The 72089-nt window shown below is 39.8% G+C and overlaps 1 protein-coding gene across 1 annotated transcript; it reads right to left on the bottom strand.

Annotated features, from left to right (window-relative positions):
* Positions 1–33255: 33255 nt before the first annotated feature.
* On the bottom strand, positions 33256–34941 carry LOC310650181 (general transcription factor II-I repeat domain-containing protein 2A-like; the record flags this gene model as incomplete). Its single annotated transcript, XM_083379012.1, has 1 exon — positions 33256–34941. One exon carries the CDS (start codon positions 34939–34941, stop codon positions 33256–33258), a length of 1686 nt encoding a protein of 561 aa, XP_083235138.1.
* Between the last annotated feature and the right edge of the window lie 37148 nt (positions 34942–72089).

The raw sequence follows: 72089 nt of genomic DNA, 5'->3' as shown, positions 1-72089 counted from the left end.
CCCCCAAAGATTCCCTAGCCTTAAAACAGCTCTTGGGTGGCAACCCTAGCATGAGGGGCTGAGGAGAAAGAGATGCCAGCAATGGTAACTTGATGTTAATTATTCTATTATTATTACATTTTTATATTCTATATCTCATTCTTATTACTAGTTACATATTTCATATTTATTCAACTGATACATATATCCTGTATTTATGTTCACTTACTTTTATGTTTTATATCATACTTCTTTGGCCTTCAATAATAGAGTTTGCTTTGATTGCTTTGATTGTTTTTTATTTGATTTAAGACATGCCTCAATTTGATTTTCTGGTGTAGTGATATCAAAGACATCTGAAACTTTCTACCATTCTAGGATTTGCTTGGAATTGTAATGAAAAGTCTGTACCTTGGCTTTCAAATATAGCTACTAAATTGTGATAAAAAGTATTTTATAGATACAATTATTCAGATTTGTCTAATTTGGAACCTTAGCTTGTAAGTAGCAAATCAGTGAAGATGCCAATTGTAAGATTTTTTTAGATGTACATCATACACAGAATGGGGACAAAACTCTTGGAAAAATGTAGTTCATTAAATTCTGCCCTCCTGGATGGCTTAAATCAGTGCTGATAAATTTGCATTGTTTTTCTCACTTCATAGTTTTAACACACTAGCAGTCTTAGAAATAACTTTGAAACTCATCTCATATTTTTGTCCCAACAAATCTAAAGAGTTCTTTCATAACCAAAAAAATTCTTCTCTTCCTTTGTACTGCAGCACTTGTTTTGAAAGAGTTAATATCAACATATCACTATCAGGATTTTGAAAAACCAGGAGAAAGAAAACATTCCATTTTCTATCTCAAATATGGGCTATTTAAGGCTTAAAATGGTTACTAATTCATTGCCAGAAAAGCATGATTGCAGTGTTTCCTCCACCATCTCAAAAAGGAATCCTAAATAATTTTTCAACATCTAGGGTTCTCTGGATAAATTTGGACTGCAAATCCCAGCAGAGCCTTGGTGGAGCAGTGGGCTAATGCCTCCTTAAGTAACACCAGCTGCCTGCAATTAGTGCAGGTTCGAGTCCCACCAGGCTCAAGGTTGACTCAGCCTTCCATCCTTCCGAGGTAGGTAAAATGAGGACCCAGATTATTGGGGGCAATAAGCTGACTTTGTAATAATGCCGCTGGGGGGGGGCGAAAGCCCTAATAAGCAGGCATATACATAGAATGAAGGCTATTGCTAAGCACATTTGATTTGTGCTTAGATTGTAAGCCGCCCTGAGTCTTCGGAGAAGGGCGGGATATAAATGGGATTAAAATAAATCAATTTTCAGTCAATATGATGAGATTTCCCATATTTAGGAGATGATTATTGTTCATTTTTATATTCTAAACTATAAAAGGTAAAGGTTTCCCTGTCCAATCATGTCCAACTCTAGTGGGCAGTGCTCATCTCTATTTCTTAGCAAAGGAGCCAGCATTGTTGCAAGACAATTCAATGATCAAGTGGCCAGTATGGCTATATGCCAAAGACTCATGGAACACTGTTACCTTCCCACAAGTAGTACCTATTTATCTACTTACATTTGTATGCTTTTCAACTGCTAGGTGGCCAGGAGCTGGGGCAGATAACTGGAGCTCACTCTATTATATGGTGCTTGGGTTTCGAACTTGGGCTATCAGCTTTCTAGGTGACAAGCTCAGTGTCTTTAACCACTGAGCCATATTGTAAACTGGGTTCACCAATCCCCCGGGGTTTTATTTTCAGGGATAATTTAATCTTTTAATTCTCTTTTAACTTTGTATTTTATATTGATAATATTTTTTGATATGATTTTAAAATGCCCTGTAAACCGCCCTGAGTTTACAGGCGGTATATAAATCTAATAAAATCTAAATCTAAAATCTAAATAACAGGACTGCCTAGCTGAAGGTAAGTGGTGGTGAGTGAGCAAAACCAAAACCAATCCCTCCCCCCAATCCATGGAAAAATTGTCTTTCATGGAACTAGTCGCTGCTGCCAAGAAGTTTAAGTTTATTGAATTTATATACTGCCCTTTTCCCGTAGGACTCAGGGCGGTTTACAAAGTATTTAAAAACACCAATACAATACAAAAGTTAAAAACATTTAAAATAAATAAATTTGATCCCTGAGGGAAAAAAAAAACCTCTCAGCCTAGGCCGGAAAGCTCAATGAGCCAGGTCTTCAGGTCCCGGCGGAATGACCGAAGGTCGGGGGCAGTCCTAAGCTCCATGGGCAGCTGGTTCCACAGGGCAGGCGCACCCACTGAGAAGGCCCTCCCCCTGGGTGTTATCTGCCGGCAGTCTTTTACAGGTGGCACCCTGAGAAGGCCCTCCAAGTGGGAGCACACAGGACGAAGGGAACTTGATGCCGGCAGTAGGTGTTCCCTCAAATATCCTGGACCCAAGCCATTTAGGGCTTTATAGGTCATCACCAGCACCTTGAATCTCACCCGGAGGGCAACCGGAAGCCAATGTAGCTCACGGAGTAGAGTTGTTACATGGGAGTATCGGGAAACCCCCATCACAACTCGCACAGCAGCATTCTGCACCAGCTGAAGCCTCCGAGTGGTCCTCGAGGGCAGCCCCATATAGAGAGCGTTGCAGTAGTCCAACCGGGAGGTCACGAGTGCATGGATGACTGTTCGTAGGGAATCTCGGTCCAGATAGGGTCGCAACTGGTGGACCAGGTGAACCTGGGCAAAAGCCCCTCTGGTCACGGATCCTATGTGATCTTCAAAATTGAGCCGTGAATCCAGGAGGACGCCCAAGTTGCGAGCCCTATCAATGGGGGGTAACACCTCACTCCCCATTGTTAAAGATGGAATAGTCTGGTTAATCTGAGATGCCGGTATGCATAGCCACTCAGTCTTGGCAGGATTGAGACGAAGCTTGTTTCTCCCCATCCAGACCTGGACCGCCTCCAGGCAACGGGACATCATGGCGAGGGCATCACTAGGTTGGTTCGGGGTGGAGAAAAAAACTTGGGTATCATCAGCATACTGATGATACCCCACCCCGAAACCACGAATGATCTCGCCCAGCGGCTTCATATAGATGTTGAACAGGAGGGGAGAGAGAACTGACCCCTGAGGAACTCCATAAACTAGAGGCCTCAGGGTGGATCTCTGCCCTCCTGTCAACACCAACTGCGAGCGGCCCAGGAGATAGGAGGAGAACCACTGTAAAATGGTGCTTCCCACTCCCAAACCCCTGAGACGCCGCAGTAGGATACCATGGTTGATGGTATCAAAAGCCGCTGAGAGGTCTAATAGGACTAGGACAGAGAAACAACCCCTATCCCGAGCCCGCCAGAAATCATTCACCAGCGTGACCAATGCCGTCTCTGTGCTGTGCCCGGGTCTGAAACCCGATTGGTATGGGTCCAGATAATCAGTTTCCTCCAGGAACAGAGGAAGCTGGTGCGCCACCACACTGTCAACAACCTTCACCAGAAAGCGAAGGTTGGAGACCGGATGATAGTTATTTAAAACAGCTGGGTCCAGGGCAGGCTTCTTGAGGAGTGGCCTCACCACCGCCTCCTTCAAGGCGGAGGGGAAGATACCCTCCTTCAAGGAAGCAGTTATTACTGCCTGGAACCAGCCTCGTGTCTGCTCCCGGGCTGCATAAACCAGCCAGGAGGGGCACGGGTCCAACAAACAGGTGGTGGAGCTCAGTTTCCCCATAATCCTGTCCACATCATCAGGGGAAACAGGATCGAACTCAGTCCAGATAACATGCTCAAGACCATCCGATTCCTCCACATTAGATTCCACCCAGTCAGAGTCTAAGCCGGCCTGGATCTGAGCGATTTTGTCCATCAGATGATGACTAAATTCCTTGGCCTCTCCTTGTAAGGGGTCCTCCCTCACCTCCTGATTAAGAAGGGAGCGAGTTACCCTAAACGGGGCGGCCGGGCAATTATCTGCGGACGCGATGAGGGCAGTGAAGTAGTTAGCCTTCGCCGTCCTCATCGCAGCAAGATAAGACCTTATAAAGGTTCTTAACTGCAATCGGTCAGATTCGGATCGGCTGGACCTCCAACTGCTCTCTAGACCCCGTCTCCGACGCTTCATCTCCCAGAGCTCCACAGAAAACCATGGAGCCCAGCGGGATCTGCGCTGGGTCAGGGGTCGCAAGGGTACAACACAGTCGAGTGCCTCGGTGGCCGCCCTTTCCCAGGCATCCACCAAGGCATCGGCCGGGCTGTGAGTGAGGGTGATGGGTATAGACCCAAGCACCATCTGGAACCGTTCTGGGTCCATTAGGCGCCTGGGGCAAAACCACCTGGTCGGTTCCTCAGCCCAGCGGTGGGGGGTGGCATAACGGAAGACCAGCCGCAGGAGATGATGATTGGACCATGATAGGGGGATTATAGCTGGCAATCCCCCTCCCAGATCATCCAACCACTGTCCAGATAAAAACACCAGGTCGAGAGTGTGACCCCCCACATGAGTCGGGCCATGAATTACTGCTGTTCTAAACTATAACCAATGTTAAATCAGAGACAGGGTGCTCACAGTTTTTGTGCATGTTCCTTCAAGTCAATCTTGGCAACACCCTGCAGTTTACTTAGCAAGGTTTTAGAAGGGATTTGCCATTGCTTCCTCCCTGAGACTGAGAGTGAGTAGCTGGCCCCAGGTCATTCAGCTGGCTTCATGACCAAGGCAGGACTAGAACTGACAGTTTCTAGTCTAATATCTTAACCACTATAATAAACTAGCTCTTATGGTTTTTGCCCCCCTAATTTTTTTAAAAAAATCTTGTTTATTTAAAATAGTGGTAAAAGAATAATTCTGTATGTCTCAAACAGTTTAACAATACATGATTTCCCATTTGTTTTGCCATGCTAAAACTATAGTGTGCTTTTGTAATTACTTTGGGTTTCAGCATGTCCTGAAAACAAATCTTTTTAGCTTGACAGTTCGCTGGTGTCTTCCTGTCAGAAATGTGTTGTCTTTTTTTCTTTAAATGAAGGGTTTCATTTTGTACTAAATTCCAAGTGTCACACTTCACATGATTTTTTTAGCTGTTGCTTGCAGTTTTTCCCCTGAATGAATGTGTCAAATTGGTGAGATATAATCTACATTATCCATTATCCTATATGTAGTGTTTCTCAATCTTAGCAACTTTAATATGTGTGCATATCACTTCCCAGCTGGCTGGGGAATTCTAGAAGTTGGAGTCCTCACATTTTAAAGTTGGCAAGGTTGAGAAACACTGGATTCAGGCACTGGGTGCCAACAGGAATAGAGTCCAAATTGGATGCAGAGGAAAGTCAGCAGCATCTGCAAGGGAATATGAAGTCTGCAGAAGCAGAAATGAAAACTTTAGGGGGAGAGAGGGAGGGGGAGGGGGAGGGAGGGGAGAGAGACAGAAGAATATTGAATTTCCATTAGAAAAGGAAACAATAAAAATGCTATTAAATGCTTCTCTGGTGGGGGATTGGGAGACATTAGGTATAAGATAGTATTTCAGCTGGAAAGACAACTACAATAATTATTTATTGCAAGTCCTCGCTTGTTAAGTTGGGGGGTCTTCTTCAAATTGCTTTTCTCATTTTCAACTAGGAGAAGAAAATATTGATATAAAACTGCTACCTCCACATTCTATTTTTACTCTGCCTCAACAAGGAGGCTGATAACAGTTGCTCCTCTGTCCCAATGTAATTCAAGTACTTTGAGGGCAACAATTGGTGGATCTTTTGCTGTCCTTCCCATTCCAAACCAGAAGCTATTAATGGTGGGAGAGAAAGGCCACTAGCTGCTTACTAGACCATGTGACAAAACAGGATTAATTGTTTTGTTAAATTAACATTTAAATATTTATATTGTCCAGTTTTTTATTATATACTGTCTGGTTATCTTGGCAAAAACATAGAATTTTAGAGGAATGGAGTATCAGCTAAATTTAATGGCATTTTGTTTGAATGAAATTAGGGAGGAGCTAGCCTGCAGTAGAGCTTTGTGCACAAAACTTTGTCCTGCTTTTCAGGTTTTCTCTCATATTGGAGTTCAACAATTAATGAGCTATTGAAGAGGCCAAATTTGGGGAGTGTACACCCAGATTTTCTTTCTCTTAAAAAAACCAGTAATTTTATTTTAGATACATAATTGGAGATCTAGTGTGATCCTTCTGAGTGGCTCCCCGGAAATAATTCTTTCTTTCTCCAATTTTCTTGTTACTTTTGGGAAATAATGACTATGAGAACCAGCATATTTAAAAACAGATCTAGAGTTGGTTGAAGGCATTTCGTTCTGTTTAGACATTCATATTTCAGTTGAATTTTGTACCTGGGGAAAAATTATAATCATAAAATTATAATTTTCTGAATCTTCTAGAAGAGATACATCCCAGATACACTGCATTGCGTTTCTCTCAAGAAATCACCCAATGAAACTGAGTACATAGTGTTCCATGAAAACAGTATTTCCATGGCAACCTCCATCATCTCAAACAAAGAAAATGAAATAAGTTGTGCAAGTGAAGTAGTCTAAATCAGGGCTTTTCAACCAGTGGTACAGGTACCACCTGTGGTACATTGGCACCTGGCAGGTGGTACGCGACCATCCTAGAAAAGTGGTAGCTGGGGAGGGGAATGAGCTGAACTGGTCGTAGCACCACACAAGCCTGAGCAAGAGATGGCTGGAGCTGCAGGGCTGTCAGGGCTCAGCGGAAGCACCAGGATCAATGCTTCTTCGGGGCTGTCAGGGCTCAGTGGAAGTGCCAGAATCAGTGCCAGGCTCCAGCTGGAGCTCGGCGCTGATCCTGGCGCTTCTGCTAAGCCCAGAAGAAGCGCTGATCAGCTGTAATGTTGCAGTATCTCCAGGTCTTGTGATTTACATTCAGATGCTTGGCAACTAATTCATATTTCTGATGGCTGTGGCTTGGGGGGCACTTGTTTCAGTTCCATTGTAACTTCGAACAGTCAGTGAACTGTTAAAGGTCGAGGACTACCTGTACTTCATCACTTTTTTCCTTTTTTTGGCCATTAAGTCTTTGACACCTTGCTAGGTGACTGGTGATACTTGGATGTTGCCATATACTAAAAGTGGTACAATGGGTGAAAAGGTTGAAAAGCCCTGGTCTGAATATAAAATATAGAGGATGGCATTGATAGACAGTGGAAGGATTTGTTACCAAGATAACAAACCTATAATCATGGCTTAAATCCATATAGTTTAGGCTGTTCTACAAAAAACAACTCAGATGGGCATCCCTGAGAAAATAAAAAAGTACATTCATATTTGCAGGCTTCTGAAAATATGGCTGTTGTATATATTACAGTCATAAGTTGTAAGTCAAAGCACCCACATGACTGGAAGTAATTTTCCAGCCTTTTCCCCAATGGTCATTAAGTGAATGTCATAGTCATTAAGAAAATCCATTCATCTGGAAAAAAAAACATTGCAAATCACAACCATGTGGCTGCAGAATGCTGCAACGGGTTGTAAAACTAACCCACCTTATATGTGGTCAAGTGACTCTAGGGGAGCAACGCAGTCATAAAGCACCCATTCCATGGCCCCCATAACTTTGAATGGTTATAAAACAAACAGTCATTAAGCAAGGACTGTATGTAATAGACCACTTGGTCAAGGCCACTTTGTAAGCTTGACATTCAATCTCTTTTACAGCCATAGCCAAAAGGAGGGAGGAACATGCAGATGGCAAAGGGTGTCTCCTAACATATCCGTTGGTCTAATTAGAACTGGGGAGATTGCTGTCACTGACTATGTCATCTCAAGGTTCCTTTTCCAAATAACCTACATTATCCATTTGAGAAGTTTGGGAGAAGGATAAGAAGGAAAACAGAGTCACTGGAGTGAAATGGGGAGCCATATAAATTGAATAAATAAGCAAATATATTCTACAAGCAGTTAATGTAGCATTTTGGTGCTGTGGCAAGGAGGATATAGGTATGAGTCCTATAAGGCTTAATAGTATTTTGCAATGAATATAGGAATTTATTCCCCCCCCACTGTTCTGATATTAAAATACTCATGATAGCGTATTGTAGTATTTATTAAAATAAAAGCATGCAATGCTACATTAAAAGAGAGTTATTAGATAAAACATTTCAATTAGCCTACTGGGGAGATTACAATTAACACCTTGTCATGCCAAATGTTTGCTGATGGATGCAGAGAATAGGCAATAAGATCTGAATTAATAGAAGTCATCTGGGGCTTCCGGTTCTGCGTAGCTAGCGCTACAGCTGAGATATCGAGACTATGTGAGCCCTATGGCTGATTTCTCTATTTGCGGACCCTAAATGGGCAAGGTGGCAAGGAAGGAGAGGTGGCAAGGAAGGAGGGAAGCCACACTGATCCCGGGGAGATGGTAGTCAATCCAGATGTCTGGGGAAAGCTCTCCAAAAACCAACAGAAGAAAGGCTAACGTCATTTGTGACTCTAGCCCAAGCTACATGCAGCCAAAGCCAAAAAGCACTAAACTAAGCATGATTGTAAACAGCATGCGTGAACTTGGTAAGAATATTGATTTTCTCTCTTATACCTGAATGATTTCCTGAGAAAAAAACAAAAAAAACCCCAGAAGTAAAAATCCCCTGAAAGGGGGGGTGGACGGGTCTTTGTTCCACCCTCCTCTAAATGGAAGTGGTGAATTAAGTTTACTGTGGGGGGGGGGAGAAATGCAGAAAATTGAAAGATGGACTGGTGCTGACATCTAGTGGTGGATGAAAATACTGTCCTAAATATACAGCCCAGAAAGAAAAGCCTGTTGTCATGGCCTTCAGGGCTTTGACTAAAGAAAGAGCAGCTGTAACAAAAGAAAACATTGTGGATTATCTACAAAGTGAGAACTATAAAACTTAGAAAAAATAGACCTTCTTGGATTATAAATATTTTTTTAAATTATGATTTTAAAGTGATTGGCAGAGAAAGGATTTTTGGTCATTATGGAGCATCAGAGATCTGCAGAAAGAACACATCAGGAGGAACTGTTGTTCTGTTACAACAAATGCAAATGATATTAACTTCAAACCATGAGGAAATTAAAAATGAATTTGAAAAGTTAAATGAATGTATTCTCAATTTAACATCACACCAATTAAATGATCAGAAAACAAAAACAGAGAGAGATCATCAAAGCAGACAACTGAATATAAACTAGTGGAGACTCAAGTGGAGAAGAAACATTGAACATGGAAAAGATAACTTGTACTCTAACACCGCAAAGTAAATTTGAGGATAAGGAAAAAGAGCTGACAAAATAGACTGCTGAGCAGTTGGGAGTACCACAAGAAATGGGGAGACAAGGGATGATGAGAGTAATCTTCAATTAATATGAAGGGGCAAAATATTTTTACAAAGACTCGATGTTTAATTTGCCTATTATATCCACAACAACATTTGCAAGATTATGGAAAGACTGATTCAACGGAATATATTGATTGGGAAAGATGCTTTGCAAAAGAAGAGGGCTAAAGTGAGAATTGAGGAATTAGATCAGACATATTAAACTCGCGATGTCACGTGACATTGTACAATGTATCAGAGCTTTTTTCCCATTGGTGGCAATGGGGTGGGCATGGTTTCCTTGTGATATGTCCGACCTGTGGGCTGGCAGTTTGACACCCCTGAATTAGATGATGGGGTGTATCAGAGGGAATATTTAAAAATTAAACACTTGTTTGAATATGGCTGAAGAAATTGAAAGATTTTAGTTTAAGAGGGATGAACCCTCCAAGTAAGATTGTATTTTTTTCTCTTTTTTATTTTGTTTTTTGATATGAGAAATATAAAAATGTTTGGGATGATTAATACAAAGGAAATGTTTTAGATGTTTAAATATAATTGATTCTGAGAAAATTCCAATGGATAACTAAAAAGGGGGAAATGTTCTGCATAGAGTTAAAAGATTAGATGATTGAATTTATTAAATGGAACATTTAAAGATCAAACATTTGTCTTTTTTATATTTAAACAAGTATTACATCTATGTTGCCAACATTTAAATATTATGTTGCTAATCCCAAATTCTAATTATATCATTTTAAAACTGCACTGACTATGAGAAACTAGTTGGGGAGGGAAAAAGAGGGAGAGAAAGTTATGTAGCATGTTATTCACTATTTATTAAAAGCATCTAAAAAGATAGCTATAAATGCTTGCCATTTGGAATCGCAGATATTGAAGAAAATAGTTACCGTATTTGGATTTGTGCAGTCAAAATCGAGGGAACACTGGTTCTATTTCATACACCCTATATTTGAATGTAAACTGATGCATCTACTCATTTCTACTATACCAAATGCTTCCACTGATACAAACATCTTTTTTTCCTGTGACAGCCACATTCTTTTCTAGGATGCCACTATTTGATGTCCCTATTTGCATGTACAACCAGTAGTGTTGACTATAGTTTAGTTTATTGTTTATTGATTTAGTCCAATGACTATATCAAACACATCCAGCAGTGAAAACCATTCCTGATGACACATAATATTAATCGCAAAATTACCTTGACTTAAAAAGAACACTATAGCTAGTATGAAGCAAATTACATTCATGTGTGGTGTAAAAGGAAATCTCAGCTTGATAATATAACAAATATAAAGTAATTATAAGCACCTCAGGAAAAGACCTTCAGATAAGCTGTTCTTGATAAAAAAGGCTTCAGTTTAATAGTTTAACATAAGTTCTGAGCATTGTATTATCAGTCTCTGTTGATTAATCTTAACTTGCATTGCTGGAAAAATATTCATACAACTGCCTGAATTAGTATATAGAAAATTGCTCATTCCTCTTTCATAAGGTCTTTTCTAACAACATTTGAAAATCATTTTTATCAGCCAATTATATGGTCATAATGGCTACCATTGGCACATTTTCAGCATCTTCAGGTTACTAATGTAGAGAATAGAATAGAATAGAATAGAACAGAACAGAACAGAACAGAACAGAATAGAATACAATAGAATAGAAACTTTATTGTCACTTTAAATGACACATTAATCAGCACATACATTAAAATGAAATTTCATTACATTCAGCTCTCAAAAAATACCATTTTGCATATACCCACATACAGAGACATATATGACACAGAGAAACATCACAGTCTAGTTCAAATGTGTACATATATGGCAAAAAAAAAAAAGAATCCTGCAAATTTGGATGGCATAAGGAACAAAGCTGTTACAGAATCTAGTAGTTCTGCTATAAATACTTATAAGCCTCCTCCCAGAGGGGAGCAACAGAAACTGCCCATGAAGTGGGTGTGTAGGGTTTCTTACAATGCTTCAAGTGCCAAGCACATAGCAATTACAAGCAGTATCCTGAATAACGGGGCTTCCTATAATCTTCTCAGCTGTCCTTACCACTCTCCAAAGGTGCTTTTTTAAGAGGCAAATAGACTTTCTTGTTTTTCTTTGAAGACATTTGGCTTCTCATCCAAGAAATTTTAGAGCTGAAGAAGCTTCTTGGATGAGAAATGAAACGTCTTCAAAGAAAAACATGAAAGTCCAGTTGCCTCTTGAAAAAGCACCTTTGAGATAGGATTTTTGAAAGCCTCAAATTTCACTTTGACTCATCTTATTAAAGATAGGATTATTTTTTGTTTTTATTCTTATACCCCTCTTATCTCTGGATTTCATAATCTCTTATCCAAACCCTCCTTAATAACCTGCTCATTCTTTCTCCCTTTAACATCTCTTTTATACCCTACCTAGGATCAGTAATACATTTCTTTACTGATATGAAGTCAAAGGAATGGATTGTCTAAAAAAAGTGACCCGAGGATGGATAGCAGTGTTAGTAAATAACAGCTGTGACATTTTATTTCTGGTTGATAGATAAAAAGCACTGTAAGCATTATTATAGCATACTCCCACAAACTGTTCTTTAAGTAAAACTAGTGTTTTTTTCTCCCAATTGATACAATAATAACAAATACCACATTTTAATATTTTATTTTTAATATTACCTTCAGATTAATAAATACTTGTGAAAATTTGTGTAAATCTAGTGCAGCCTTTAAATAATTTTTTTTCATAAAAAGAAAAATTGATTTTTAACTATAATTTATTTGTTGTCCATTAGACCTTATGAAATCATAATATGTGATTTTTTTTCACTCTTTGCTCTGATTTATAACCTATCCTTCAATAAGTTAAAGGAGAACAGCTCTTTTTTCCTTTTTTAGCATATGTTATACATAGCCAGAAAGTCTACAATGCTTTTTACCAATAGTTCTGACAACTTAAAATTACTAGTTTGTTCATTCACATATGTGTGCTATCCATGGTGCACCACAGGGGGCAAACTAACTTGTACCAGTTGGTTAGTAGTGTTTGGAGAATGTCAGTTCATCTGGGCTTTCTTTTTCTGACCATGCCTTCAGTCTGGGCAGATCCAGTCCGGCTCCCCCTTCTGCTGAGAATGCTGCTAGCTTATTCCCATCAGAGTGGTACCTATTTATCTACTTGCATTTTTCCATGCAATTAAACGGGTTTTTTTTCCTTGTGCCATCACTCTGCTGAACACATAATCCTCACAGTACTATCTTATGTCTAAATATATTGAGCCATGTTATATGCTTTGGTATTATTATTATCCTTCTCATCTTCTTTACTACCCCCTCTTATTGCTATCATTATTATGATTATTACTCTGTTGCTTCACATGTACACTGAGAGCTTCTATACCAGAGACAAATTCCTTGTGTGTCTAATTACACTTGGCCAAATAAAGTAATCTGTTCTATTCTACTTCAAATTGGCTGGAGTGGAGACAATTAAAGGGAACTCACTCTGCCATATAGTGCCATGGGCTTGAACCACAAGAGTGTCAACCTCCTCTGATTAACAGATTAAGCATCTTTAAGCCACTGCACCACCACATACCCTATACTAATTAATAATTAGCAAATTGAAACAAACAGAAAAGAATAACTGGCAACTAATAAATAAAGAAAACCAGTGCTGAGGTATCCAAAGTTAATCAATCTTAAATCTAAATGATTACAAAGGTAGATAATAAAGTATAGGCATCTATTCTGCTGAAAATAGTAAGATTTTATTTTGTGTAACACTGGATACACAATTCCTAATGTCATTATTACCAAATCAATACTGTAGCAATAAATCAAATCAATAACCAGCTAACATCTGCAATATATTTTAAAAGAAAATCACGAAGCCTTTTGAAAATCTAATTTTGGCTTATTCATAGAAGGCTCTGGCAACATATTCCAGATACTTTTTTTTCAGGTATCTTTAGTAACTACTAAATTGATTCCTATAAAGCTATATTTAATTTTGAATATATCTGCACAAAATTCCAATATATTCTACTTGGCAAAGTTTTCTTTAATATTATCTTTTCATCATATTGCTCCATCACTTTGATGCAATTCAGAACATAGCATATTAGCGTAAGCTTTTCAAAGGTGTCACTTTTTCAATACCATTCTTCTTAACTAGGTGCCTTCCATGTGTATTGAACTACAACTCCCTAAATTTCAATCAATGTGACTATCGGAATTCTAAGCTTTGTTTCCACGTAAATTTTGGAACATTAAGTTGGGAAATGCTGGATTATGCTCTAGAAATGGCACATAAACTAGATAAAGACACAGTTGCCTAAAGAAAGGCACAAGGAGGGCCTTCTCTGTGGGGGCGCCTGCCCTTTGGAACCAGCTGCCCGTGGAGCTTAGGACTGCCCCCGACCTTCGATCATTTCGCCGAGACCTGAAGACCTGGCTCTTCGAGCTTTCCAGCCCAGGGTGAGTTTTAATTGGGGTTTTAACTGGGGTTTTATATTTTTTCAGGGATTTAGTTTAATCTTTTTAAATTGCTCTTAATTTTTGTATTGATGTTTTATATACCCTGTAAACCGCCCTGAGTCCTACGGGAAAGGTCGATATATAAATTCAATCAAATTCAAATTCAACTGAGATCAACTCCATAAAATCAACTACGTCAGACATGTCAAACTCGCGACATCACATGATGTCGTGCGACATATTGGAACTTTTTCTCCATGGCTGGCAATGGGATGGGCACAGTTTCCTTGTGAAACTTCTGGTCCATGGGCTGGAAGTTTGGCACCCCTGACTGGAGAAACATTTATCAGGGATGCAACTAAATTGTGCCTCATAAAAATTACTGGCTGAAAGTTTCTAGTTGCTTTTACATTTTAATATGTAGTTTTAGATTTCCAAGCCCTATGGTGATATGTTTGCCTGTGATAAAAGAAAATGAACTTTATAAAGGTAATGAAAGGCTACATACCTGAACTCAGTTTAAGATGGCATCCAGCCATACTTCAATAGTAAAATGATTAGTTTATGTTGTTGTTGTTGTTGTTGACAAAATTCCATCAGCCTGTGCCCTGCTTCATTTTGTACTCCAAGGCCAAACTTGCCTGTTATTCTGGTTATCGTTTGGCTTCCTACTTTAGCATTCCAATACCCCATGATGATAAGGACATCATTTTTTTGGTGTTAGTTCTGTAAGGTCTGTAGGGCTTCATAGAACCGGTCAATTTCATCCTCTTCAGCACTGATGGTTGGGGCATAGACTTGGACTACTGTGATATTGAATGGTTTGCCTTGGATTCGAACTGAGATCATTCTGTCATTTTGGAGATTGCATCCCAGTATTGCTTTTCCTACTCTTTTATTGACTATGAAGGCTACTCCATTTCTTCTGAGGGATTCTTGCCCACAGTAGTATACCTGATGGTCATCTGAATTAAATTCACCCATTCCTGTCCATTTTAGTTTACTGATTCCTAAGATGTCAGTGTTCAGTCATGTCATCTTTTGTTTGACCATGTCCAGTCTGCCTTGATTCATGGATCTTACATTCCAGGTTCCTATGGAGAAAAAATCTTTACAGCATTGGACTTTCCTTTCACCACCAGATACTTCCACAGCTGAGGGTTCTTTCGGCTTTGGCCCAGTCACTTCATTCTTTCTGGCGCTACTAGTACTAGCCCTTTGCTCTTCCCCAATAGCATATTGGACACCTTCTGACCTGAGGTGCTCATCTTCCAGCATCATATCTTTTTACCTTTTGGTACTGTCCATTGCGTTTTCATGGCATAGTGGATCATGTTTTGTCAGAACTCTCTGCTATGACCTGTCCATCTTGGGTGGCCCTGCACGGCATAGCTCATAGCTTCATTGAATTATTTATTTTATTTTAATCCCATTTATATCCCGCCCTTCTCCGAAGACTCAGGGCGGCTTACAATTTAAGCACAAACCAATGTGCTTAGCAATAGCCTTCATTCTATGTATATGCCTGCTTATTAGGGCTTTTGAGCCCCCCCAAGTGGCATTATTACAAAGTCAGCTTATTGCCCCCAACAATCTGGGTCCTCATTTTACCTACCTCGGAAGGATGGAAGGCTGAGTCAACCTTGAGCCTGGTGGGATGCGAACCTGCAATAATTGCAGGCAGCTGGTGTTACTTAAGGAGGCATTAGCCCACTGCGCCACCAATTATGCAAGCCCCTTCACCACGACAACGCACTAATCCATGAAGGGGATTAGTTTATACTAAGCAAGAAATCATGATACACTTTACCCTTTTGTTAGTAGGTAATTTCACTTATCAGAACCAACCTGAAGATATATCATGATGCTAAAAGGGACGCGGTGGCTCAGTGGGTTAGGACGCTGAACTTGTCGATCGGAAGGTCGGCAGTTTGGCGGGTCGAATCCCGAGTGCCGCGTAGCAGAGTGAGCGCCTGTTACTCATCCCAGCTTCTGCCAACCTAGCAGTTCGAAAGCACGTAAAAATGCAAGTAGAAAAATAGGGACCACTACGGTGGGAAGGTAACAGCGTTCCGTGTGCCTTTGGCATCTAGTCATGCCGGCCACATGACCACGGAGACGTCCTCGGACAAGCGCTGGCTCTTCGGCTTTGAAACGGAGATGAGCACCGGCCCCTAGAGTTGGAAACGACTAGCACGCATGTGCGGGGGAACCTTTACCTTTACCTTTTTAATTTCACTTATCAGAACCAACTTGAAGATATATCATGATGCTAAAACCCCTAAGTGGAGAAAATTTGATATAGACATGGTTTAGATAAACGCAGCTGCATTTAGTCCATCCAAACAAAAAGAAAACCAAACTGAACCTCACTGTTTGAAAAGGTATTTCCCATAATAAACTTTAAATGTAATTTATGCAGATAAGAAATATATAGGTTGGAACAAGAGATCTGATCCTTTAGTTTTAAAAAAAATCATAGAGATAAAAAAACTGAACAATTTCATATTAGTAAAAACTATTCAGTTTGAAAGTGCTGATAAATAATATGCAATGCAGCAGCACAAATTTTGAGAGTAAAAAGGTATTCTTTAAACCATTGAACAAGGTCAACATATGGAGACTTTTATGGCAAAAGGTGCATATAAGAACTGTAATTGGAATATAAACTTAAAATTGAATATGCTTATTCTGAGGGATTTCATTTCCATTCAGCTCAAAAATCATGAGGATCCTTTCATAAAACTATACTAAGGATTTGTTCATAAGGGGAAACCCTTGAGTGAAAAACAAAAATGATAATTTGTTTTCTTGAGCTTTTTCTACAGATATTTCAGAAGTAGATGCCATTCAGTTAAATTCAGCTGGCAGCTAAAGAAAATGGATATGAAAACATTTTATAACTTAGCTACTGCTAAGAAGCTTATTTCAACAGAACAATCTGAAATAAAAGAATAGCAGTTCTTTTAATTTTTCATTTTTTAGAGGGATAGAGCAACCATGCTTAGGAAGGAAGATTCATTGCTATCCTATGATGTCAGCATGACCCATCTGGAAGTCCTAATAGATTTTTTAGGATTTTTTAAAAAACTTTTTGATTTATATTTCTTTCTTTTGGCTTTTATCGAGTTATTTTTCTCTTTTTAATTTCTTTCTCCTACTATTGTTAATCTTATTTCTAATTTTATGTCAACTTTTTTCTTTCTTTTATGGGTGTCCACGTCTGCCTATTATGTGTGTACATGTGGGAAGTGTGTGTAAAAGATGTCTCTGTTAGTGTAGTGGAGAGTAAAAAGGCATTAGATATCCTTTCATTTTCAGAAATATTCAGATAGCTGACATCCAAGACTATGAAGCTTCTGTGATATAAAAACCACAGTGCACATTGCACTATAAATACAGCATTTACAACATTATCTAACATTAAAAATATGATGATGATGATGATGATGATGATGATGATGATGATGGATTGACTACAAGAAGGCATTTGACTCATTACCCCACAGCTGGATTAATGTGTGTTTGGAAAACTTTGGAATCAGCAAAAATATCTGTACATTTTTTAAAGCAAATGTGCAAAAATGGAAAACAGTCCTAACAGCAAATCCTAACGCAGATTAACTGTTTAGCAAAGACATCAGAATGAACTTTGGATTTGGAAAATGTGCTATATTATCCATACAATGAGGAAAAATGGGAAAAATGGAATAGAACTAGGAAATGGAAGTATTGTGAAAGCACTAGCAAAGGATGATGGTTAGAAATACCTAGGCATATTGGAAGCAGATAACATCTTGAATGGAAAAGTCAGAGTCAACGCAAAAGGAATACATCAGAAGAGTCCGCAAAATATTACAATCAAAGCTGAATGCTGGAAACATAATTAAAGCCATTAATACATGAACAGTCCCAGTGATACGCTACTCAACTGGAATTATCAACTGCACTTTGGCTGAACTAGAAAACCTAGACTGGAAAACGCGTAAACTTTTGAATATGCACCACGCTCTACATCCACAAAGTGACATCAACAGGTTGTACCTGCCAAGAAAAATAGGGGGCAGAGGGCTATTGCAAATCCACCAAACTGTAGAAGAAGAAAAACAAAGTTTGAATGACTATGTGAATCAAAGTGCAGAAAAATTGCTGCAGGCTGTGAAAACAGAGAGCATTATAAAAATAACAAACAAAGGCAGAATATAAGGGAAAACGGCTGGATGACAGATTAAATAGATGGAAAACCAAAGCTTTGCATGGACAGCATTTGAAAAACATTGAAGGAAAATGTGATAACAACTTGACATGGGCATGGCTTACGATGGGAACCATCAAGAAAGAAACGGTAGGCTTAATACTGGCTGCTCAAGAACAAGCACTACAAACTAATGCCATGAAAGCGAAGATACAAAAATCCACTGACAATCCAAATTACTGACTTTGCAATGACAAAGTTGAAACTGTTTCACATCTAATATGTGAGTGCAGCAAAATCGTGCAAACTGATTACAAAACTAGACATGACTGAGTTGCTAAATTAATCCATTGGGCATTGTGTAAAAAATATTATTTGCCTGTGTCCTATGGGAACATAGGGTAGAAAAAGTTGTTGAGAATGAGAGGGTGAAGATCTTGTGGGATTTTCAATATGGACAGATCACCATTTGGAACACAACACACCAAATATCACAGTTGTAGCGAACTGAAGCGTACAGCTGATTGATATTGCTGTACCAGGAGATGCCAGAGCCAAAGAAAAAGAACTGGAAAAAATTACACAATATTGCGACCTGGCCATCGAAACTGCGTGATTATGGATGAAACATGTAACAGTGATACCCATTGTCATTGGGGCACTGGGAACTATGTCCAAAAACTTTGCAAAATACATCAAGAAACTGCAGCTTCCTGCAATAACTCAATATTACAAAAAACTGCACTCCTCAGAACATCTTACATTTTAAGGAGGTACCTGGTTGATACCTAGGATGCTGGCAGCAACCCATGTCAACCATCAGCGCCAGTCAATTTGAATGTTCAGTTGACTGAGGTTCATGTCTAATGAATAAAAGATGATGATGATGATGATGATGATGATGATGATGGAAGGGACCTTGGAGGTCTTCCTGCTCAGGCAGGAAGCCTTATACCATTTCAGACAAATGGTTGTCCAGTCTCTTCTTAAAAACTTCCAGTGTTGGAGCATTCACAACTTCTGGAGGCAGGTTGTTCCACTGATTAATTGTTCTAACTGTCAGGAAATTTATTTTTAGTTCTAGGTTGCTTCTCTTTGATTAGTTTCCATCTGTTGCTTCTTGTTCTGCCTTCAGATGCTTTGGAGAATAGCTTGACTCCCACTTCTTTGTGGCAACCCCTGAGATTTGTTATAGTAACTTGCTAAATTGATCTTACTTTTGTTTTATATTTGTACATCACCATAAATTATGAGTTGGACAGCCTTATAAATTCTATTTAAAAATACATTGCAGTATTAGAATGAACAGTATTCATATTAGATGTTGGTTTGCTTTAAGACACAATGCCATCCTGCCATTAATAGTATACAACTAGATCATCTGTGAAATGTTGTGTCATTGTTTCCGTTGTATCATTATTTCAGAGATATTTACTTACCTAAATAGATCAATAGAATGACCATTTCCGACTCACTATAGGCTTTCCCACTGATTTTCCTTGTGGGAAGCTTGCAGGGAGAAAGTTAGTGGGGAAGTAGCCAAGAAGGTTGAAAGTTGCTCAGATAACTCTCTCCCATATCCGCATTCTGCCCAGTCCTTCTACACTTACATTACCCTGGACACTCGTGCCCCCACACACCCTCCCTGACTTGTGCTACATCTCTTGGGCAGCCCCTTTGCACCCTTGTGCATCCTGATTACCTGTGCCACTCTCTCGTGCAAGCCCCTGCTTCTTCTTCCCCACCCCCAGCAGCAACCCTCTACCTGTCCACTGACCTTGGACTTGTAATTTCCTGCTAGCTTTCCCACTGACAGGGAGAACCGGTCACCCCAAATATGGGAAGAATATGGAGAGAGAGAGAGAGAGAGAGAGAGAGAGAAAGAAGTGGTTAAACCATTAAGCTAAAGCAGGGGTGTCAAACTCAATTTCATTGAGGGCCGCATCAGCATTGCAGTTGCCCTCAGGGGGCCGGGTGGGTGTGGCCTACTGGGTGGGCGTGGCTAGAGTGTGTATGGCCTACTGGGTGGGCATGGCCAACTCTACATCGTTCGCATCAAGGGTGCCTATGGGGGCCTGGGCAGGAGTGGGACAGATCTGAGGGTCTCTGGCAGAAGGAGGGCCTCTGGGTCAGGGCCAGGGCCAAGGCAGTGGGGGACGTTCCCTCACTGTTTCCAGGATGGCTTCGCGGGCCACATGAAACCACTTCACGGGCCGGATCCGGCCCCCGGGCCTTGTGTTTGACATGTCTGAGCTAAAGCTAAAAACTAAAAACTGGATTTTGTAGAAGTTCTGCCTCAAGCATGAAGGCAGCTGGGTAATCTTGGGCTAGTCGTGTTCTCTGTTCTCTCGGCCCTAGGATAAAGGCAGTGGCAAACTATTTCTGTAAAATCTTGCCAGGAAAACTGCAGGGGCTTGTCCAGGCAATATCCAATAATTGAACAATATGTACACATAGAAATATACACAATATTATATATATTTGTATGTATTCAAATATACATTGGATGTATATTTTTGAATATCTATATTAGTTTATTATTTATTTATCTAATTTATAGACTGCCCATCTCATAAAAAGTGACTACTTTGTATATATTTGTGTGTGTGCTAGAATTATATGTATTTAAATGTTTATATAGAAAAGAAACCATCAACATACAAAATATTCACAGGCTCAACTATCATCTTTAAAATATGTTTGTTTTATCTCAAGTGATTGCCAATGCTGAAATAGGTGGGCCACCGCCTTTTTTATTGCACTTAAGTTGGGTAGCTGTCTCTGGGTGAATTTTTTCTCAGCATTAAGTTATTGCTTTTGCTTATTCATGAATGAGCTCCATTTTTAAATTGATAAAATGTTCTATTTGAGAAAATGAGCCATCAATGAACTACTCCAAATTTTGTTGTGTTTTGTTTTGTTAATAAATGCAAATATTTACACTTAATGTTAATCTTCTAAAATGACGCATATTCTCACATTATCACTTAACTTCTGTAAATGGAAATGAGAAAAAAATGGAAAGTTGTTTGTATGAATTTCTTAAAGAGATGTCTGGATATTGACTATATAGCACAATGGTCAACCAAGAGATGTTGAAGGTGAACAAATTAAATAAGATTGCAATGCTATATTCATTTACTTGGGAGAAAGGTAATTAAATTCAATAAGACTTACTGTGCATTGACATGCATAGCAATTTGCAGTAAATCATAAACAGCTGCTTAACATTTCACTAAACCATGCTGAGTTCCTTCCTGAGGAATATGAAAAATATGAAAAATGAATGTGATGTTTTTGACTGCTTAGTGAAAATCATAGCAAACATACTCTTTCTAGTTCTTTGTCCTTCAGTTACTTATAATACTGGTTTTATTCTGTAATTTTCCCTTGTCATTATATGAGCCCAGATCATACCAAAAGTATATCAATTTCTGGTCCTTCAGTATCACTAAGGCATGTGCTTTTAGAATTGTATCTATGAAATTATCAGTGACTTTTCTAAAACAACTGCTACCTTCAGTGATGTTATAAGGTCCAGAAAGTCTAGCTTCAATTTGACTTGTCAAAACATGGAATGATACTAGAAAAGCTACTAGTTACTATTTTTATTTTATTTTAATTCCATTTATATCCCGCCCTTCTCCGAAGAGTCAGGGCGGCTTACAAGCTTAGCAGTAGCCTTCATTTTATGTATATGCCTGCTTATTAGGGCTTTCACACACACACCCCAAGCGGCATTATTACAAAGTCAGCTTAATTGCCCCCAACAATCTGGGTCCTCATTTTACCTACCTCGGAAGGATGGAAGGCTGAGTCAACCTTGAGCCCTGGTCATCTTGAGGGAAGAAGTTGAAACAGTTTATGTCCAGGATGTGAGGGGTCTGTAGATATTTTCAGAGCCTTTTTTCCAGTTCATGCAGTATAAAGAACTGTAGTTTGGCAGCACCAGAAGAACCAGATGTTCCCCACCCCCAAATCTTGTGTTTCCATAAGATATAGCCTTACCTTCTCCTTCCGCTATCAATAGTAGACTCTGCTGTCTTCACAAATGTGTAACCCCTCTCCATGATTTGCACTTTAAAATGACATCATTTTGTAAAACTTAAAGCCCAGAACTATGCAAACTTTAAAATGAAATGAAAAGAAATAATGAAATAAAACAATATACATGCATGCTTTATTATCTAGAAATTTTGAGCTCTATGTTTTTGAAAAAGTCAAATAGCGGTGAAATTAATAAGCATCCAATAAAAATAGCAAAAACAAGAACATTAGAGTAGCAATCAAATTCATAAAAATCTGAGGGGAGTGGTGTTTTTAGGATGTTAGGAATAATTCCTTTGCAAGTCTGGCATTTCCTTTAACCTGTTTGCAACCACTGCTTTATAAGATGCTTATGATGATTTTTTGGAAGAAAAAGACCAAACATCTTGTCATTAAAGTACCTAGAGTCTATTAGAAATAGTTGATATATTTATATGGTGTAATATAATCAGATAAGAAAAAAACAGTCCACGTTCATAGTATGAGAAAAATGTCATTATTAGAGTTTTAAAATGAAAATGCAGAAATACAAGAAAAGTCATTCAATTACACATGACCTGATCACTTCACAGCTTGATTACTCCAATGCACTTTACATAGGCTTGCCCTTGAAGAGTATCTAGAAGTTTTAACTAGTTCAGAAGGTAGTAGCACAGTCAGTGATGGGCAAGCCTCAGTATGGCTATATAACACCACTGCTTGGCAAACTGTACCGTTTCCCACTTTGCTCACAGGTGTAATTCAAACTACTTGTTGTTACCCATAAAGCCTACACAGCTTAGGCCACGTCTATTTGAAGGACCACTTATCTCCCATAGGCAGGGTTGGCACACTCCAGGTTCCTTTGAACAAACAATACTATCTATTCAGTACTATGGACAGAGGAATCAACCCAATGATAACAATACTAGTGATAGTGAGTCTTCCTGAAAGATTCCTCTCTTGATATTAACCTCACCTGGTCTATTGCTATTGATCAGCAGTTATATCTTCCATTGTACCATTGATTTTTCCACAGAGCTTGTGATGTTTCTGCTGACTCTTGTTATTTTTAGGCACTTGATTATCCAATTATATGGCAGAGAGTCAATAATTGGTTATGCAGTTATGCAATCTATCCAAGCAATATTCAAGTTGGTCTTCCTACTTTTGCAGTTTTCCAAAATCACTGTCAGTTAGGAACTTTTGTTCCTCTACTGTTTGGGCAGTTTGTTTCTTCTCAAGTGGAAAGAGCTTGTTTTCAACTAGATGCTGTTTCAACTAGCACATTTGGTAGTTTGAAAGTTGCTTAAACAAGTAATTGCCCTGTAACTTCCTGGTGCTATCCCTTTTGTATATCTTTTATTATCAAGTAGGGTTTGCCAGATGTTAAACACTTCAATTTCACCTTTTTGTAGTATATTAAACTGCTTGGCAGTGAATGGATGTAGACTAATTGTTTCAATGAAAAAATGATGCAGTTTATCTTTTCCTAGTGCTGACAAATTCTTTATCTACCTTGCCCTTTTGTCCACCATTCGATATATTTTTCATTTCAGCTTCTTTTTTTAATCCTCCGCTTTTATCGAAGCTTCAGGTTATCCTACATAACAGAACTGCACCATTTCTTCTTTGTCAGATGTTGACTGGTTCATTGTAATCTCACCGTGAATGGCTTTGTACAACTGGTTTATTTATTTATTTATTTATTTATTTATTATTTGGATTTATATACCGCCCCTCTCTTGAAGGACTCGGGGCGGTGTACAGGGCAATTAAAACAGTATATACAACACATAATATACAAAAATTAAAATAAATTAAAGCAAGTAGCCCTAAACAATAAAACACATTGTAAAATGTAAAATGTAAAATTTTAAATCTAAAATCCCAGTCCCTCAGTCCAGGCCGGCAAGTTCGAATAGCCAAGTCTTCAGGTCGCGGCGGAAAGAGTGAAGGTCGGGAGCCATCCGGAGCTCAACAGGGAGCTGATTCCAGATGGCAGGCGCGCCCACAGAGAATGCTCTCCCACTGGGGGCTGCCAGTCGACATTCCCTGACCAACGGCAGGGAATTTGATTGAAATTGGAGATTCTGTCTATGGTGTACAGTTCGAACATCAAATCTGCTGATCTTCTTGGCAGTATTTGTTATTTGTTGCTTTATTATTTTATTGCTCCCTTGATCTTCCTTGTTTTTAAATGATATTTCTTGATAAAGTATTTTTTATTTTTTTAAAAAAATATGTTTTATTATTTTTTTTAACATAATCTCCTTAATATTCGGTAGACTGTGTTGTCTGGGTTTACATTTAACAAACATTCACTAACAAATAAATTCTATAATCTATAATCCACATGATAGCTTTACTTGATTTCCTCTTTATATTACTTATATCAAGAAATAAAATAAGATGTTCTAAACATTTTTACTGGTTAAGATCTTAGAGTTAATTACATTTAATATATTTAAACCTATTTTTCTCATGTAAACCAACCCAATACTTTTACCTTTCTTAAGGAATAAGACTAAAAAGAGAAAGAATAAGAATAAGAAAAATAAAATAAAAAGTTAATATGTTACTTAAAATCCTTATTTCCTATAAGCTAACACATATTTATTTCCAATTTTTTTTTCTTTTTTACCATAATTGAAAATATGTTTAATCTTGAAATATTCCATTTAATAAATCTAATCCTCTAGTCGTTTAGCTTTTAGTCAAAACATTTTAATCCATTTATAATTTTCTTAAAATCAATCACCTTTAGATATCTAAAACATTTCCTTTATATAGGCCACAGGTCTGCAACCCGCGGCTCTGGAGCCGCATGCGGCTCTTTCCGCTCTCTCCTGTGGCTCCCAGTCCTCTGCCATGTGCAGTCCAAAAAAAAAAAAAAAAGTGGGACTAAAAAAGTTCAAACGATCAATTCACATATGCAGGGTAGGTGCATATCTTGCCTTGGCTCCACTCTTCAGTCAAACCCTGTTTTGCGCATGCATGCACACGTGCACACATTTTTTGCGGCTCCCAGTTTTTCCTTTTGTGAGGGAACCGGTTCCGAGTGGCTCTTTCACTGTTTCAGGTTGCTGACCCCTGATATAGGCCATTCCAACTCTTTTATATTACTCATATCCAAAAAATAAAATAAAAAGGAGAAAGAAAAAGACAGTACTATATTACTTGAGGATCTCTTTCCTCATAAAGTCAAATTCACATCCAAAATTTTCCTGTTTTTTTAACCATTCTCAAATAGGTGTTTCTTTTTTTGAATATTGTCTCTGATAGGCCCCATCATCTATTTTCTTAATTTTCACTTTAGCCTTTTTCTTTTGCCCAATGTCTTTCTTAATCAGTATGTTCTGCTGAGTCAAAGAATCTTTCCATATTCTTATAGGTGTTACTGTAGATATAAAAGGTAAAGGCATTTGTTAAAGGCATTTGCCCATTTATTTTTGTTAACAATCCTTTTCCTTTTTTCTCTCTGCTTCTCTTGTCATTTTTTGTCTCTCTAGTTTTAGTATTTTCCCTGACATTTCTACAGTCCATTTTATCCAGTCTTTTTTCCTATCCTAGTTTATTTTGTGGTGTTGAAATATAGGTTGTCTTTTCCAAACCCAGTATTTCTTGTAAGTTTTTTTCCACTTGGATTAAATCATGCTTCTTTGTTTTGTAGGATTCTGTCTTTAAGTCTCTATCCTCAGATTTGTATTCAGTTATGTGTTTTATCTGTCCTTCTCTGTTGTATTTTCCTGATTTTTTTTTGTAAAGTTGAATTAGAGATGAGTTGGTTTATATTTTCAAAGTTATTTTGGATTTCTTTGTGGTTTGAAATCATTGTTGTTTGAATTAGTTGCAACATGTCATATGTCTCCTCTTCATACACATTTATTTTTTCTTGGTAAGTTCTTTCTATAAATCTCTGATTTTCCATGATAACCAAGAATCCAAATTCCTCCCCCTCTGGAAATATCTTTGAGGTCAGAGTTAAATAGATGCTTATAATCCAGAGAGTTCAAAAAGGTTCTTTTTTTGTTCACTAAAATTTGTAAGTCTCACTTTATCTGCAGCCCAGATTGTTTTCTTGTTTGTCACAGCTGTTCTCTATTGTTAAAGCTTTGAAGGTCACAAGTAGAGATTAGTTTTTTCCAGATTTTACCAAGTCTTGCATGAAAAGCTGACTGTGGCTCAGACCATGAGCTTCTCATTGCAAAGTTTAGGCTTAAACTGAAGAAAGTAGGGAAAAGCGCTAGGCCAGTCAGGTATGAATTAAATCATATCCTTGTTGAATATACAGTAGAGGTGACAAATAGATTTAAGGAATTAGATCTGATAGACAGAGTGCCTGAAGAACTATGGACAGAGGTTCGCAACATTGTACAACAGGTAGCAACAAAAACCATACCAAAGAAAAAGAAATGCAAGAAAGCAAAATGGCTGTCTGAGGAAGTTTTGCAAATAGCTGAGGAAAGGAGGGAAGTGAAAGGCAAGGGAGAAAAAGAAAGATACGCCCAATTGAATGCAGAATTCCAGAGAATAGCTAGAAGAGATAAGAATGCCTTCTTAAATGAACAGTGCAAAGAAATAGAAGAAAACAATAGAATAGGGAGGACCAGAGATCTTTTCAAGAAAATTGGAGAGATGAAGGGAACGTTCAATGCACAAATGGGCATGATAAAGGACCAAAATGGCAGGGACCTAACAGAGGCAGAAGAGATTAAGAAGAGGTGGCAAAATTACACAGAAGAACTATACAAGAATGAGCTTAATGTCCCTGATAATCACAATGAGGTGATCATTGACCTCGAGCCAGACATCCTAGAATGTGAAGTGAAGTGGGCCTTAGAAAAGCTGAGCAACAACAAAGCTAGTGGAGGTGACAGTATTCCAGTTGAGCTATTCAAAATCTTAAAAGACGATGCAGTAAAAGTGCTACACTCAATTTGCCAACAAATTTGGAAAACTCAACAGTGGCCACAGAATTGGAAAAGATCAGTTTACATTCCAATTCCAAAGAAAGGCAGTGCCAAAGAATGTTCAAACTATCGCACCATTGCACTCATTTCTCATGCTAGTAAAGTTATGCTTAAAATTCTACAAGCTAGACTCCAGCAGTATGTGGATCGAGAACTACCAGAAGTACAGGCAGGATTTCGAAGAGGCAGAGGAACTAGAGATCAAATTGCCAACATACGCTGGATCATGGAGAAAGTTAGAGAGTTCCAGAAAAACATCTACTTCTGCTTCATTGACTATGCTAAAGCCTTTGATTGTGTGGATCATAACAAACTGTGGCAAGTCCTTAAACAGATGGGTGTACCAGACCATCTTATTTGTCTCTTGAGAAACTTATATGCGGGCCAAGAGGCAACAGTGAGAACTGGACACGGAACCACTGATTGGTTCAAAATTGGGAAAGGATTCCGGCAATGCTGCATACTGTCGCCAGGCATTTAACTTTTATGCAGAGCACATGATGAGAAAAGCAGGGCTAGATGAATCCAAAGTTGGAATTAAGATTGCCGGAAGAAATATCAACAACCTAAGATATGCAGATGATACCACTCTAATGGAAGAAAGTGAAGAGGAACTGAAGAGTCTCTTGTTGCGAGTGAAGAAGGAGAGTGCAAAAGTTGGGTTGAAACTAAACATTAAGAAAACCAAGTTCATGGCATCCGGCCCTCTCAATTCCTGGCAAATAGATGGGGAAGAAATGGAGGGAGTGACAGATTTTATTTTCCTGGGCTCCAAGATCACTGCAGATGGGGACTGTAGCCAAGAAATTAAAAGAGGGAGGAAAGCCATGGCAAATCTAGACAGCACACTAAAAAGCAGAGACATCACCCTGTCAACAAAAGTGCGTATAGTCAAGGCTATGATCTTCCCAGTTGCAATGTATGTCAGTGAAAGTTGGACCATAAAAAAGGCTGAGCGCCAAAGAATTGAGGCCTTTGATCTCTGGTGCTGGAGAAGACTCCTGCGAGTCCCTTGGACTGCAAGGCGATCAAACCGGTCAGTCCTAGAGGAGATCAACCCTGACTGCTCTTTAGAAGGCCAGATCCTGAAGCTAAAACTCAAATACTTTGGCCACCTAATGAGAAGGAAGGACTCACTGGAGAAGAGCCTAATGCTGGGAAAGATTGAGGGCAACAGAAGAAGGGGACGACAGAGAATGAGGTGGCTGGATGGATTTACTGAAGCAGTAGGCGTGAGCTTAAATGGACTCCAGAAGATGGTAGAGGACAGGAAAGCCTGGAGGAACGTTGTCCATAGGATCGCGATGGGTCGGACACGACTTCGCAACTAACAACAAACAACAAAAGTTGCCAAGAGAAAGGGACGTGGTAGCTCAGTGGGTTAGGACGCTGAGCTTGTCGATCGGAAGGTCGGCAGTTTGGCGGGTCAAATCCCGAGTGCCGTGTAACAGAGCGAGCGCCTGTTACTTGTCCCACCTTCTGCCAACCTAGCAGTTCGAAAGCATGTAAAAATACAAGTAGAAAAATAGGGACCATTACAGTGGGAAGGTAACAGCGTTCTGTGCACCTTTGGCGTCTAGTCATGCCAGCCACATGACCATGGAGACGTCCTCGGAAAAGCGCTGGCTCTTCAGCTTTGAAACGGAGATGAGCACCGGCCCCTAGAGTTGGAAACGACTAGCACGCATGTGCGGGGGAACCTTTATCTTTACCTTTTTAGTTGCCAAGATGTCTTAAATGCACTAGTGTAGTGTGAGCAAATTTATGTTCTAACATTATTTGCACCAATTGTTGAGAGCAGACATTAGTGGAAAGATTCAAATATAAAGCAAAGTATGATAAAGAATTTTATAGCTGCAAAGGAATGGCTCATAGTCTGAGTACTAACATAAATTACTAAGCAGAAACTTATTAAGAAGATCAGAGAAGGCTACAGCAATTTACAGCTTATGTACTCTGTTTCCAAAATTACATGCTCAACAACCAGAACTGACATGAACAACCATGCTAACTACAGTAAGAGAAACAGGTGAAGAGCTAAGCAAGTTTTCAAATGCAAAGACAAGTACTGTACTTATGTAAGTATCTAATACATTTTTCCTGGTACTTATGGCAGCTATTTACCTGTAAATAACAGTAAATCCGTAACAGTAAATTAAAAGGAAGAAAGGAAATAAACTAATGCCAAAACTGGATAAGTCACACAAGCAATCCAGAAATCCCAGTCTCATTAGGAAACAATGATGTTAGCTGGTTGCAGTCTAGTACTTCTGCACATCATTCGAGGAAGATAATTACCCCAATGCGAATGACTTAAAAAAAATAATACAAAATGCATCTCCCCATGGCTTATCTAACTAATGACAAGTAATTCTGTCCAATCAGCTAGTCCTTACAAAAAACTCAATTAACTTTGCAAAAACTATTTATAATTCGCAATTATAAAAAATATGTGAAAGCTTAATTATAACAAGATACAACAAAAAGAAGCACCTTCTGGATAAGGTCACGAGAAATGACTCACCCTAAAGAGGGGAAAGTTTGACTTGCCTTTTAATATAATTTTTATAATCTTTGCTTGAAATGCTCTTTTCCTGTTGTCAGAGTGATAATCTCTGGATAATTTCCCTATAATTATATAACAGTATTGCTACACAAATATCACTATTTATTAAAAGATAGTAAAGGAGTAAATCGTTTTCTGAGGCTCACACTATTTGTCTCTAACTTATATCAGTTATTAATTTTACTCATTTTTGTGAGTTATTGGTGAAGTGCAGCACTAAGAAATATATCTGTATGATCATATTTGTGGAGATTCTTCAATGTGAGTAAATCAGTTGTCATTCATCCTTGATGCAAGGCTGTTGACACTGTTATACTTAACTCGGGGATTAAGTTAAATTACTTTATCAAGTTTAATAGGGAGCTAATTCTTGCATGGTGACAGAAAGAAGTATGGCTTCAGTTCTTAACTTTAACAAAAAGCTTCATATTTAACATTCATGTGTTAGATGTCAGACACATATTCTGATATACTCACTACTATGTTATAATGTGTTCATGAGATTGTTCTCCATATTTTCGAGATCCAGTTTTTATTAGCTCACTGGGAAATTTTACTACACTTGTCAATCAATCTTTTCACTTTGATTCTGATTTGATTTTCAGTTCCAGTTATCTCCCCTTTTGAACTGCTTGCCTTATTATGTTTGATAGAAATTTTGGAATTTATGTTCCTAATGCATTCTGTGCTGCAAAATCAGGCTACAATTGAAGTTTAGGAGACCTGGGAAAAATACAGTATTGTAGACAAAGCCAAACAACTATGAAATCTGAATTTATTAATCTGTATTTTATTCAAAGAGTATATAAGACCATATAAATATAAATGAAAAATATTACAAATGTAAATGATTATTGTATGTTTAACTGCTTACTGTTTTGAACAAGAAAGTGTTTTGAGCACAGAAAGTGTAAGCAAAGACACTAATAAGCACATTAAAATTATAGTGTCATGGTTCCATAGATCAGACCAGTAAAAACAGAACTCCAAGATAAAAGGTTTCCTTAAGGAACATACTTATTGGCTACAAAGTATCGGCATCAAAAGTGAAACTAAGACTGGAGCTCTCTCCCAAATGTTACAAAGTTGAACTTCCAACCCCATTATTGTGTCATAAATCACATTCCCAATAAATTACTTTGGCGGGCTTTCTAATGGAAAGCTCACCCACCAAAACCCAAGCAGCAATGACCTTGGTTCCCACAGGACAATTTATTGTTTAGTCTAACTTTAGAATCACTCCTCCCTCCTCCCATTATTGTGGCAACCAAAAATGAAGCAGAAATGGCTTCAGCCAAGTTCGTTGCAGCATTGACATATAGCAAGAGCACACAAAACGAATATCCCAATCTTTTAACAAAATTATTTAACTAAAGACATTCAATTTTTCCACCAAAAGACACATTCTGGGCGGATATGATATTGTTGCCATTACAGAAACATGGTGGGATGAAACCCACAAATGGAACACACAGCTAGAGGGATTTAAATTATTTAAAAGAAATAGACTAAACAAAAGAGGAGGTGGAGTTGCTCTATATATAAGAAATAACTTTACAGAAATAGAGCACAACAATGATGAAAACTGTAAACTTGAATGTAATTGTAAGGGGGAAAAATGACATTGCCATAGGTGTATACCAGGGGTAGGCAACCTGAATCGGTGAAAGAGCCACTTGGAACCAGTTCTCTCACTAAAAAAACCCCTGGGAGCCGCAAAATAAGTGTGCGCATGCGCACGTGCGCAGAACAGGATTTGATTAAAGTGGAGCTTACCTAAGCAAGACATACACCAGAGAGGAGGCCGAGCAAATTTCCCCCACCTTGCCAGGCAGGCAAACGGAGGCTTCAAACACACACACACACACACACAAACACGAGGAAAAGGTGCAGAGTAAATTTCCCCCTCTATCCCCAGAGGCGGAACAAAGCAGAGAGGCGAAGAATGTGGAAGAAAAGGAAGGAAAGAAGATATAACCTTCAGCAAAGCAGCTTCCATGCAGAAGAAACACATCTGCACTTATGTGAGCAGGCATGTCCCCCCAAGCAGCTCCCCCTCCCCCCAGCCTCCCCTGAGCCAGAAAACTCACCCCGCCTTAATTGCAGGCAAAACCTGCAGAAAGCCCAACCAGCCCGTGCAGATGCGCTGCCTGCTCGCCTTTCCAAGGCACTCCAGCCCAGATTCTTTGCTCCCTTTTAGCTGGACAACCTTTAAAATTGGCTCCCCCCTCCTTCTCCAAGGCAAGCTGCCCTCCTCTCCATCCTGCGCCCCCACTCCCAAAGAGTTTGGCTGGCAGTTTGTCAATCACAGCTCTTCCTCCTCATCATCCCCCTCCCCAATCTGGCTTCAGCACAGAGTTTTTGCCTGAAGAAGAAACGGGGCGCTCCCCCCCTTTTCCCATCACTTCTTTGGTGCGTGTTTGCTGGGAGCCCACCCAGATTTGAACACCCTGGCGTCCCCATTTCTCACCAAAAACAAAACATTGGGAGCTGCAAAATTTATGAAATCAATGAACTTCTACAAAGAAAATTTTTTTATTTCTGTATACATCAAAAACATTTTGAACTTCCAAAAAAAGTCGCTGGGTCGAAGGTTTACTTTCAAATAAAATACTCAATGTCCATTTGAGTCCTCCTCATATTTATTAAATAAAAATCCAAACTTAACTTTTCCCCATGCAGCAAACCCAAAATGCTGTCTGCTTGTCATTCTGTCCATCCGCCCATCTGCCCACCCGCCCATCTGCCAGTCCATCTGCCCATCGCCCTCGTCTGTCCATCTGCGCATCCGCCCGCCAGTCCATCTGCCATCTGTCCACCAGTCCATCTGCCTGCTCATCTGTCCATCTGCCCATCCGTCTGCCCATCCACCTGTCCATCTGCCCATCTGCCAGTCCATATGTCTGTACTGTAGTGTCCAGTCAGCTGACAATGAATAAAAAAGGTCTATTTCAGTGAACATCAAATCAATATTTGCAAAATAATAGCCAATTTTTATTTCAGCATGCAACAGAAACATTTTGAACTCCAAAAAAAAACAACAACACTGGGTTAAATGTTAATTTCAAATATAATACTCAATGTCTATTTGAGTCCTCATATTTATGAAATAAAAATCCAAACTTAACTTATCCGCCTGCAGCAAACCCAAAATGCTGTCTGCTTCTGTCGTTTTGTCCATCTGTCCACCCGTCTGCCCGCCAGTCCATCTGCCCATGCGTCTGCTTGTCTGTCCGTCTGCTCGTCCACCAGTCCATGTGCCCGTCTGCCAGTCCATCTACCCATGCGTCCGCTTGTCCGTCCGTCTGCTTGTCCACCAGTCCGTGCCCGTCTGCCAGTCCATCTGCCCATGCGTCCGCTTGTCCGTCCGTCTGCTTGTCCACCAGTCCGTGCCCGTCTGCCAGTCCATCTGCCCATGCGTCCGCTTGTCCGTCCGTCTGCTTGTCCACCAGTCCGTGCCCGTCTGCCAGTCCATCTGCCCATGCGTCCGCTTGTCCGTCCGTCTGCTTGTCCACCAGTCCATGTGCCCCTCTGCCAGTCCATCTGCCCATACGTCCGCTTGTCTGTCCGTCTGCTCATCCACCAGTCCATCTGCCCGTCTACCAGTCCATCTGTAGTGGAGTGTGCAGTCAGCTGGCAAGGAATAAAAAAAGCACTCTTTCACTGAAGAACATCAAATATATATTTGCAAAATAACAGCAAATTAAAATAATTATTTTACCTGGTTAATGTGATTTTTACTTCTCAACATCAGCACACAGCACCTGCATATCAGGGCTGTAAGACGTCACCTTCATTTTTAAACAAGATTGCAGGCTGTTGTCTGTGAGGTGTGAGCGATATTTGTTTTTAATGTAGTTCATATTGGAGAAGACCTGTTCACATACATATGTGGATCCGAAGATTGACAGGACTCCAAATGCATATTTCTTCATATTTCTATACGTGCTGGGGAGGGCATTCCATGTATCAAATATAAGCTTGTCCTGTTTGGGAAGGTTTTCAATATCACTCCATTTGTGATTCAGTGCAAGACTGGCCTTCTGACGGGCAACATCTTCAAGAGCATCTGTCAAGCGTTGGAACTTTGATGCCCATATCTCTTTGTCGGCTATGTCTGCAAGTTCCATCTCCAGATCAGGTTGACTTACACCTGCAAATGCAGTCATATTCAATGCAGATGGATCGCTAGTCAGGGGAGTGACAGGGAAAGATAATGTATTTTTTTCCTCTCTGAACTCACAGAATCGCTTCCCAAACGATGTTTGCATTGCAATCATTGCAGACTGCAAATACTCTGAATTTATCACATTGCTACCTTGTTTGAACTCTCTCAAAGAGGGGAAGTGAGACAGTGTACCTCTCTGTAAATCTCTGTCAAACACTGTCAACTTGCGTTCAAATGCCATAACTTCCTCCAGCAAGTGCAGGGCTGTGCCTCCTTTACCCTGAAGACTTGTGTTCAGCTTGTTCAGGTGTGCTGTCATATCTACCATGAAGTACAGCTTTTCTAGCCACTCTGGATGTTCCAGCTCAGGATAGGTGAGCCCTTTGCTGCCCAGGTACGTTTTCACCTCTTCCAGACACGCAGCAAAGCGTTTTAGCACCTCCCCTCTGGACAGCCACCTGACTTTGTTGTGCAGTAGGAGATCAGAATACATACTTTCCACCTCCTCTAGTAGCAAACGGAACTGACGGTGATTTAAACCTTGTGCCATTATTTTATTGACAATCTGAATGACAAGGTTCATCACTTCTGTGCATTCTGGAGGAAATGTTTGAGCGCACAATGCCTCTTGGTGCAGGATGCAATGAAATGTTAACAGCTTTCTACCCAGCGACTTCTGCAGTAAAGCCACAAAGCCCTTCTGCGCTCCTGTCATACTCGGTGCCCCATCAGTAGCCACTGACACAAGGTGGGTGGTGTTGATTTCATTGGTTCTAAAATAATCCAAGACAGCCTCACAGATGTCCTCTCCCCTTGTTTGGCCTTTCAGTGGTATCAACTCAAACATTTCTTCCTGTGGCCCAGCAGAGTTCACATATCGGCAGAACAGCGCTATTTGTTCAATATCACCTGTGTCTTTGGATGCATCACAGGCAATTGAGTATGCCTCAGCTGAATTGATGTCTTTAATTTGCTGTCTGGTGATGTTTTCTGCCATTTTTAGGGTTCTGCCTTTAACAGTCTTCACAGAGAGGGGCATATCTCTGATTTTCTGCACAATTTCACTCTTGTTTTTGAAGTCTGAGAATAGATGTTCTGAAATCTTAATGAATGATTCCTTCATATATTCTCCATCTGTGAACGGCTTCCCGTGCCTGACTATTTCCTGAGCAGCCACAAAACTAGCATATGTAGTTGAACTTGCAGACGTCACCCACTTCTTAAATTGATTCTTGCTCTGATCAACCTTCTGCATCAATTCTGAAACGGCTTTTTTTCTCTCTTCTCCTTCTGGGTATTTTTCAGCAAAGGCTGTGTGTTTATTTTGGAAATGTCTTGCAACATTAGACTTCTTGTTGTTTGCAAATTTCTCACCACATATTAGACATACTGGTAAACCAGTCTTGTCTGTGGTGAAAGCAAATGAATGTGCCCATTCATCATTAAACACTCTATGTTCTTCCGAAATTTTTCTTCTCTTGGATGATTTGTCCATGGTTGGCCTATTGAGGGGCAAACAGCAAAATAAATCTCATGCTGGTGGGTGTCGCACAGTGGCAATTATAACCAGTATTGTGAATCAAATAATGTAAGAACCAGTTTCCTGCAAAGATTCTCCCCCCACACACAGAGCACCCAGCCTCCACTATTCCCCCCCCACCCGAAGGAGCGTTCCACTGCCACTGCTGCTTCCCCCCAGGACAGAGCGCTCCACCGCTGCTTTACCCAGTGGCAAAGGTGGAGGTTGGGAGGCAGTGGCAGGACATAGCCCGGGCATGGCCAAGCAAACCGCAGCAGCAAAGCTCGTCCTCCCCCCACACACACTCAAGGTGCAGAAGGCAAGTGAACATGAGCAAGAAGCACCAGCCAGCTTATTTTTTGAGAGCCATGATCCCCCCTCCCCAGCCAGCCAGCTCTTCATGAGTTTAACATGGACATTAAAATGCTTCACCATCTTTATCGATATCACAAAAAAAGTTTAAGAACTTTAATTGTGCTTGATCAGGTGCACTCATTTTCATCCAGTCACTCTCTTGGCCCCACCCTCTGAAAGCCAGAGGACTCACAACGATCCACACTGAGAGAGGATCCTGCAATGTAATCTGAGCTGTCATAACCTTTCATTCCAGCAGGATTATAGCAGGTTATTCTCTGTCTCTCTTTGTCTCTTTCTCTCTTTCTCTGTCACATTTTTATGTCCTGTTTTTCAAATATTTATATTAAGGATTATACATGAAAATAGTAAAAGCCAGTGCAAACTATAAAAACCACAAATATAAAAATACAAAAGAAAAAAAAGGGATGTGTGTAGAAAAGGAAAGGAGAAAGGGGAAAAAAACCCTTTCTCCTTCATCCCAACAAGTAAAAACAATTTTAGCAACTAATCTACCATCTTTAAATACAGCATAATTGTGCCATACCTAATCTCTTAATTAAACAAACATCAAAATATTTCATTAAAGTTCTTTACTAAAAGTCTAGTAAGGACAACCCCATATATTCATATTCTCCTTCTCTCTCTCTCCCTCCCCCCCTCCCTGCCACTTACTTGGAAAGTAGGACAGTCACCTGAGGAATAAACAGGCCTTTTCTTTAGTCAGCAGTATTCCAGCAGTTTTCAAAAAATCACTGTTAAGAGACGAATACCTTTTTGTTAAGCCATTTTATTTGGTTGAGTTGCATTTGTGTTGTTAAGTGAGACATTTGTTTAATGGGTTTTGCTCCATTTTGCGACCTTACCACCATTGCTAAGTGAATCACTGCAGTTAGTATTCAGGTTGTTAAGTGAATCTGGTTTCCCCTTGTGACGGGTAGGCAGCCTTGGCTGTTTTATGAGTCCTGGGCTTAAACTCCCAGAATTCCTGAGCCAGCATGGAAACCTCTCCATTTCTCCTCAGCATGGCTGGCTCAGGAATTCTGGGAGTTTAAGCCCAGGACTCATAAAAGAGCCAAGGTTGCCTACCCGAGTCCTTGGGGCTGGCAGCCCCACCTGCGCCTCCTTACCCAGGTTCTTAAGGTAAAATCATTTTTAAAAAGCCAGGCTTGCACACAGGTGGCTGTGAGCAGCTCCAAGACCATTTCCCCTCAGCTGCTTGGGAGCGAGTAAACGCCCCTCCCATTTGGTGACTGTTATTATTCATTTATAAGCAAAAGAAGAAAAACAGAAAAATCGAAGAGATAAAAAGGGGAAAAAAACAAAATACACCTTTGAAAAACTGAAAAGGAGGGGATGGGTAAGGGGTTCTCTGAAGGATTCTGAGGAGGGGGGAGGGGGGTGCAGACGGAGAAGAACGGGGAGACACCAAGAAGGGGAGATGAGGGGGGAGAGAGAGGGGGGAAGGGGGAAAAAACACCCAAATATCCCCACGGGGGTTATGGAACCTCTTTACAGATCGAGGAGGGGGCGGGGGGGCTGGGAAAAAGGGGAAGAAATAGGGCTGCTAGCCTCGGTGACGAGAAGGAAGGGGGGAAAGCACGCCTTCTTCCTCGCCGGGGCTGCTAGCCTCGGCGACGAGAAGGAAGGGGGGAAGCGCGCCTTCTTCCTTGCCAGGACTGCTAGCCACGGCGAGGAGAAGTAAGGGGGGAAGCGCGCCTCGGCGACGGGAAGGAAGGGAGGGAAGTGCGCCTTCTTCCTCGCCGGGGTTGCTAGCCTCGGTGACGAGAAGGGGGGGAAGCGTGCTTTCTCCCTCGCCGGGACTGCTAGCCACGGCGAGGAGAAGGAAGGGGGGGAAGCGCACCTCGGTGAAGAGAAGGAAGGGGGGGAAGCGCGCCTTCTTCCTCGCCAGGGCTCCTAGCCTCGGCGATGAGAAGGAAGGGGGGGAAGTGTGCCATGGCGACGAGAAGGAAGGGGGGAAGCGCGCCTTCTTCCTCACCGGGGCTGCTAGCCTTGGCGACGAGAAGGAAGGGGGGGAAGCGCACTTTCTCCCTCGCCGGGACTGCTAGCCACGGCGAGGAGAAGGAAGGGGGGGAAGTGTGCCTTGGTGATGAGAAGGAAGGGGGGAAGCGTGCCTTCTTCCTCGCCGGGGCTGCTAGCCACAGCGATGAGAAGGAAGGGGGGGAAGCGTGCCTTCTTCCTCGCCGGGGCTGCTAGCCACAGCGATGAGAAGGAAGGGGGGGAAGCGTGCCTTCTTCCTCGCCGGGGCTGCTAGCCTCGGCAACAAGGAAGGGGGGAAGCGCGCCTCAGCGACGAGAAGGAAAGGGGGGGAAGCACGCCTTCTTCCTCGCTGGGACTGCTAGCCACGGCGAGGAGAAGGAAGGGGGGGAAGCGCGCCTCGGTGACGAGAAGGGAGGGAAGCGCGCCTTCTTCCTCGCCGGGGTTGCTAGCCTCGGCGACGAGAAGGAAGGGGGGGAACTTTTTGCTAGTCAGTTAACTAAGGTATGTAGGAAGCGCATCACAATAGTAATGGGGGACTTTAATTACCCTGATATCAACTGGGAGACAAATTCTGCACCAAGTGGAAGATCTAACAGATTCCTGACAAACCTAGCAGACAACTTTCTCTCCCAAAAAGTAGAGAAGGGAACTAGGGGATTAGCCATATTGGATTTAATTCTCACTAACAGAGATGAAATGATAGAAAGTGTCGAAGCCACAGGAACCTTGGGGGGAAGTGATCATGCAATATTGGAATTCAACATTATGGAAGCACAAGCAATAGAATACAGCCAAACTAAACTCTTGGTCTTTAAAAGAGCTAATTTCAATAAACTTATAGAGACCTTGGGAAAAATTCCATGGATGAGAATCCTAAAGGGGAAAACAACTCAAGAAGCTTGGGAAATTTTGAAAAGTGAGATAATAAAGGCCTAGTCTAGCACAATACCAACAAAGAAGAAAAATAACAGCTTTCAAAGGAAACGAGCATGGCTGCATAAAGAACTCTCTGATAAACTGAAAGACAAAAGGGACAAGTATAGGAAGTGGAAAGAGGGACACATAACTAAGGCAGAATATCAGCAAACAGCCCATGCCTGCAAAGATGAAGTGAGGGAAGCTAAGGCTCAAAATGAACTAAGCCTTGCGATCAAAGTCAAAAATAACAAAAAAAGCTTCTTTCAACATATAAGAAACAAGAAAAAAGTTAAGGAAATGATTGGTCCATTAGTGGGGGAAAGTGGCAAGAAGGTGACAACCAACAGGGAGAAAGCAGAACTATTTAACTCGTTTTTTGCATCTGTCTTTACACAAAGGGAAAATACAGTCCAACCTACCAAAACCAGTGCCATAAAAAACAGAATAGAAACGCAAGTTAAGATAGGCAAGAAAATGGTAAGTGAGCACCTGTTTAGCCTAGACGAGTTCAAATCACCAAGACCAGATGGATTACACCCCAAGGTTCTCAAGGAACTGGCAGACGTGATCTCAGAACCACTGAACTATATTTTTCAAAGATCCTGGAGCACTGGGGAACTACCAGAGGACTGGAAGAGAGCTGATGTAGTTCCCATCTTCAAAAAAGGGAAAAAAACAGATCCAGGAAACTACAGACCTATCAGCCTGACCTAAATACCTGGGAAGATTCTGGAAAAGATAATCAAACAACACATCAGCGAACACCTTGATGCGAACAAACTTATCACTATAAGCCAACATGGGTTTGTCAAAAACAGATCATGCCAGACAAACCTTATTGCATTCCTTGACCAAGTGACAAAACTAGTGGACCAGAGGAATGCTGTAGATATAATTTACTTGGACTTCAGTAAGGCATTTGATAAAGTAGATCACAACCTACTACTTGATAAGATAGAAAAATGTGGGTTAGATAGCATCACCACCAGATGGATTCGAAGCTGGCTGACAGGCCGTACTCAGCGTGTGGTCCTCAATGGAACCGCATCTACATGGAAGGAAGTGTGTAGTGGGGTGCCCCAGGGCTCTGTTCTGGGCCCAGTGCTGTTCAACATCTTCATCAACGATTTGGATGAGGGGATAGATGGGGAACTCATCAAATTTGCAGATGACACCAAGCTGGCAGGAATAGCCAATACTCCAGAAGATAGGCTTAAGATACAGGAGGATCTGGACAGACTAGAACACTGGGCACTATCTAACAAAATGAAATTCAATTGTGAAAAAAGTAAGGTTCTACATTTAGGCAGGAAAAATCAAATGTACAGGTATAGTATAGGTGGTACCTTGCTCGATAGTAGTAACTGTGAGAGGGATCTCGGAGTCCTAGTGGACAATCACTTAAATATGAGCCAGCAGTGTGCTGCAGCTGCCAAAAAAGCCAACACAGTGCTAGGCTGCATTAACAGAGGAATAGAATCAAGATCACGTGAAGTACTAATACCACTTTACAATGCTTTGGTAAGGCCACACCTGGAATACTGCATCCAGTTTTGGTCTCCACAATGTAAAAAAGATATTGAGACTCTAGAAAGAGTACAGAGAAGAGCAACAAAGATGATCGGGGGACTGGAGGCTAAAACATATAGGGAACGGTTGCTGGAATTGGGTATGTGTTGTTTAATGAAGAGAAGGGTGAGGGGTGACATGATAGCAGTGTTCCAATATCTCAGGGGCTGCCACAAAGAAGAGGGAGCCAAGCTATTCTCCAAAGCACCTGAAAGGAGGACAAGAAGCAATGGATGGAAACTAGTCAAGGAGAGAAGCAACCTAGAACTAAGGAGAAACTTCCTGACAGTTAGAACAACTAACCAGTGGAACAACCTGCCTCCAGAAGTGGTGAATGCTCCAACACTGGAAGTTTTTAAGAAGAGACTGGACAGCCATTTGTCTGAAATGGTATAGGGTTTCCTGTCTTAGCAGGGGGTTGGACTAGATGACCTCCAAGGTCCCTTCTAACATTATTATTATTATTATTGTTGTTGTTGTTGTTGTTGTTGTTGTTATTATTATTATTATTATTATTATTATTATTATTATTATTATTATTATTATTATTATCATCAGAATAACTATCAGTATGGTCCATAAGACAGCAAAACAGTCCACCTCCAGAATGAAAAATTTTATATATCTGTACCTTATTATCTGACAATTCCGTTAGATTACAAAATACTGTTCTTATCAATGACTTAGAATGGTGCATGAGATGACTGATCTGAAATCTCTTAGAGATCTGCCAAGTTAGGTTTCAGGTCTGGCACCAGCCATGGCCATAGAGTAAGGTAATGTATTAAGTTATTGTTATCTGACCTAGCCTAACCTATCAAGATCCTGACACACATATATGATCACATGATTAAATGTTTTTTTCTGAGGAAGGCACAATGTGATTTGAAAGTAGGGAGAATTGAATTTAGCCCCTTTTATAGGATTATTCTCTGATTATATAAAATTTCACAGAACAACCCGTCTCTTCGATGCTATTTGATCCATATGTCCCAGACATTTATTAGATCCTGATGGTTTTCAAACAATGCTTACAGAATTTCTTGAATAGTTTACTGGCAGTTTGATGAAGACTCGGGTTGCCTGTTATAACAGAAAAGTCATCTTTACATTAGATTGGATTGTCCTGGAACAACCTTTTGATGAAGACTCGGGTTGCCTGTTATAACAGAAAAGTCATCTTTACATTAGATTGGATTGTCCTGGAACAACCTTTCCCTCCTTGTTCCTCTAAGTCACTTAGGGATATGAAAAAGCAGAGGAGATGCCTAGAGCACTCTTGGAGAATGACCCTCTCAAATGGCATGAAGTACTAGTAAGAACTCATATTCAAAGTTATACAGTGGCTGTCAAATGCCAAAAACTGCTGAATTCCGCTCAGTAGCCCTTTATAATGGAACCCATTCCTCCTAGGAAAGGAGGATCTCCAAGAACATAGGAAAGTGATATTGTGAAAAAAAACTTGCAATATTGGGTATGTGGGAAGAATCCAGAGAAAGAAATATTTTGGGAAATATTAAAAAGGCAGAATATATTTATCCAAAGGAATAATGGAGAAGATCTTAAAGGCAGAAAAGCAAGCCCAGTTTTCTCAATAGCCCCAAGCAGAAACTAGGCAGAGGCCAGCTTTTAGAATTGCAAATTCAATAATCCACTCAAGAAGGTTGGGGCCAGGAAGCTAGAAGCTATGAGATTAGGAAGACAAAGATCTCTAAAATCTGCGTACCCACCCAAACTCTAAAAGATACGACCTTTAGGGACATAATAGGATTAACCCACCAATATCAAAAGGGCACACTTCAACTTAGATCAAAGTACATGACACAGGAAATACAAAGCCTCAAACGGGAATAGGAAACAACCTCAAAAGCCCAAGAAAGTATAAAAACCCACCACTCCCAACAACATGTGGTCAGCTTTCCCAGAGCCATGCTTCTGTCTGGCTCTGCTCTTCAATAAACTCCAACCTTTTTTCTAAAGCAGTCTCCATATTGTTTATTTCCAGCTTGGACTGGACCCTGACGAAGATTTTTCTTTCAACAGGTAGATACAATTGCCTAATTCAAACACAGTATGGATCTATCTGATTAGAACCAAAGGGAATAACTCGATTTTTGTTTTGCAGTCACCTGGAATTGGTTTGAACCTGTTAAGTCTTGATAAAGCAGCTAGAGCGCTGTATGTTGACTATATTATACCATTTCTCAATAAGATCCATGCCTCTCCAAAGGAACAGAGAATGACACGGGCTGCATATAAACGTAAAGAAAAGGAGCAATTGAAACAGAAGATAGATTCTGGTTCTACAATACAAGGTCCTGTTACTACTGAGGCGGTGGAAGGAGCAAGACCGAAGAGACCAACTGAGGATCTTCAGGCATTGTTCTATAGGCTTCAGGTCGCAAAGAATGGCGACAAAGTTCCTGACTTGGAATGTTAATGGCCTGAATTCACCACAAAAAAGAAAGTATTTCATTACCTGAAGCAACAAAAAATGATATTGTTTGCTTACAAGAAACTCATATTTGTGCGAAAGATCAAAGGTATTTGATTAGTTCCCAACTGGGACTACATTTTATTGCATCTGTTCCAGATAAAAAGAGTGGAGTGGTTATCTACTCAAGAAAAGACTTACCAGACTAAAAAGTTCCATTTAGCTTATGAGTAGATTTTAGAGGGATATTGTTATTAATTTTAGTGTTAGTACTTTGTATGTATCTATGTTAAAGGGGAGTTAAAGCACAATATGAATTTGGTTAATTTTATATTATGGATAATCTTTAGCTAGAATATGATTATTATAACTATACCCTGTATTTAGCTCTGGGAAGTGGGGGGGGGGGACGGAGGTGGTTTGGGGTGGGTGGGATTTTGGGATGTATTGTAAAATTTTGTTCTTGTAAAACTCTTTAATAAAAAAGAAGAAAAGACTTACCAGTTAGATTAATTGAGACTGATATACAAGGAAGATATGTTATTATTGAAGTACTGTTGACAAGGCAAGAAAGTTCTTATTATTGGATTATATGCACCTAATCAACAGCAAAGAAAGTTTTATAAGCTTTTACACGACAAAATAACTCAATTGGATTATAAATCTGTTATTATGATGAGTGATTGGAATGGTGTTTTGGACTCATGTAAGGATAAGAAGGGATCTTTTAAAAATACCCCTAATCATTCTAAACTGCCTAAAGCCTTTTTTGATTTGAAAGATGATTTGGAATTAAGAGATATTTGGCGGGAGCGAAATTTGGAGGACAGAGACTTTACCTTCTTTTCAGACAGGCATCAATCGTTTTCCAGAATTGATTTTTTAAAAAATTACTAATGATCTTTTTTCTAGGGTTAAAAAGGTCAAGATTTTTTCCAGAATATTATCGGATCATAGTCCGGTATGGATGGAGTTGTTTAATGAAAATGGGATTAGAAGGTCTTGGAGATTGAATGAAAATTTATTTAGATATGATGAATTCTCGGAGAAATGTAGGGAACATTTGAAAGAATTTTTTTGCTTTGAATATGCATAAAGGTACTTCGATTGAAATGGTTTGGGATGCTAGTAAAGCTTATATGAGAGGGGTTTTGATTTATATGCATAATAGACATAGGCGTAAGCAGATGCAAAAACGTAAAGAGTTGGAAGAAGAAATTAAGTTGAAAGAGACAGCTCTTATTTTGAACCCATTAGATAAGAGAGTAAGGGATTCAATAAATTTGCTGAAAGAGCAATTTAATATGTTAATGGCGGATCAGGTTGCAACTAACTTGCGGTATGCGAAACATAATACTTTTTATAATGCAAATAAACCTGGTAGGTGGTTAGCTTATCAATTAAGGAAAAAACAGAAATTACATACTATAGAGAAAATAGAATATAAGGGTAAAGAGGTTTATCAACAAAATTTGATTAAAAATGTTTTTTTAGATTTTTATGCAAATGTATATGCTAGTGAGAGTATACAAGCTTTAGATATAGATAAGTATCTACAGGAAGCACATATTCCTACACTCTCAAATGAGAAACGGGAGATGAATTGATTAATCACTTCTGAAAAAAAATCATTTCAGCAATTAAACAGTTAAAATTGGGTAAGGCTCCTGGTACAGATGGGTTATCAGCAACTTATAAATTATTATTTGCAGAGATGGTAGAACCGTTAAAGGAATTATTTAACAATATCCAGGCTGGAGGGGTGGTGCCTCCGTCCTGGAGAATGGCTTTTATATCGCTGATTCCAAAGGAGGAGCAAGATCCCACCCAACCAAAGAATTATAGACCTATATCGCTTTTAAATATAGATTATAAAATCTTTGCAAAAATATTGGCAAATAGATTAATGCAAGTTTTGAAACAAATGATTCATAGTGATCAGTCTGGATTTATAACTGGAAGACATACGAAATATAATGTAAGACAAATTGTAAATTTAATAGAGTATTTGGATAAGAACAAACAAGTCCCTGCAGCACTGATATTTTTAGATGCTGAAAAAGCGTTTGATCAATTGAATTGGCAATTTTTATTGAAAGTTGTTGATAAGATGAATTTTGGGGATACATTTTTGCAATCTATTAAGGCTATATATCAACAACAATCGGTACAAATTATAATTAATGGGTGATTAACAGATGCATTTAAAATTGAAAAAGGTACAAGACAGGGATGCCCCCTTTCACCATTGTTGTTTGTTTTAACATTGGAGGTTTTATTGATTAAAATTCGTGTATCAACTAAAATAAGGGGAATAAAAATAAAGCAGAATGATTATAGGTTAAGAGCATTTGCAGATGACTTGGTTGTTACACTATCTCAACCGACTCAATCGGTTACAGATTTAATGGAAATTATAACTCATTATGGGAAAGTTTCTGGTTTTAAGATAAATAATTATAAGAGTAAAATATTATCTAAAAATATGACTATGAATGAAAAAGAAAAGTTAGTAAAACTAACGGGTTTTGAAATAGTGAAAAAGGTTAAATATTTGGGAGTATATACGGTATTTCAGCTTCAAATGTGAAATTATATAAGAACAACTATGAGATATTATGACAAAAAGTTCAAAAGGAGTTAGATAGTTGGAAAAAATTACAATTATCTCTGTTGGGGAGAATTGCAGCTGTTAAAATGAATGTTCTACCAAAGTTTCTTTTTTTGTTTCAAATGATACCTATATTGAAAAAGGATGCCAATTTAGATGAGTGGCATTAATAAATTTATTTGGGCAGGGAAAAGACCGAGAGTTAAATTTAAGATCTTACAAGATGTACGGGAAAGAGAAGGCCTTAAAGTGCCTAATTTGAAATTATATTATGATGCGGTTGTTTTATCAGTGGTTAGTGACTGGCTTCATTTAACAAATGAAAGATTACTGTACCTTGAGGGATGGGACTTATTATACGGGTGGCATGCATATTTAGTTTATGATAAAAAAGTGGATAAGGCATTTAAATCTCACATTTTAAGAAGCGCCTTATTGCACGTATGGAAAAATATTATTATAAGTTAAATTATAAAATACCAATTTGGGGGATTCCCGGGCATGCGATAGAGGGTGTATCTGTGGGTGTGAGCTTGGATATGACTTCATATAAGGAATTACTGAGATGGATAGGGAATGGTTGGCAATTAAAATCATTAGGTGAGTTAAAACAAGAAAATATCATACAGTCTTGGTTTCAATATACTCAATTGCAAATGAGGTGGAAGATAGATCAGAAAATTGGTATTACATTAACTGATGAAAATTTGGTAAAACAAATTAAAGATCAAAACCGAGCGCATATAAAGAGAATATATAATGCTTTAATAGAATTGGATTCTGAAACAGTTAGTTAAAGATTGTATGATAAAGTGGGCTCAAAATATTCAAGAACCAATTTCATTGGATACATGGGAGGTAATTTGGGTTAGAAATGTGAAATTTACCCAGGCTCAAAATTTAAGAGAAAACTCTTATAAAATGTTTTATAGATGGCATTTGGATCCCAAAACATTGTCCTGCATGTATCCTAACTTACAGCCCAAATGTTGGAGATGTGGTAGTTTGGATGCTACCTATTATCATATATGGTGGATGTCAGGACCCACCCAAAACCACGTCTTAGGAAGACAAAACTCTTGGAGCCAAATCTAGTCCAAAAAGATTCTTTACTATGACATGCTTGGTTGTAGGAATACAAGACAGGACTTAATATTATTCCACGAACTAAACCCTTATAAAGAGTTCCCGGTTTAACCCCCCTTAACCCCATTTGGTCAGTCCCCCATCATTTACCTTGTATCATCCCTCTCATGGGAAAAAGGAACTTAGGACCTTTTATGTTTATTGCTCTCTTCCGTGACACAAGCCAGATGCTAGCCCCCCCTTTTGTTTCCCCAGTTCAAAAGGCTTCTCTTTTCCTTTGAAATGCCTAATACCGGTTCAATACACATCCGTTCCCTCCTCTTCAGGAGATGGCAGAATCCATGGAATAATGTTTTAAACATACATTTATGAATATTATATGAATGGATTCTGACAGTGGACGTAGAAATGTTAAAGCTTTTTGGATTAAAATTTGGTGGAATATTCAAAAGATTTTTAAAAGAAAGATAAAATTTTCTCCACAATTGTTTTTATTGGGTATCGTTATAGATTGTGATACTAAAGAAACAAATTCGATGTTCAATTTTATAACTGCAGCAAGGCTCTTGGTAGGTCAATATTGGAAGATAGTTTGCCTACTATAGAAGATTGGTCACTTAAGGTGTCAAATTTGGCAGAAATGGCTAAGATTTCTGCTTATTTGAAGGATTATTCACAAGAAAGATACATTTCGGTCTGGAGAAGATGGATAGATTATATTTGGAACAAATATGGGACTAAAAAGTTTCATCTAGCTTATGAATGAATTATAGAATGATATTAATATTATAAGGGACGCGGTGGCTCAGTGGGTTAGGACGCTGAGCTTGTCGATCAGAAGGTTGGCAGTTTGGCGGGTCGAATCCCGAGTGCCGCGTAGCAGAGTGAGCACCTGTTACTCGTCCCAGCTTCTGCCAACCTAGCAGTTCGAAAGCACGTAAAAATGCAAGTAGAAAAATAGGGACCACTCCGGTGGGAAGGTAACAGCGTTCTGTGTGCCTTCGGCGTCTAGTCATGCCGGCCACGTGACCACGGAAACGTCCTCAGACAAGCGCTGGCTCTTTGGCTTTGAAACGGAGATGAGCACCGGCCCCTAGAGTTGGAAACGACTAGCACGCATGTGTGGGGGAACCTTTACCTTTACCTTTATTATTATTAGTATGTTTTTATGGTATTTTTATTAGTTTTTATTATATTTTATTATTATTATTATTATTATTATTATTATTATTAGTATTGTTTAATAATATGGATATTATCTTGTTTTTATGTTCTTATTATTATTATGTTTACTTTTATCTTGTTTGTGTTCATGTTAAAGGGGAGTTAAAGTGCGTTAGGAACTTGGTTATATATATAGTTGGTTAATGTTATTTAGATTTTGATTGTTATTTTTGTAACCCTGTATTCAGTTCTGGGAAGTGGGGGAGGGGGAGGGGGTGGTTTGGGGGTGGGTTTGTATTGTAACTTTTATAAAACTTTTTAATAAAAAAAAGATCCATGCCTCTTATAACTGTTAAGCCTTTTACAAGGTGACAGGACGTTGGATCCAATTAGTAGTCAGTCCATACTTGTATGGTTGTTAGGATATTCCCCACTCCTTTAAAAGAGGTTGGTGTGCATCTCTGTTCAAGAAGTCATTGCTTGATCTCGCTATTTTGGACAACTTTATATTAATTTTCTAACCTCCCTCTTAAAGTGAAGGAGATAGAAAAACAGTCATGCTACTACTTCTGCTCTAAAAGAACCAAAATATCTGGACTTGGACTCTTCAGATTGTCTTCAGGCTATGATTCAGCATGCAAATGCATTAGTCACAGTTGTTGATAACTGTGCAATGTTCTTCATCCTCCTTTAGGTCTCAGCAATTTTTAATACCATAACCACAACATGCTTCTAGAAAGGATTTGAGACATTTGGGGGAGAGGGATTGTATGGCTGAGCACCATTCTTTAATGTTTCTCCTATTTCTTGAGGAGTCAGTTGCAGTTGGCAACCCGTGCATGTGAGAAATCTGCCTCCATTTTTGCAGTGTTCCATGCCTCTCTATTCTCTAACAGCTACATAAAGTCACTGGAGAGTTTATTTGTTGGTATGGATATATCAGTATAGTGATGATAACCAGTGCTTTTTTTCTAAAAAAAAAAAAGGTGCCAGAACTCTCATCTTGGCGGGCGCAGGAGGCGGGGGGGGGGCGGTGCTGCTGAAGTCACAGGTGCGAAGGGTGTTGGTGGCAGGCTCCCCTCCCTGGGACCAGAGCCAGCGTGGCTGGTGCTGTGGGAGCAGCAGAGCCCACTCTATATGGCAGGGCTGCGCAATGCGGGCAGCAGAGGCAGTGCGGGCCAGGCGATGTTTTAATCTTATGATTTTAAATATATATTTTTCTATTGTAAGTTTCCCCAAACCTCGCCATGTGGATTGCATACAAATATTATATAATTGGTAAATAAAGGTAGAACATATGTTAAATATACATCAAATGATAATATGCTTCCCTACAAAGTCAATTCTTGCTCAATGACAGACCAAGGAGTTTACTCGGAAAGGCAAGAGGAAAATCTAGAAGAGGTCTGTGCAGCTCTTCAACATCTTCATCAACGATTTGGATGAGGGGATAGATGGGGAACTCATCAAATTTGCAGACAACACCAAGCTGGCAGGAACAGCCAATACTCCAGAAAATAGGCTTAAGATACAGGAGGATCTGGACAGACTCGAACACTGGGCACTATCTAACAAACTGAAATTCAATTGTGAAAAAAGTAAGGTTCTACATTTAGGCAGGAAAAATCAAGTGCACAGGTGTAGTATAGCTGGTACCTTGCTCAACAGTAGTAACTGTGAGAGGGATCTCGGAGTCCTAGTGGACAATCACTTAAATATGAGCCAGCAGTGTGCTGCAGCTGCCAAAAAAGCCAACACAGTGCTAGGCTGCATTAACAGAGGGATAGAATCAAGATCATGTGAAGTATTAATACCACTTTACAATGCTTTGGTAAGGCCATACCTGGAATACTGCATCCAGTTTTGGTCACCACGATGTAAAAAAGATGTCGAGACTCTAGAAAGAGTACAGAGAAGAGCAACAAAGATGATTGGGGGACTGGAGGCTAAAACATATAGGGAACAGTTGCTGGAATTGGGTATGTGTAGTTTAACGAAGAGAAGGGTGAGGGGTGACATGATAGCAGTGTTCCAATATCTCAGGGGCTGCCACAAAGAAGAGGGAGTCAAGCTATTCTCCAAAGCACCTGAAAGCAGGCCAAGAAGCAATGGATGGAAACGAGTCAAGGAGGGAAGCAACCTAGAACTAAGGAGAAATTTCCTGACAGTTAGAACAACTAACCAGTGGAACAACCTGCCTCCAGAAGTGGTGAATGCTCCAACACTGGAAGTTTTTTTTTTATTGAAAAGTTTTAACATACAATTTTTCTTTAAAAATCCCCCCTCCCCCTCACTTCTCCCTCCCCCCCTACCTCTCCCCCCTCGACTTCCCAGAGCTAAATACAAGGTATATATATAAAAAAAACAATCATAAACAACCATATACTAACAACTATAAACTCTAAAATCCATCACTCTCTAGCTTATATAGGATAAAACAAACCTTAGTAATATTAAATATATATAAAGAAACCAAAATAGAAAAAGAAAAAAAGAAAGAAGACTTATTCAAATGCTACATGAAACTTCTTAACCCTATACTTGTTCTGGATAAACTCAATCCATTTTCTCCATTCAACACTGGAAGTTTTTAAGAAGAGACTGGCCAGCCATTTGTCTGAAATGGTATAGGGTTTCCTGCCTGAGCAGGAAGTTGGACTAGATGACCTCCAAGGTCCCTTCCAACTTCTTCTTCTTCTTCTTCTTCTTCTTCTTCTTCTTCTTCTTCTTCTTCTTCTTCTTCTTCATCATCATCATCATCATCATCATCATCATTATTATTATTATTATTATTATTATTATTATTATTATTATTATTATTGTAGAAAGGAAAGGCCGACTGATAAATTAAAAATCTTTGTGGTCTGCAAAGGAATGCTGGTGGGCTAATCAATGATTTGGTGACTAGAGGAGCATCTACAGTGTTGGAGCTTGTGGTCATTGTAAGCCATGGAGGCACTAGGTAACATGACTTTCAGGGCAGTGGTGGTGATTTTATTACTTAAAAAAAAGCCTGTGCTCTGTCCAAGGGTGCTTGGTAGGCTGCATGTACAGGACTGGTCTAGAATTTATTTTGGAGCATTCAACTATCTAGAGCAGGCATGTCAAACTCATTTTGTTTGAGGCAACCTTTTATAAAAGAATTGCCATTAATTTGTTTTAATAAAATAATTTAAATCAATTTTTCACTTGATTTCAAATTAAATTAATGAGATTTTTTAGTACAATTGCCAAATGCAATAAACTGGTTTTAGGTATGTTACTGGAAGGAAAAAGCAATCCCTGTTGCCTTACTGATCCCAGAGAAACATTTGCATGTATGCAGGTATCTTTAGGGTGCCATAGTTATGGATGAGAAATATTGGTTGCAAAGTTGGCATTTCTGGATGTAATACAGATATTTTGGACTTATTTTTGTTTCTTTACATGTTTGATATTTTTAAAAAGGCATATGCTACTGACTATGCTTATGCACATATGTAACATGATCACTGCTTGTCCAAAATTTTACTATACAGATAATACCCCCAGAAATTATTTTAGCCTTTTTAATAAATGTTGTTATTGATGTTAAGCTCACCAGGGAAAACATCATACATTGTTATGTATATACTAGGTTAATTATTTAGACTGAAATGCAACATAACTAGATTCTAAATAATCTATTTTTCAAAACACACAACAGTCCAAACAGTAAAAGTAAAGTCCAAATTAAGAATATTTCATTCTTAAGAATTGTTTAGATTCAAAATAGTTTTCAAGAGTGTACAAAAGATACTATTTTTTTCTAGAATCAGCTAAATTAGACGTATTACATTGAGAAAAATGTTTCTCATTTCTTTCCTGTTACCTTTGATTTCATTGCAGAGATGTTAACATAAGAAATAGATTATTTTGTTTTCTAATTTTACCTTCCAAAAGACAGAAGCAGATGAAAAATGTGAGGTTCTTTCCTGTTGGCTTTTCTGAATTAGCTGTTTTAGATTCTAAAAGTTTAGTTCCTAAAGAAGTAATCCTGTAAATAATTTTAATGTCCTCCTCTAGTGCAGGCTCTTTTATGACTCAAGGACTTCAACTCCCAGAATTCCTGAGTCACCATGGCTCAGCTTGGAAACCTCTCCCTTTCCCCTCAGCATGGCTGGCTCAGGATTTCTGGGAGTTGAAGTCCACGAGTAATAAAAAAGAGCCAAGATTGCTAGCCCTGCAATAGGCTTAGGAAAACCAATAAGGGAGCTGGGTTGCTTTTGTTTTGTTTTTTGCAAAAAAAAAAAAAGGTTCCGGAACGCCATTCTGAGCGTTCTATGAGAAAAAAAGCCCTGATGATAACTAGTTATAGAACTCAGCTACAAGATTATGCAGCAGAACTGATAACCTGTACCTAGAGGCCTTCAAGGTTTGTACAGTATAGGGAAGAACAGACCAGACAGAATCACTCTAGTACAGAGTATCTTTCGTTTAGTACTTCACTGCTCAGAGGTAGTACATTGGTTGAGGGGTCATCCTAGACCAGGGGTAGGCAGCCTTGGCTCTTTTATGACTTGTGGACTTCAACTCCCAGAATTCCTGAGCCAGCATGGCAGGCTCAGGAATTTTGGGAGTTGAAATGTTGGAGTCATAAAAGAGCCAAGGTTGCCTACACCTGTCCTAGACTCATAACTTCTACTTAAAGAACAGGTGGCAGTTGTAACCATGAAGGTCTTTCCACAGTTACATATTGTGTGTTAATTGATGTCTTACTCACACTCATGCCTTAGTCTCTTGGATATTCTGTTGTGTACAGAGCTTCTTCAAAAGCATTCAGTTTACAGAGGATACAGAAACAGCAATGGAGGGCAGGCAGTGGATGGGGTTTCCTGTTATATACACTGATAACCCCACTGCTTTGGAAGCTGCATGAACTGGCAGGTGTCACTGGATGTAATTCAAGGTATTGATTGTCACTATATTAGGTTATCTGAGGGATTTTTTTTCATTTATATTCATCTGTTCATCAACCCATTTAGAGTCTATTACTGTTTATCTAATCGAAGGTGCTATATTTGTATATTTCAAAGTTGCCTAAATGAAAAATTTAATAATAATTGTTGGCTTCCAGTATTTAATACTTGACAATTGCTAAGCATGGTGATATAGCTCCAGATTTGGAAAACCAAATCTCCCTCATTTACTGATAATCACATTTTCTGAAAATATTCTGAATCTAAAATATTCTTGGAATCAAAGAACACCGTAGAAATGTTCTAAACAATGAACTTATTTTCTGAAAATAATACTAGAATTCCTCTCAAAATATAAATTAATCTGGGAATAATATTCATTTTGAGAGCATTCAACTATTCCTAAAAGGTGAAATTTAATGATTCCCATTTATCAATATTTGAAGAAACTTCAAAATTGGCACATATTTTTCTGCCAATTTGGGTGGTCCAAATAAAGATACTGCCCACCTGTGGATTTTTTAATGCAATTCTTTTTGTCTAAATTGTTTAAGTAAAAGCTCTTTTTATTAACATAAAAGTTACAGGAAGGATGGGTACAAATCAACTCCATTGTACTATAATTACCTAAATTTTATATATATATATATATATATATATATATATATATATATATATATATATATATATATATATATATATATATATATATATGTTTGAAGTTTCTACTTCAAAAATTAAGCAGAACTGGTTTGCTGAGTAGTGCAAGCATACTATATTATATCGACTTAATTACAAGTTCACTGTCTAGTTATCTGGCAATAAATTTTGTCCTCTCATTTTTTAGTATGGGACTTTTTTGTGCATCTGTATTTGACACTGTGCTGTTATTAAGAGTTACTTATTTGTCCTGATAAAGCATTAAATTAACGTAAATCTACAGTGAAACCTGGTTGCTTTTAATGTAGTGTTTATCGGCAGAATCCCAGCGAAATATGGGACATCCGATTTCAGCCGTTTAAAACTAATCCAATATTTATAAATTACTACAGGGGTTATAGGCATTTGTAAATCTTCTTCTAATCTCTGTAATAACCAATCCCTGCGGTTTTAAACATCCTCATTTCTATTCAGTCACTGCTGTTCATCTTCCACTTACCTACTTCGGATTCCGTTGGAAAAAATGCAAGCCTCCACCTTGGAGCGCTTTCTGTATGCTTTCATAGCTGGAATTCTTTCCCAGCTTTATCCCCGTTCTCTTGCCTGTTGTCAACCGAGAAACGCCGACACTTTCTACCTGGTGACACTTATATGCACAAACAAGAGGAGTGGGTCTCCCGCTCGTTCCCATTGTGTCTAACCCGACCAAACTGGGAACCGTAGGGAAGATTTCTCGGGAAGCCGGCATAAGAAAGGCCAAGAGATTGGGCAGCGACAGTCACATGACAGATGCTAGGCAACATGTGCTATTGGCCTTCTGGGTTGCTAGCAGCTCGGAAGGAGTCGCGAGTTGTCCTCCTGTGTAAGCGAAGTAGTCCCGGTTTCTTCTCGGCACTCTGGGGAAGGTTTGGGCGGCATTTCAACGGAGGTAAGCCACATAGTCTAGCCAGGAAAATATCGTTAAGGAGATCGCTCCTTCTCTCTCTCTCTCTCTCTCTCTCTCTCTCTCTCTCTCTCTCTCTCTCTCTCTCTCTCTCTCTCTCTCTCTCTCTCTCTCTCTCTCACACACACACACACACACACACACACAGACACACACACACAAACACACTCCCCCCTCTCCCTCCCCCCTCTATTACACACAAACACACAGACACCGACAAAGGGTGTTCACGCGTGTAACACTCCTAATTCAGTGCGGTCTGCAGCGGACAGCAAACCATTTATTCGGCGGTGCCCTTCGGGTTGATGGAATTGATGGCATTTTACTGACTGGATGCAGGTTTTCTTTGTGAGTTACAGATTTGAATATCGGATTGCCCATGCAAGGTATTGGAAATATTACTCAGGATATTGATCAACCAGGAGAGAGAGAAGATTGACTTCTCTTCCTCTCAAGAAATGGCTATTATTCCAATATTACAGTATACTATAATATTTATTTATATGGTGAGAGAGAGAGATCGTTAAAATAAAAACCAGAAAGACGAAGGTATCTTCTAAGACGAAAATACAGTGTATTAAAAGACATAGAAATGAAATAGACTATTTTTCCATCAAAAAGAAAAAGAAAAAAAGAAAAGTACTAGGCAATTCAATGGTCCAGAAACATAGCCAGTTTAAAAAGCCTTGGTATAAATTTACTTAAGTGTCATTTCCAAAAAGTGTTTTGGAAGATGCAGATAGAGGCAATAAATAATTCAATGTGTTGCACCCAGTATTACGGGAAATAACTTTCACTCATGTGAAAATTTGATTGAGAATAATAACAAAAATCTAAAAATATATATATTTAAAGGAAAAGAGAATGTATATGTGGTGAAAATTTCTCTGGGAACAGATGATGTGACAGGTATATAGTTAAGCAAGGAAGGGATTTTTCTGTATTAAGGTGCAATTGAGTATTTGTTGACACAATTTTATGGAGATTGTCCAGGTTTCATGATTAGAATGAAAGGAAATGTCTCAGAGTCTTCATTTTGTATAGGCATACCTAAAAGTAGGCCATCCTAGATAGAGAAAGACAGTGATGTGAAAAGATCATGCATACACCAACGCCTGCGTCTCTTCCATCCGTGAACCCAACTTAACAGTGGCGACGAAGGTGGGATGCTGCTTCGATCAGCGGTAAGACACCCGCAGTCAGCTGCAGCCGCCAGGTATCTCGCCTGAAGTCGAAGTACAATCACTCGGATCGGACGCAATGGCTCAGGTCGGTCAGGCTCCCGTTTTTAACATCGCTCAGCCTGAAGAGTGGGAGGCATTCATGGGGCAGCTGGAGTTCTTCATGAAGGTGAACCGCATTACTGAGGATGGCATGAAAGTTGCTGCACTGCTTAGTACTTGCGGAAAAGACATTTACAACCTGGCAGTGGGGTTGTGCTCACCGATGGCCATCAGTGCTGTGACCTATGGCAACCTCATTGCCAAACTGAACCAACACTTCAACCCGTACATGTCAGAGGTAGCATGGAGGTTCCAGTTCGTGAAAAGAGATCAGCAGCTGGGCAAATCGGCAGCCGCCTTCATAGCCGCAGTCCGGCAGGCGGCTTTTTTATGCAACTTTGAAAACCTAGAGAACAGGCTGCACGACCGAATTGTTTTTGGACTCAGGGACTGGAGGTTGCGGCAGAAATTGTTCGCCAAACCAAACCTGACTCTCAAGATGGTCCAGGAAGAAGTACTGGCCTGGGAACTAACGGAGAAACCAGAGATGGGCAAAGCCAGTCACAGCAGCCCGAGCACCACCGTGCATCAGACGAGCAGACCTGGAAGAAGCAGTGAGGACAAACTGGCGGCAGAGGTAGATGCGTTACACCTGAAGGCAAACCAACCGTTGGAGCAGCATGATAGCCTGAGGGGTCAACAGTCGACAGCCACTGCCACCTGCCAGGAGAAGAAATGCTCTGGATGCAAGTGCGGGGGGGGGTCTAAACAAAGATGCGCCAGGTGCAGAGGAAATCATAACCGAGCCACCTGCAAATTCAGGTCATCTGCATCTGCAAGGGGTTCCCTGTAAAATGGAGCTGGACTCCAGCTCATCAGTCTCTGTCATTTCTTCTGAGACTTATAAATGAATTTGCAGCCGGAGCGGCCAGCAGGTCCCCTTGAGGTCATTAGCATCACCCTAACCGATTTTCAGAACACCCCAATACAAGTCCGAGGGGAGGCTACCTTCTCTGTGCAGTACAGGGAGTTCCAGGGGCCCTTGGACATCCTAGTGGTCAAGGGACAAAGAACCAGCCTGTTAGGGTTAAACTGGTTTCAAGCACTGGGAATCCGCATTATCGGAATTCACCAGACCCAGGTTCCCAGCATCGAGTCAGTGTGCAAGGCATTTGCAGACGTTTTCGTTGAAATGCTGGGAAAATACACGGGACCACCAATCGCGTTCAAATTAAACCCCAACATACAGCCCATCCAAATCAAACCCCGGAGAGTACCGTTCGCATTAAAACACAAAATTGAGCGGGAACTCGACAAGCTAGTCACGCAGGGGGTGTTGCAGCCGGTCGAGGGAACTGAGTGGGAAAACCCCATTGTGACCCCAATCAAAGCAAACAGCGAGGTGAGGATCTGTGCTGACTATAAATGCACACTCAATAAAGCATTAAATCCACATGCATACTCAGTGCCCACGGTCAGCAGCATCCTTGCATCGCTCCAGGGCGGTGCAATCTTCGCCAAACTGGACCTCGCTCAGGCTTATCAGCAACTCCTGGTCAACCCAGAGACCGCAGATGCACAGACTATTGTAACCCACAAGGGGGCGTTCCGGGTAGACCGGTTGCAGTTCGGAGTTAGTGTAGCTCCAGGCATCTTCCAGGAGGTGATGGAGCGAACATTTAAGGGCGTACCGGGGGTATGCCCGTGCTTCGATTATGTTCTCATTGCAGGGGACTCAGAGGAGGTTCTGGCAGAACGGCTGCAGGCTGTTTTAGGGAGATTTTTTGCTGCTGGCCTCAAGCTCAAAAGGGAAAAGTGCAGCATTGGAGTGTCAGAAAGAGAGTTTTTGGGGTTCAGAATTGATGCGCAGGGGGTTCAACTCGCAGCATCTAAGGTGCAAGCAATCAAGGAGGCCCCCAGGCCTAAAAGTAAGGCGGAGCTGCAAGCTTTCCTGGGGTTACTCAATTTCTATCATGCCTTTTTACCCCACAAAGCATCTATTGCTGAACCTCTGCACAGATTACTGGACAAGCACACCACATGGAACTGGACTAAGGTACATGACACCAGTTTCCAAGCCCTAAAAGACTTGCTCACAAGCAATGCCGCAATCACGCATTACATAGAAAACAAACCAATCTGCATTGCATGTGATGCTTCCCCTTATGGGGTGGGGGCTGTGTTAAGCCACTTAGATGAGGATGGCAAACCGGTCCCCATTGCCTATTACTACTCTAGGACATTGTCTGGGGCCGAACGTAACTATGCCCAAATAGACAAGGAAGCCTTGGCAATAGTTGCTGGAGTAAATAACTTCCATTACTACTTGTATGGAAGGAGCTTCACCTTTTTCACAGACCATAAACCATTATTAGGCCTGTTTACAACAGACAAACAGACCCTGCAAATCCTGTCACCCAGAATGCTCAGGTGGTCCATCTTCCTGTCAGCTTATGCATGCAAATTAGTGTACAAGCCGGGCAAGGAAATGGGCCATGCTGACAGTCTAAGCAGAACTCCCCTTAAATCACACAGAACCAGATCCCACACCCGCAGCCCAAATGCTAGCCATCCAAGATCTGCCAGAATGTCCCCTCAGTGCCAGAGACATTGCAGCCAAAACACCCACAGACAAAATCTTGAGTAGGGCACAGACGTGGGTAAACACTGGGTGGCAAGACAAATCCCTAGGGCCAGAATTCACGGCATTCTTCACCAGGAGGCACGCGTTGTCCACACACAAGGGTTGCCTGTTGTGGGGATGCCGGGTCATCATACCACAAACATTGAGAGACAGGGTCATTCACTCACTACATGAGGGTCATCCAGGGGTGGTACGAATGAAGGTGTTGGCGAGCTACCTGTGGTGGCTGGGCCTTGACAATAACATTGAGGGGCAGGTAGCTGGTTGCTACACCTGCCAAAGATCTCGGCCAGAACAGCCTCACGCCCCAGTCCACAAGTGGGAGGAAACACACACACCCTGGTCCAGAGTCCACATTGATTATGCAGGCCCAGTTAACTGTCAATCATTCTTGGTAGTGGTGGACAGCCACTCCAAATGGTTGGAGGTGGTACCTGTGAGTAGCATGACCACAACAGGGACTGTTCAAGTGCTCAGGGAACTCTTTGCCACACATGGCCTTCCCGATGTATTGGTCCCTGATAACGGTTCACAATTTACTTCCTCGGAATTCCAGGCGTTTCTGAAGACCAATGGAATTAGACACGTCACCTCTGCTCCCTTCCACCCTTCGACTAATGGCTTGGCTGAACGCATGGTGCGCACCACAAAGGACGCATTGAAGCGCATCATTCAAGGAGACTGGAAACAACAGTTGGCCAAATTCTTACTACACCAACACACCACACCCTGCACCTCTACAGGGAACAGCCCAGCGGAACTTAGGTGGGGCAGGCGTCTTATAACCACTCTTGACAGACTACATCTGGACAGAGTGGTAGTGGGTGCTGAATACCCAAAGACCCCCAGAGAATTCGCTAAGGGGGACTCCATATGGGCAAGGAACTACGGCTTTGGCCATGCATGGGTACAGAGGGAAGTGGTTGAGAGAACAGGGCCATTGTCATACATTGTAAGGGTGGAGGGGGGTCTCTAATGGAGGAGACATGTTGACCAGCTCAGGTGACAGGCTCCTGAAAAGGTTCCAGATAGTGACAACCAGGAGGATCTTCCCGGACCTGAATCCAATCAAAATGACAAAGGGGGCACTGAGGAAAGGAGAGTGGTTGCCAAATCTTGGTCTTGGGGACAATTCCTACACCATCAACATTGGGACAATAATAATGGGGCTGTGACACCTTCCACAGTACCAGGGAGCCCTCATAACTCCAGGTCCAAGGAGGTCGGTCACAACACCACACCTGTAACATCATCACCAGTACCTGGGGCACACCACAACATCAGGCCCGACAACACAAGTTGCAACACCTTGCCAGTAGGGGGGAAACCCCTGAGGCGATCTAGCCGGGACCATAGGCCTCCTGCTTACCTCTCAGACTTTGTGCAAACTTGAGGGGGAGGCATGGGAGTCCTGGGGGGCCAATTGTACATAGTTATGTTGGGGAAAAGATTTTGGGGATTGTGAACTCAGGGAGTGTTTTCTATTCTTATGGGGGAAGGGGTGTAGAGAAAATCAATCAATCAATCAATAAAACCCTATTCATTTGTACAACCAAATTCATACTAAATCATAAAACAGCTAAAGGTGGCTTCCAGTTCTGGACTTTCAGTGCTCCCAGATGCACGAGGGAATCGCTCCTCATGTCGCCTGGATTTCTTTATCAGGGGGCCCCTGTAAAGGGGTCAAAAGTCACCCTGGAGGGGCGATGAGTGGGGGAGAAGTCTTTCCAGTCGGCAGTAGAAGGGTGACGGCCCTCCCATTGGCTTGGAGCTACTCTCTGAACCGAAGAAGAAAGGATCGGCCATTCCCATGGCCCATCATTTAGCCGTTTCCTGCCAAAGCCAAAAGCACAACAATGCACTTGAAATCACTTGAAAACTGGGTGAGAATTGCCTTCTTGTTTTCCTAATTGTCAACTTTCCCTGCCAAAAGCTTCTCGAATTTGCTTCCCCCTACAAGGAGAGAGGGAAGGGATTTCTTTTCCCCACCCTCCTTAAGAGCGGCCTTTGTCTACATTGGGAGAGAAAAGAAAAAGCCTTGTATTAAATTATACTGATTTATTGGACTTACTGCCTTTCTACCTTTGGCCCAAAGTTCCTATATTTACAGAAATGGACTATTCTACTTATTAGTCTAAAAAAGGGGACCAAAAAAAAGAAATAAAAAGATACTGTCTGAAAAGGTTTTGAAGTACTCTGGGGATATCTAGTGAATACTATTGGCAAATAAGCTTGCTTACATTTTGGACTGACCTTGGCATTAAGATAAAAACCTGAAACAGCTGAAGATGAATTTGGCTTAGACTTGTGGAGGTGGACTCCTACTGATTTTTGTTTGAAAAATAGCCTCTACCAAGGACAATTTATAATTATTACAAAATGGAGAAGGATCAGCTACAAACCTCACTTGACTATAACCTTATACTTGAAACAATCTACAGAGTCACTGAGATGTCTATCTCCAGATTTAATAATTTACATGCCAACCTTAAGTCACAAATTGAAACCCAGACTGCAACTAAAGAATTTACACTTCAGAATATAACAAAATTGGAAGATATTACTATTGAGACAGAGGAATATAAGCAACAACTATCCAAAGAACCAACAACTTTAAAAGTACAAGGAACTATCACTATGGCAAATAACCTTAAGGACCAACAATGTACTATGGGAAAACTTAATGTGCAAGATAGTGATGCTAACATAGAGGACATGGAAGATCAACAAAGACAGTTTTCTGAAAGCCTGGATAGCGAAGCATTGATTACAAAATTGGATAAGACTCTCTATTTAAAGCAGATGAACCCAGAGGGAAGAGGAATCCAGACTGAACTGAAGATAAAGTTTTTAGAGCAAATACAGAGACTAGAACTAACAGGGCAACGAAATAATGATTACAAATGGTTTGGTTTTTGTGGACCACTGATGGTTAGATGGTCTCCTTCGATTCAAATAATATGTATTGGAGCGAAGAGAGACCTATCTGGCAATTCAAAGGCCTTGGTCTAGAAACCTGATTGGCAAAAAAAAAGCCAGAGTTAGATTTAAAAAGTGACTTCTTAGAGAACTATTAAAGGTTCTCCTTTTACTAATCAGTGACCTATCAGGATCTAAAATAGAAAATGTTTATGAGATAGAACTAGAATGTGTTTATGTATCTATTAGGCTTATTTTAGACATTATAACTTGTGCACTGACATAATGGAAATTTGGTTTATAGACCCCACATTTGATGTTAAAAGATGTTTGATTATTCTATTTAAGAATTAAGAATTAGCTAAAATTTAAAACAGAATCTGGTTGTGTATAAATAGTTGTAGATTGATAAACATAGGCTGTGGTCCTGTCAGTAACATGTGATGTATTAGGATATGAAACAGACAATGTTTATTAGGTAGAACATAGCTACTCAGCCACTGTGTACATGTTAGATGCTATAGTTTTTGCTGCAATGAAATAAGGGAAATTTGGGTTGTGAATATTATTTGGGATGTTAAAGGGTAAATTTGAATAATATAATTAAAATTAAAATTAGGTAAACTTTAATAACAGGACATAGATATATCTCAATGAAATTGAATTGACAAATTTTTCAACTGACCATGCTATTTCTAGAAATTTATTAGTTTAAACTGGTTGTATGAAATGTTAAGGGAAATTGAGAAGGATGTTTTGATAATGTAACCTGAATTATGTACTGAAAACTCTGTTACTGAATCTCTGATTACCCAGTCATCATGATGCTTTCTAAATATATAGATTTTAACTGAAAAACCAATAAAACTTGTTTTAAAAAAATAAAACAGCTAAAGGTGTAACATTAAAATATGTTGCTAATGCAAGTAAATTAAACTAATTTAAGCTAAATTAGTACAATTATCCTCTCTCTATATCAATCCTCATCACACTAGTCAATATTAAATATTAATTGAGTGCATTGATTAGAAATGCGTTTAATGTTCTAATGCTAAATAATTAATGAATAAGTATGCCTATGACCAAATAAACGTATTGAGGATCATGTTGGAATTAACAGCCCAAATAAAATTGGTTTGTAGTTGGTAGTTCTAACACATAAGTTCCATATACATGGGACCCATTATAATTAGGTTTAGCTAAATTAAGACCCACTTTTTATTTTTCTGGATTTAACACAGTATACAGAAGTAAGGATGAGATGTATTTAGAGCTTCAGAAAGTGAGAATGAGTGACTACATAAATTAAGAGTACTTCCATGCAAACAATGAAGCCTGCATATGTTAGAGCAGGGGTCCCCAACCACCCCGGTCCGTAGACAAGTAGCAGCCGCGGCATGCCAGCAACTGGTCCTCACAAACAAACAAAGCCCGATCCGTGAGATGCAGGCAGAACACAAAACCATGCATCCTCCGGGCCTTGGAAAAACCTCTCTCCAAGGAACTGGTCCCTGGTGCCCAAAAAGTTGGGGACCTCTGTGCTAGAGCATTTCCATACCTTCACACACTGTTCTTGCTGCCCTTCATCCTCCATTGAACCAATAAGCATTAAAGTCTCTTTAACTGACTCATATGGCTACCCAACTTTGGCAGCCAGTTGTTTCCTGGGCCTTATTCTTTCTTCATTGCTTTTGCATTTTGTGGCAAGAAAAACTAAATAAAAACCATATAATCACCCATGGCACAAAAAGATGCAAAACTGCCTTCAGAGCAGCTGAAGATGGGGGAAAGAGGTTATGCCTTCAGGAGAGAGGAGAGAGCAGGAGATTCCTGTCAGTGGGAAACTAGAGATTGGGAAATGGGATAAGCAAAGAATTTTTCCAGTGTTTTGAGGTAGAATTGTATTTTTAGATGGAATATTTGAACAATAGCTTAGAATTTGCCATCCTTCGGTATTGAATTGCATCAGTAGGTGTATTCAATCTCTTTTCCTTGCAGATTAGCTTCCTTTTCTAACTCTGAAGCAGATATTGGGATCAACACATGATCATTATTGTCAGATTCTGGGATCATCATCTTATCCTAACTGAAATCTCTAAAGCACACAAGCTGGCTTCAGTCAAGATAGATTGAATGAGATAGATCAAAATTACAACAAAATTAGGATGTTTATGCTATTTATATATTGAATTTTTGTGTGTATGAGAATAATATTGCTGCTAATTAATATCTCCTACTTTCCATACAGCTAAAGTTTGTTTGGTGATACCATTCCTTTATAGATGCCATAGCTAGCATTCAATAGTCAGTCTCTCAGGGGCTGCAGGGACACATTTGTTCTGGCCTGTTTTATTTGATTTGTACAATTTCCTTCCCATATGTTCAAAAATCCTGATAATTTTCATTCAGCACTCGGATTTGTTTGTGTAATTTGCTTTTCAAATAAATTGATGATGTAAGGTTTTATTCAGATTATTTGAAGGAAGAGGGAAAATAAAGTGGAGGGTTTTTTAAAATTGGCCAGTGAGTATATGCATTTCAGGAGGAAAAAATGTATTATTGATTCTAATATGGGTACCCCAGGATCTCTATATTGTTTCTCTTTAGTTCATGCTATTGCAGAGGTGTATGGGGGAGGAGGGCAGATTTCTGGATGCAGTTGTGGATAAGATTAGAAAGTTGTCCTATAACTTTTAAAATAGGGTCAAGATAATTAAAAATATAAATGCCACTCCCAATAAAACAAGGACGATAATGGAAAATTCTAGCCCTGCCTGTCTGCTTATCCTATGTAATATAATTGCTTCATCCATTATAGTCCTCAACCCCAAAATGCACCATTTAAAAGTCTGCTCCAAACCATGTTAAAAGTAATCGAATCAAGTACCTAGCCGGATTTATGATTCTTTTATTCCCAAGGGTTCTTCTGCCCTTGACAATTTCATGCTTTCCACAGAGCTGTGCTTCCAATTTGAAAATCTACTTCCCCCTTAGATGCGTCTTCAAAACCATAAGATTCTTGCTGAAAGAGAAAAATGCAAAGAACAGAACGATAGTCATCCTAGTTTTCATTTTTATGCTTCATTTTCTTATCATTAGCCTTTTAGATCTTTAAAACAAGTTAAGTACGTGTATGTAGCATCTTTTCCAAACCCAGCATCCTTTTAGATTTCAAATACCAAAATTGAGAATTCTGAAACTGGGAAGTCTGGGACTTGAACTTAAAACATAAAAAGCACTTGTTTGGGAAAAGAGTGAGAAAGGATTAAGCTACATTTAATAATGAAAATAACTTAATGGAAATATCTGTAGATACCTGACACAACAACTAGAAGCTTCATTTGGCAAGAAATGAAAGAAAGTGATAAAAAAGAAAGGCCAGAGAGAAACTATATTGATAGTGGGAATCAGAAGGGAAGAAAAGAAAATGTGATAAAATAAGAAGACAAACTTTGTACAAGCTTAAAATGGATATTTTCTTTTAGCAACTTAGTGTTCTCCAACAATGAAATCTTATCACAGAGATCATTCTAGATGATTTCACGAGAAAGGCTTAGAGGAGTTAATAAGCGATAGTAAAATGTGTCCATACTGTATTTTTATACAACAGCAGCATGTGAAGTTGTTGAGCTTGAGGAGGGTAGTTGAAAAGTTGTTTCCCATAGCAGTTTCAGGTCCTGTGATCTATAGAATAGAATAACAGAGTTGGAAGGGACCTTGGAGGTCTTCTAGTCCAGCCTCTTGCCTAGGCAGAAAACCCTATACCATTTCAGACAATAGTAATTCAATCTCTTCTTAAAAACTTTCAGTTTTGGAGCATTCACAACTTCTGGAGGCAAGTTGTTCCACTGATTAATTGTTCTAACTGTCAGGAAATTTCTTAGTTAAAGGTTGCTTCTCTCCTTCATTAGTTTTCATCCATTGCTTCTTGTCCTGCCTTCAGGTGCTTTGGAGAATAGCTTGACTCACTCTTCTTTGTGGCAACCCCTGAGATTTTTGGAACACTGCTGTCATGTCACCCCTAGTCTTTCTCTTCATTAAACTACTGTAGACATGCCCAATTCCAGCAACCGTTCTTTATATGTTCTAGCCTCCAGTCCCCCAATCATCTTTGTTGCTCTTCTCTGCACTCTTTCTAGAGTCTCAACATCTTTTTAACATCGTGGTGACCAAAACTGGATGCAGTATTCCAAGTGTGGCCTTACCAAAGTATTATGAAGTGGTATTAACACTTCACGTGATCTTGCTTCTATCTCTCTGTTAATGCAGCCTAGCATTGTGTTGGCTTTTTTGGCAGCTGCTGGATTATATTTAAATGATTGTCCACTAGTATTCTCACAGTTAACTACAATTGAGCGAGTTACCACCTATACTGTACCTGTGCATTTGGTTTTTCTTGCCTAAATGTAGAACCTTACTTTTTTCACCATTAAATTTCATTTTGTTAGATAGCGCCCAATATTCAAGAATGTCAAGATCCTTCTGTATCTTAAGCCTATCTTCTGGAGTGTTGACTATTCCTGCCAGCTTGGTGTCATTTGTAAATTTGATTAGTTCCCCATTTATCCCCTCATCCAAATCATTGATGAAAATGTTGAAGAGCACTGGGTCCAGAACAGAGCCCTGGGGGCACCCCACTATACACTTCCTTTCATGTAGATGCAGTTCCATTGAGGACCACATACTGAGAACGGCCAATCAGCCAGCTACAAATCCATCTGGTGGTGATGCTGTCTAACCCACATTTTTTAATATTATCAAGTAGTAGGTTGTGGTCTACTTTATCAAATGCCTTACTGATGTCCAAGTAAATTATGTTCACAGCATTCCTCTGGTCCACTAATTTTGTCACCTGATCAAAGAATGCAGTAAGATTTGTCTGGCATGATCTGTTTTTGACAAACCCATGTTGGCTTTTGGTAATGACTTTGTTTGCCTCTAGGTCAGGGGTGTCAAACTCAATTTCATTGAGGGCCACATCAGCATTACAGTTGCCCTCAGGGGGCCGGGTGGGTATGGCCTGGGTGGGCGTGGCCTACTGGGTGGGCGTGGCTACAGTGCGTATGGCCAGCTCTACATCGTTCCCATCAAGGGTGCCTATGGGGGCCTGGGCAGTAGTGGGACAGATCTGAGGGTCTCTGGCAGGAGGAGGGTCTCTGGGCCAGGGCCAAGGCAGTGGGGGCCGGTCCCTCACTGTTTCCAGGATGGCTTCGCGGGCCGCATGAAACCACTTCGCGGGCCAGATCTGGCCCCCGGGCCTTGTGTTTGACATGTCTGCTCTAGGTGTTTGTTGACTCGTTGCTTCCCAGGTATTGAGGTCAGGCTGATAGGTCTGTAGTTTCCTGAATCTATTTTTTCCCCTTTTTTGAAGATGGGAACTACATCAGCTTTTTTCCAGTTCTCTGGTAGTTCCCCAGTGCTCCAGGATCTTTGAAAGATATAATTCAGTGATACTGAGATGATGTCTGCCAGTTCCTTCAGAACCCTGGGGTATAATCCTTCTGGTCCTTGTGATTTGAACTTGTCTAGGGTGGACAGATGCTTACTTAACATTTTCTTGCTTATTTTAACGTGTTTCTAATCTCTTTTTTTCAGTACTGTTTTTGATAGATTGGACTTTTTCCCTTTGTGTAAAGACGGATGCAAAAAACAAGTTAAGTAGTTCTGCTTTCTCCCTGTTGCCCATTACCTGCTTGCCACTTTCTCCCACTAATGGACCAGTCATTTCCTTGACTTTTTTCTTGTTTTTTACATGTTAAAATAAGCTTTTTATGTTATTTTTGACTTTTGTTGCAAATCGTAGTTCATTTTAAGCCTTAGCTTTCCTCACTTCAACTTTGCAGGTTTGGGCTATTTGCTGATATTCTGCCTTAATTATGTGCCCCTCTTTCTGCTTTTTATACTTGTCCTTATTGGCTTTCAATTTATCAGAGAGGTCTTTATGCAGCCATGCTGGTTTCTTTTGAGAGCTGTTATTTTTCTTCTTCATTGGTATTGTGTTAGCCTGGGCTTTTATAATCTCACTTTTTAAAATTTCCCAAGCTTCTTGAGTTGTTTTCCCCTTGAGGATTCTCTTTTTTTATTGAAAAGTTTTACAATACATTTTATCTTTAACAAACCAAAAAAAAAGAAAAAAAACCCCTCCCAACCCCCTCCCCTCCCACCCTCTTCCCCCTCCCCAACCCTCCCCAACCCCTCCCTCCCTTTCCCCTCCCCCCCACTTCCCAGAGCAGAATACAGGGTATAAAAATACAAACAATCATAATCTAACTTTCGCAAACAATCCTAAACTATTTAAACTATCGAACTTTAACTCATATAGGTAAACTCCAAACATATATGTATATATCATATCAATAATTATACAAATACAAAATAATACTTTCCAACCTAATACCAAAACACAGGGTATAAAAAATACAAACAATCATAATCTAACTTACGCGAACAATCCTAAACTATTTAAACTATCAAACTTTAACTCATACAGGTAAATTCCAAACATATCATATCAGTGATTATTTAAATACAAAATAATACTTCAATCTAATACCCAATAAAAACAATCCTAAATAAACCAATTTATATCAATTGTCTAAAGTTATTCCTCATTCCAACTAAGCTTTAAATTCATATTATCCTAATGTATTATACAACTTAAAATACCATAGATTACTTTCCAAACTTAAAAATTTTTTATATAATCACATCATTCTTATATTCTTATATTCTATTACCTATTCCAATATTACCCATAAAAATATTACAAGTTAGCTTCAATCACAAAGAAGACAATTTATATCAATTTTATAAAACTATTCTTCTATCCAACTAAGCTTCAACATACTAAAACCAGGTTTATACAACCTTCCCTTCTCCTGATGTATTATACAACTTAAAATACCATACATTACCTTCCAAGCTTAAAATTTTCCATCCAAATAACAAATCATAACCTACAGAATATCAATAAACACTACTACAAATCTTCCCAATTAACTTTACATAATCATCTTAAAACTAAAACAACACAAAGTCTTACATAGTTATTTTATAAGGGTAAAAAATATATCCCCAAATATTTAGTCCTTCTAGCAATTCCAATTCCCATAATCCTTATTACATTGTTGTCTCTTACAATTACGTGACTAAGTCTTCAGGCTTGATTCATTCGTCCAGAAGCAGCATGCCTCTTCCCATTTCTGGCCTTCTCCAGTGGTAATGAAATTTGACCCACTCCTGTACCTTTCACATCTGTCTGCATTAACCCTTCAGCAACCTGCGGGTTCTCTCTGGAACATTGAGACTCTCTCTCACCTTTTTTCTTTGTAGATTCCAAAGATGGTATGGGGACTGCTTTTAAAAGAAATAGAAATCACGTGCCTGAATCACCGTGGTAAAACAATACCTCGTACCTTCATATGTCACCACCATACCCACTGGTATTTGCCATCTAAACTTGATATCACATTGTCTCAATTCTTGTGTCAAAAAAGCAAATTCCTTCCTTTTTCTTAAAACTTTTGCGGGGATCTCTTTTAAAATCAGAACTTTTTGCTCAGCAATTACAAAATCAATATTGTAGGAGGCCTGGATAACTTCATTTCTAAAAATTCTCTTTGTAAAGTTAACCACCACATCTCTGGGTATTTTCCTTTGTCTTGCGATCCACGAATTAACACGGAATATTTTATCTATATCTTGCATTATTTCATCTGCTGGTCGCTCCAACACCCCTTCCAAAGCCTCAGAAACCATTTCCTTCAAATTTTCCTTAGGATTTTCTTTCAGACCTCTAATTCTTAAAGCAAATTCCATCTGATAATACTGTGTCGAAATCAAATCATAATCCATTTTCTTTATCACATTTTCAGTTTCTGTCATTTTGGCTTCCAGTCTAATATCATTTTGAACAAGATCTTCCACTTTGTTATCCAAAATCTCAATGCTTTTAACCATGCTTTGTATTGCAGATGTAATGTCTGCTCTCAATTGTGTTAATTTCTCTGTAAACATCTCCTCCAACTTTTTCTCCATTATCTCAACAAATTGCTGCATTTGCTTTCCCATTGTCTCTTGCAACAGATTCTGCAAATCTTTTGCTGTAAAAGCTGATACAGATTCAGATGCAGAGGACAATGAAGTTTTCACCGAAGACTGCTGCATCAAAGCAGGAACTTTAGAAGATATAGCCGCCATTTTCACCCACTATTGTTAGCTACGCACTTTCACTTACAGATTCAGCAAAGTCCATTGAGTTAAAGATCAACACCTCATCTTCACCAAAATCTCCTGCATCGCTCTGCCTGCGTCCTCGTTCTCAAAGGCTCTTCCTTGCTAGCAGGGATGGATGCGAATGCCCTGTTCTGCTCCAAAAAACCCGGAGCAGAGACGCCTCGCAGTCTGGAGCATGCCCAGGCTTCGGGGGGGCTCAATCCTTCCGCCGCCAAAACTTTAAGTTCTGGCGGCCCCGGAGAGCTCTACCCTTACCTGGACGCTCACCCCCTTCTCTTCTCCCGAGGTGGGGGCTTCCAAGCTGCCGAACAGCTGATCGGCGCTGTTTTCGGCGGCTCTATGGAGCCGCGAGGCTGACAGCCAAGAAATGGCTGCCTCCGGCGACGCCTTGCCATCCCTTGAGGATTCTCATCCATGGAATTCTTCTATAGCTCTCTCTAAGTTAATTGAAATTAGTTCTCTTAAAAGTCCAAGAGTCTAGTTTGACTATGTTTTATTGCTTGTGCTTGCATAATGTTGAATTCTAATATTGCATGATCAGTCACCCACAAGGTTCCTGTTAGTTCAATATCTTCTATCATTTCATTTCTGCTAGTGAGAATTAAGTCCAATATGGCTGTTCCCCTAGTTCCCTTTTCTACTTTTTGAGATACAAAGCTGTCTGCTAAGTTTGTCAGGAACCGGATCTTGCACTTGGTGCAGTTTGTCTCCCAGTTGATGTCAGCGTAGTTAAAGTCCCCCATTACTACTGCGAAGTGCTTCCTACATATCTTAGTTAACTGACTAGCAAAAAAACCATCCATTTCCTCTTTTTGGTTGGGTGGCCTTTAGTATACACCTATGGCAATGTCATTTCCCCCCCCCCTTTTATATTGACCCAAATGCATTCAAGACAGTTTTCATCATTGTTGTGCTCTATTTCTGTAGAGATGTAGTTATTTCTTATCAATAGTTCAATTCCACCTCTTCTTTTATTTGGTCTGTTTCTTTTAAATAATTTAAATCTCTCTAGCTGTATATTCCATTTATAGTTTCATCGCACCTAGTTTCCATAATGGCAACAATATCATATCTGCATATCTGATCAAAGTTATGTGCTTACTAGTGCATTCTCTATCAGAAAAATCTAGCAGCCCCTGAGTCCCACTGCATTCACCATTCAGCAAAACAACCCATTTTCAACACTGAATATCTTGTCAGCTGAACTGTTGTTTATGAACAAGTTCCTTCCATTTTCTAAGGCATCATAGTGCTTTGGCAAAGCATAAGGAATCACATATGTGAAGAATAATTTCAAAATATTGTGTATGTTGCAGACAAAAATAATGTGTGCTGAAATAAGATTTTATTAAAGAACCTTTATTATTAATTACATATATGCCTCCTGACTCCCAATGACTTCACAAGACAAAATTAATTTTTAATTTTAATTTTAAAAATTGAGGTCTTTTTTAAAATGTAGTGTTTGCTATTGAAAAGTTTAACATTGTGTTAAGTCTTTGCTATTGAAATCAATATAAAATTTTAAAATATTATCTCTTGTCGTATTTCATATTAAATTAAATTAAATTAAATTAAATTACAATGTTTTCTCAGAAACTTTTAGAAGATCTCAAAAAGTATAATTGTTCATTTTGAAGTAATCCAAGAATCATTTGTATTATTAGTAATGATGTAAATTCAACTATCTTCTTTATGTGTGAAGCCTTGTCCTAAGGACCTGATCTTACCCAGCAATTTGCTGTAAGCATAGATGGTCCAATGAGTACAATGAGATAATTTTCAGCAATTGCTGCTACAGTAATTTGTTTCCATATTACAAAATAGTAGTAATCTTACATTTAATTTGGTTTATTTTAAAAATTATTTCAAAGGAAATGACAATGTTTGATAATTTTGCACAAATTTAGTTACAGAGTAGGCCCAGGTACCCCTTCAAGGATTATTGCCTTGTCGTGGCAAAGAGGCTTGCGTAATTCAATGAAGCTATGAGCTATGCCGTGCAGGGCCACCCAAGATGGACATATGACTGTGACGCAGAGAGTTCTGACAAAACATGATCCACTGGAGAAGGAAATGGCAACCCACTCCATTATCTTTGCCATGAAAATCCCATGAACAGTACCAAAAGGCAAAAAGATATGATGCTGGAAGATGAGCCCCTCAGGTTGGAAGGCATCCAATATGCTACTGGGGAAGAGCAGGGAGGCTAATACTAGTAGCGCCAGAAAGAATGAAGTGACTGGGCCAAAGCCAAAAGGACACTCCGTTGTGGATGTATCTGGTGTGAAAGGAAAGTCCGATGCTGTAAATATTTTTTCTCCATAGGAACCTGGAATGTAAGATCCATGAATCAAGGAAAGCTGGATGTGGTCAAACAAGAGATGACATGAATGAACTTCGACATCTTAGGAATCAGTGAACTAAAATGGACAGGAATGGGTGAATTTAATTCAGATGACCATCAGGGATACTACTGCAGGCAAGAATCCCTCAGAAGAAATGGAGTAGCCTTCATAGTCAATAAAAGAGTAGGAAAAGCAATACTGGGATACAATCATCATGGGGGATTGGAATGCTAAAGTAGGAAGCCAAAACATAACCAGAGTAACAGGCAAGTTTGGCCTTGAGTACAAAATGAAGCAGGGCACAGGCTGACAGAATTTTGTCAAGAGAATACGATAGTCATAGCAAACACTCTTTTTCAACAATCCAAGAGACAGCTCTACACATGAACATCACCAGACAGTCAACACAGAAATCAGATTGACTATGTGCTCTGCAGCCAAAGATGGAGAAGCTCTATACAGTCAGTAAAAACAAGACCAGGAGCTGACTGTGGCTCAGACCATGAGCTTCTCGTTGCAAAATTTAGGCTTAAACTGAAGAAAGTAGGGAAAAGCTCTAGGCCACTCAGGTATGAACTAAATCATATCCCTGATGAATATCAGTAGAGGTGAGAAATAGATTTAAGGAATTAGATCTGATAGACAGAGTGCCTGAAGAACTATGGACGGAAGTTGGCAACATTGTACAAGAGGTAGCAACTAAAACCATCCCAAAGAAGGTGAACAACAACAAAGCTAGTGGAGGTGACAGTATTCCAGTTGAGCTATTCAAAATCTTAAAAGACGATGCAGTAAAAGTGCTACACTCAAGTTGCCAGCAAATTTGGAAAACTCAACA

This window comes from Vipera ursinii (assembly GCF_947247035.1).
Source record: "Vipera ursinii genome assembly, chromosome: Z".
NCBI lineage: Eukaryota > Metazoa > Chordata > Lepidosauria > Squamata > Viperidae > Vipera > Vipera ursinii.
This window is presented reverse-complemented; position numbering and strand designations above follow the sequence as displayed.